Source organism: Vulpes lagopus, chromosome 15 (genome assembly GCF_018345385.1).
Source record: "Vulpes lagopus strain Blue_001 chromosome 15, ASM1834538v1, whole genome shotgun sequence".
Taxonomy (NCBI): Eukaryota; Metazoa; Chordata; class Mammalia; order Carnivora; family Canidae; genus Vulpes; species Vulpes lagopus.
In genome coordinates this window covers 39,543,977-39,616,065 of record NC_054838.1, presented here as the reverse complement: position 1 = coordinate 39,616,065, position 72,089 = coordinate 39,543,977, and the positions used below count along the sequence as shown (strand labels likewise).

General features: G+C 35.5%; 2 protein-coding genes across 3 annotated transcripts in view; one reads left to right on the top strand and one right to left on the bottom strand.

The window, feature by feature from the left end:
• LOC121476259 (cysteine and histidine-rich domain-containing protein 1) overlaps window positions 1–9,264 on the top strand; it is a 22,165-nt gene extending 12,901 nt beyond the window's left edge. Inside the window, exons 7-11 of the mRNA XM_041730014.1 lie at window positions 1,674–1,744; window positions 2,522–2,627; window positions 4,651–4,770; window positions 5,349–5,411; window positions 5,657–9,264. Coding sequence (XP_041585948.1) covers window positions 1,674–1,744; window positions 2,522–2,627; window positions 4,651–4,770; window positions 5,349–5,411; window positions 5,657–5,800 — 504 coding nt within the window. The 3' untranslated portion in view covers window positions 5,801–9,264. The remainder of the gene's footprint in view (window positions 1–1,673; window positions 1,745–2,521; window positions 2,628–4,650; window positions 4,771–5,348; window positions 5,412–5,656) is intronic.
• A 10,131-nt stretch (window positions 9,265–19,395) lies between these two features.
• Window positions 19,396–67,086, bottom strand: LOC121476403 (N-acetylated-alpha-linked acidic dipeptidase 2). 2 transcript variants are annotated; one of them, XM_041730413.1, is made up of 19 exons: window positions 66,808–67,086; window positions 65,858–65,969; window positions 58,038–58,224; window positions 56,414–56,515; window positions 53,828–53,953; window positions 51,987–52,173; window positions 48,979–49,072; window positions 47,443–47,541; window positions 43,254–43,339; window positions 42,849–42,968; window positions 42,670–42,752; window positions 38,021–38,084; window positions 37,153–37,220; window positions 34,663–34,754; window positions 32,811–32,901; window positions 31,070–31,334; window positions 28,352–28,433; window positions 27,711–27,803; window positions 19,396–19,663 (listed from the first exon to the last, which is right to left on the bottom strand). In XM_041730413.1, exons 1-19 carry the CDS (start codon window positions 66,887–66,889, stop codon window positions 19,474–19,476), a joined length of 2,223 nt encoding a protein of 740 aa, XP_041586347.1. In that variant the 5' UTR covers window positions 66,890–67,086; the 3' UTR covers window positions 19,396–19,473. The 2 variants fall into 2 exon arrangements, with proteins under 2 accessions (XP_041586347.1, XP_041586348.1); XM_041730414.1 differs by lacking the exons at window positions 48,979–49,072; window positions 53,828–53,953; window positions 56,414–56,515; ... (1 more) ...; window positions 65,858–65,969; window positions 66,808–67,086 and having other exon boundaries at window positions 51,987–52,124.
• Window positions 67,087–72,089: the final 5,003 nt, after the last annotated feature.

Here is a 72,089-nt window from a genome sequence, read left to right as displayed (position 1 = left end):
TTTTCTGGTTTGATGCTACTGTGAACATTTTGTGCCCAACTTTTGGGACACATGGATACATTTCTTTGTAGGTAAATGACTAGAAAAGGAATTATCAGACCATAGTTTGTGTACAAGTTTAACAGATACTTCCTCATAGATTTCTTGGATGGTTGTATTTATACATCTGCCAGCAGTATATGAGGTTGATTTTGTTTGTTCTACACCTTGGTGTAACACTTTGTAACATCAGTCTTTTATATTTTAGCCATGAGTGTATAGTGTTCCCATTGTGATTTTAACTTGCGCTTTCCCAGTGATGAGGTGGAGTACCTTTCTTTATGTTTATTGGTCACTTGGATATCCTCTTTTGTGAAATGTCTAAAAACTTTTACCTGTTTTCTATCAGTTGGCTTTTTCTTACTGATTTTAGGACTTCTTTTTTTTAGCCAGAGATAGATTCTATGCATTTTCATTGTCTTAGTAATGACTTGATAAACAGAGGCTGTTTAATGAAATCCAATTTGTCTGTTTGGTTTGACTAGTGCTTTTCGTTTTCCATTTAAGAAATCTGCCTAATTTAAGGCCATCAATATTTTTTTCTTATGTAGAGAGGCACATTTAAATGTACAAACCACCTAGAACTGATAACTATGTAAGGTGTGAGGTAGAGAAACTAATTAAAATCTGTTAGCATAGTCTCATTTTCTAAAATCTGCTAGTGATCATGAGGAAGGTTAGCAAATTAAACTGATAGATATTTTCAAGGTAAATTGACAGGATTTCATGCTAGAAAATATGAATGGAGGGAGAGGAAAAACTGCGGAGGACTTCTTTTTTCTTCTTCCTCTTTTTTTTTTTTCCTTTGGAAGACTAAATGGTTATTGTGCCATCAAATAAGGTAGGAAGAAGAGTAGGAGTGGAGGGGGCAATAGTGGTAAGTTCAGAATCTAACATTGAGTTTTGTGTGCTTATGGAATCTCCTTAGGAGATGCATACAGGCAGTACATTGGATTTACCAAAAGTAAATATACAGAATTTTATTTTCTGTACTTGTAGGTGGTTGCTATAAATACCAAAGTAAAAATAAACTACTGGCTGCATCTGTGTTTTATTAACATAACTTTTTGTGAATTCATCTATAGAGCCTTCACCTACAGCAGCAATGGGGCCCGGATCTTCCAGACAAACCCTGGATATATTTATAGGTCTGCAGCTCATTTTACCCTTCCTAGGGATAAGAAATCAACAACACCGTAGAATTTCCAGAACTGCTTCTTAATTTGTAATGCCCCACACAGAGTTTCCTCTACACATAAATCATGCTATATATAACTCTGTTTCTATTGAGAATACTAATCCTTTGGTTTCAGTATTACTCTATAAATTTAGATACATGGATATGCTTGAGTTGTGACCTCATACCTGAAAGTGAAAGCATCTTAATATATCCCATTGTCTACTTTACTATTTGCCTTTTTCACAGGAAAGTAAAACTTAAGCATATCCAAAAAGGAATCATTTTTCAAATTCCTTATTGGAATGGCCTGGGGTGAATTTATAAAAAATGTTGTAGGTAATTGTTACTTCTTGAGCATTTTCATAGTTCTTAGAGGTCACCAGTCCTACAAATATTTATGAAATATAGCATTGAGATGTGAAGCTTATTTTTTCCTCTTTTTTTTCTCTTTTAGACATATCAAGGTCTACAGAGTCTTGAAGAAGTCTGTGTATATCATTCTGGAGTACCTATTTTTCATGAAGGGTAACTTATACATGACTAATAAAAACTTCATGGTAGAGGTTAGAAAAGTTAATATGCCTATAAATATTATTTGCCATGCAGCATTATTGGGTATTTTATTTACATTGTTACATAGTCTTCAAAATACCCTAGACTGTGGATTTTTGTCTTTTTACATGTCAGAAAACTGAAACAATGATTACAGTAAAGTGGCCATTGTGATTCAAACTTGATGTTTTTCCTTATTCCCTAAATTTTCAATGGGATACTCTATTTGGGTTGGATCGTTTTTAGTTTGAAAGACTTTTCTGTGCATTGACAGACTTTGAGAATTTTTAGCCCTAGAGCACTAAAACACCAGTATTGTGTCATCCAAAAAAAGCCACACTTTCCACAGTCCTCATTGGAGATCTGGCTCCTCTTTTGTTCTATGCTATAGTTGATAGAAATACAGTACCATGTTAAAATCTTCCACTCTGTTGAAACCTTTGGTCATACCACTTTTGGGGAATTTTATGAGGAATCTGGATGTGAGTTATTAGTGAAAAGCGGATTTGGAATTTCGTGGTTTTAAGCATCTTTACTCAGGAGCTCCAAAACTGCTACAATAAATGGCATTCTGGTTTTAAAATGATTAGTCTTCTGATAGTTTTAACTCTTTAGAGACATAGACACTTTGTAGAATACTACAGTTCACACACTTACTTAGCTTTTAAAATTACATTGTCACTGTACTGCTTCTGGACTTAAGTGGTTGTAAGATTTTTATTTCTGAAGTTTTTCCATGATAATTTAAAGGATGAAATACTGGAGCTGTTGTAGAAGAAAAACTTCTGATTTCAATACATTCTTAGCCCAAGAGGGCTGTACAACAGGGAAACACATGTGGACTAAGAAGGATGCTGTAAGTAGCTTTTAAAAATAACATATCGGGATATATTTATCTGAGTCGTTTTTTAAACATTTAAGATGATTTTGTCTTCAGATTAAAAACAAACAAACAACTTTCTCTCTCATAGTAAAAGTTTGATATGCCTAAAAGTTAAAGTTGAGTCAAGCTCCCAGAGCACTACCCTTTGCTCAAAGCAGCCATTGTGTATGACAATGCAAATATGCAGGTTTTTGTGAAATAGTAAAGCCTCTGCCAAAATTGAAGCATGTGTTTCTGTAATTCTTTAGTTTCTTCCCACTTTTTGTTTATTAAAAATCACTTTTCTACTCCTTCAGTGTTTAATCACTTAGACTTCTGATTCTCTTTTGGTCCTTTAAACTTGACAACCATTTGCAGTACAAAAACACTCCATCTGTTGGCTAAAGAGAAGGATCGCAAACTTGTTCCAATTGTCTTGAATGCCTCTGCTTGCTACGGGGTAGTTTATCAAAATAACAAAAACTTTAGTTCCTACTTCCTGGATAACTTTAAAAAGATGCAGGCTATCCACATAAGTAAGTGTCCAAAAATCCCATTAAATTGTAAGAAGGCAAGCAATTTATTGCTCAATAAGTATGTGTTAGCTATTGTAATGTATTTTATAATATACTAAATTAGTTTTATGTCCTATATTGGTACTAAACCCCTACTAGCAATGAAGCTTTTCACTATATATGACTTTTAACTTAAAAAATAATTGTAAATTTTCAAATTGCTTTAGAGATTCATTCATTCTACATTTGAATATTCTGTGGTTTCTGATTTTTAATAACATGCTTTGGTGTTCCTTCAAGTTATTTTAATTCATCTGCTACAGAACTTGCAGGAATGTTTTATTAACCAAAAGATTCGGTAAAATCTCGCTGTATTTTCTCCAAGGACCATAATTTTGAAAATGTTGTTTTCTGTTATATGCAGAAGTTTTCAGGGTATAACCCTTGATTAATGTTTTTGTTATTTTTTTAATGCTTACAGTTACCAAGTACTAAGTATCTGAGCTAGTAGTTAAGGGCAAAAAATATAAGCGATATAAGTAATTTAAATACGGTTCGCATAATTTTACCAAAATGTAGATACTGCTTTTTGAACAGTAGTGTCTCCCAGTTTTTGCTCCATTGAACTAAATTGCTTTCATTTACAAAACATCACGATTTGTCTCTTTTTTTAAATAGTCCTTGATAAAATAATGTTCCTCTGGTAGGTAATAGTTATTTCTGTAACAATAACCAAATTATCACTTTTTTCTGCATGTTATTATAAGAGGAACATTATTTTATAACAAAGAACAGATAGTATAAGTACTCAATTGGTTCCAATTTATAGAAATTAGAAATTTCAATTTGTAGTCAGATTCCAACTTACAGAAAATAAGTGGAGGGTTTCTGTGCGTGAAGTTAAAGTGTTTGGATTTATTTCACCAAGTAAATGTCTTATTTTAGTCTTCATAGAATGTTTTTATGATTGTGCTTAGCAGATTGCAGAGATGTTAAGATACGATAAAATTCAGTAGTTCTTAAGTTGTCTTTTTCAATGTGTATTAAAGATATGGACATGAAAGAAAAAAATCAAATGGAAGAATAAACATGTTCTTCAGCCATAGGACTATAAAGATTCATATTGTAATATATATGTTTTTTTAAACCTTTGGGAACTTTAGAAGATGTCTTCCCTTAAAAACTTTAAGGAGGGGATCCCTGGGTGGCTCAGCAGTTTAGCGCCTGCCTTCAGCCCGGGGCGTGATACTGGAGTCCCATGATCGAGTCCCACGTCGGGCTCCCTGCATGGAGCCTGCTTCTCCCTCTGCCTGTGTCTTTGTCTCTCTCTCTCTCTCTCTCTGTGTCTCTCATTAATAAATATATGAAATCTTATTAAAAAAAAAAAAAAACTTTAAGGACCTCAGTTGCACATGGTAATTTTTTCTCAGTTATTTGGCTTAGATTCCTCTTGTTTTAGAGGTTATATGGCATTTTGTAAACTAATTTTTCTTCTCTTACAGGGGAAAAAAGTTGTTCCATGTAGACATGACTGGCATCAAACAGGGGGTGAAGTAACCATTTCAATCTATGCTAAAAATTCACTTCCAGAACTTAGCCGAGTAGTAGCAAATAGTACATTGGTAAGTACACTAAATATCTTTGAGAAAAAATTGTCTTTGTACATTATTCTCTGTGTTAATGTATTATAAAATACTGTGTTTGGGGTGATTTTAAGATTTTTTTTATTGTTTTCCATTTGAAAAAAATGTTTGAAATTGCTGTCAGAAACTATTGAAATGAAAATTTCTGCATAGTAGAATTCTTTCAGAAGCATTCTGGAGATACTGTATTAGCTTAGAAGATTTATCATATTATATAGTACCTAGTTCTCAGTGTGAAACTTCAGTTAATTTTTCTTTTCTGCTAATGGTTCCCTTAAAAAAAAATAATCATTGTTGGGGCGGTCTGGGTGGCTCAGCGGTTTACTGCCGCCTTTGGCCTAGGACCTGATCCTGGAGACCTGGGATCGAGTCCCATGTCGGGCTCCCTGCATAGAGCCTGCTTCTCTCTCTGCCTGTGTCTCTCCTCGTGCGTGCTCTCTCTCTCTCTCTCTGTCTCTCATGAATAAATAAAATCTTTAAAAAAATAATAATAATGATTGTTTTAAATCCTGTTATATCGATTTGTATTTGATCAGATAACCCTGTATATTTTTCAGTTAAATGTGCACATTGTATTTGAAGGAGAGAAGGAATTTCATCAAAATGTGAAATTATGGGGTGTAAGTATCTGTGAATCCAGAATTTTTTCTTATACCTTAAAATGCCCATTTGTACGGTAAAAATAAACTATTTTACAAAACAGTGATACAAAGTAGGTATGTAACTTACAATTAATTCTTACTAAAATGTTTAAATCTGGGTATAAAAATGGCCTTAGCAGCTTGGAGTTTTGATTATTAGCATAGACAAGACCAGTATTTTCCTTTAAGATCAAGGCTTACAGTCATTTTCTGATTTGTTGCAGGTGATTGATGTAACACGAAGTTATGTAACTATGACTGCAACAAAGATTGAGATCACCATGAGAAAAGCTGAACCTATGCAGTGGGCAAGCCTTGAACTGCCTGCTACCAAAAAGCAGGAGAAACAAGAAGATACAACAGAATGAGTTGACAGGGGAAAAAAATGTATTGCCTATTTTCAGAATTCTTACTGTATGGTAAAATGGTGGCTTGCTGCTGTCCTCTTTTGTTGTTGCTGTCGTTATTGTTGCTGTTGCTGTTGTTGAATCTGGCAGTTCAGGGTCAACGGTAGGTTCTTAAAAGCCAAAGTCAGTTTATCTTTTCGTGCCTCCCGTCTTTTTTTAGTTACCTAAGGTTGACTATTCATTTCTCCTCAGTTGACAGAACTATAGTTGTGTCCTATACTTGAAAAGCTAGAAGGTAGCTCATAAACAGTTACAGTATTTCTTGGTATACCTTTACGTTTAACAGAGAAGTGTAAAAGAATGTTTGTTTTGTTCACATCTCTTTCTTCATCCCATAATTAGTAAAGCAAGATGGGATGTTGGATTTTTAAGTAGTTTTTTCATGAGTTTGTGTTCCTATAATACTTGAAAAACTTAAAGGAGGAGAAGAAGCTCTGCATTGTTTTATCCTTGGGAAGGTTACTTTTTCTAGAAGGAATAATTCTGAGGTAGCATAGTAGCTAAAGGGGAATATATGCATTGAATAATAAATTGGAATTTGTTTACAACTCATTAAATTAAAACATTATATCAGTACCTGTATTACTTTAAGCACTATGATTTAAATGTATATAAAACATGAGAGTGGAGAGGTATCAGTTTGGTTAAAATTTGCCTTTTTATTAAGACTAAGCAATAATGTTAAACATCTCTTTCTTGATTATTATGTAAGGTCTTTGTATGGTGTTATGACTAAATTGCACCTAATTTATAGCCTCCACCCTCTTAAAATCTTTAATTAGTTACATGTAAAAGAAATTATATATATACACACACATATGTGTGTATATAAGTGTGTGTGTATATGTATATCTGGCCTCCCTGATGGAAAACTGTATAAAACCATAGACTTAAAGGCTTATGAAATACATTTTAGGGTATCAAAAAATTAAATATTTAAGCTTCGCTTTATGAGAAATATCTATTACCTGTTAAATAAAATAGCTTAATTCTTTTGGAGTTATTTTTTAGGCTTTCATGAAAAGCTTAACAATTCTAGGTGATACAGTGTTGTTTATATATTGTACTTCATTAGATACAGGTATCACAGATTTAGATTGTTTATGCTAATTGAACCCATTAAAGGATAGTTTACTTTTAAAGGCAATGCAGAGCTAGCTCACCAAGAAAACTAAAATTAAGAAATGTTTTGAAGGCCAAAACTCTGGCAGAACTTAAGAAATTTGGGTATGAATTATGCTAATGTAGATTAAAATTATTTCCCAAGCCCCTTGAGTGTTTTTCTTTTGTTCTTATAAAGAAAATTTGCATAAGTACAATTTTAGAAGTAAAGGTTAATTAATAAGTAGTATGTCTCACTCAACTACTGTTAGATTACTAAAGGTAGTTTCAGTATAATTAGACTACAGCATAAAAGTTTCTAGTACTCAGGGTTGTGTTTAAATTTTTAAAAATTATCTTTCATAATTTAAGGACCTGGGTTCGTTTGGAGACATAAAATCTTGTTTATTGTCTAGAGGAGAGATAACTTGATTTGAAGTAATGACTAATATTCCTTTTTTAATGTTTTCTCCTTGGGACTTTTTTTCCACCTAAACAATATCTCAATGTGTTAATTGCAGTTGAACTAGTATTTAAACCAAGGGGATTATTCACCTGAGTTACAAAGCACTGACTGTGTGTGTGTGTATGTGTGTATGCCTGAGTGTGAGTGTGTGAGTGAGAGAGAGAACGAGAGATGCAGCTTATATATTTAGTCTGGTTACATTAGTGATCATTCTATTTCTTTCTTATTCCTATGAACCTCTTGATTTTGTTGCTCAAATAAAAATCTAAATATTTTTATCTTAGATTCATACATAAAGGGACAGAGTTATAATTTATGTAGAATATTGTTACTTTATCTGTCAAAAAATTAAGAATGTTAAGTTTTACTGTTTCTTTAGAAATACGGTTTGTCTTTCTCAGCATTCAAAGTAATTACTGTAGCAAAGCAGTCAAAACTAACTTTATTATACACTAATCTGAGAGTTCAATTCAACATGGGAAAATAGAAAATACGGTTTTTTATCGTTCCGTACATTTGGTAGTAAAAAGGTAATAAGGTCCGGATAGTTGAGCTTTTATTTTTTTAACATCTTATCTTGAGATAATTTTAGATTTATAGAAGAGTTACCAAGAAAAGTACTAAGAGACGTCTTTATTTCCTATGTTAGTCCTCGCCTTGTATTAAAATCTTATGTGACCAAAGAACATGAACAAAACTAGGAATTAGCCTTGGTACAATACTGTTACCTAAAATAGAACATTGATTTTGACCATTCTTCTTTCAGTGGAACACTTGAAGGGAAGTTCTTAAAACTTACCCTAAGTTTCTTATAATTATTTTAGCTAATAATTTCTAAACCATTGAAAATACAAATTGAAATCAACCTACCAGAGAAAGATCTGTTTATATGGTCAGTGATGTAAATTCTTGTAACCATATAATAGCAAAGGACTAGTGATCAATTTTCTTATAATTTTATGCTAGAGATCTAATTCTTATTAAGTATAACTTGTTTGGTTTTCTTCAGACAATCTTTAACCATTTAAAAGTGAAGAAAATCTTCAGAGTTCTTACAGATATTTTAAGGTGACTTTGGGTTATTGCTCTGCCACTCCTTGCTTTAAAAAAAAAAAAAAAAAAAAAAGTCAGCCATTCCTCAGCCTGAGACTGCATGACACCCACAATAAATAACATTTTAAAAGCTCATTTTTGAGTTCTGGTATCAGTTTTTAGGGCAGTTGATTATGTACTCTTTCTTTTTAACAACCAGCTATTTTTAAGTTGTCAGAACATTATTAGGGGTTTCCTTCCTTGCAAATTAATTTTGATTTGGCATTCATATTTGCTATTATTTTTATCTTTTGCCTATAATATGATTTTGTGGCCTCAGTTCTGAAATACAAGCTAAGTGTAGCTTGTTTTTTGGTTTTGTTAATAGGTATTTCATTTATTTTAATTGTTGAATTGATAGGAAGTTGGTTTTTTTTTTGTTTGTTTGTTTTTGTTTTTTACCTAATTGCTTCTTTACTGCCTAAGTATCTTACAACTTAAACTCTTCTGGAGTTGTTGCATGACTTGCCTTTTTTATTTAGGTGTAGATGCCTGGGGCTTTATACATGTAGCATTATCTGAAGTACTGAGCTTGCAGTGTTTTTCTTCTGCATAGTTACTGTTTGATTTTAAGTTTTTATATAGTTCTTAGTTTTGAAGAAATCCTTCAAGAACAGTTTCTCTAAAGAGCATGTTTTAATTAAATGCCAATTAATTACCTTTCTTAGTTTTCCAATTTAGTAGGCCACTTTCAATGTCTATTAAAGTGAAATAAAACTTCTGACCTTAAACATTTTTATGTTGATTAAAAATTGTGTCAAAATAATTTGGTTTCCATTTCTTTTTGACCAAGCAGGTATACTGTCCAAATGATTGGATTGTTAAATTATCTTTAAGACTTTGCTAATTGAAGTTATGGGCTAGTCAGTGTTTTAAGGATTTTAATGAATATGAATGTATCCTAATGGTAACTCTATGAGATAGGCTATCACTATATTACAGGTGAGGAAAGTGATTTATTTCATAGGTTAAATAACTCATCTAAGTCAAAGCTAGTGAGTTTATAGATAGTAGAGATTCCTAGCTCCAGCAGCGTGGCTTTGTGTTTTGTGCTCTTAACTGCTACTCTGTGCTGCTTGTGTCTGTCAATTAAATTAATAGGTTCCATAAAACATTGGCACATAGCATAGAAAAAATTGGTAACACTATGTTTGGTCACCAGGAACAAATTTTGAGTTTCGTATGTTTTCTTAGGGAATAAGTTCATAAAATAAAATATGCAGTCCTTTTGTCTTGGTTATTTTAGTTATAAGAATAGCTGGATTATAAACTCATCATTTGTGATTTGACAACTCTTAGGTGTCTAGTTTCTCTCAACAGCCTCCAAGGAAGTTTCAGGATCCTCAGTTTCAAAAACAAGTTTCCATTGTCATTTTTGGTATGTATCTTATATGTAGCTTATAGATAGGAATTCCTCTCTGCAGTTAGAAAAATGTGTAATGAAACAGCATTAGATTGGTCTTTGTTTCCCCATTAGTATGAGACCTGCTTTCAGCAGTTACATCAAGTGTCTACAACAAAAGATACCTGCATAGGAAAGACAGATGAGATTGTAGACATAGGTAGCAAGGGATCGTGTGTTTTGATTTCCATCTTCTAGGCGAGGCCAGTGACTATCAAAATACCATTTTTAGACCAGCAGGATCAATCTCAGAATTTATTTGAAATGCAGACTCGGTCCCCAGCCTCAGACCTACTAAATCAGAAACTCTGGGAATGGGACCCAAGAATTTGCAGAAAATTTATGACATACCATGAAGTTTGTACTAGCAGCGTGGAAGTGTGAGTAGGCTGGCATTTTTTTTCCCCTCTTACCAACTTAATTTCTTTTAAATTAACTTTTTGTTTTAGAACAGTTTTGGATTTAAAGAAAAATTGAAGATAGTACAGAGTTCTCATATATTACATTCAGTTTCCCCTATAATTAACATCTTACATTAGTATGATACATTTGTTAGAATTAATGAACCAATATTGATACATTATTATTAACTAAAGTCCATACTCAATTTTTACCTAATGTCTTTTTCTGTTCCAGGATCCCATCTAGGATACTACATTACATTTAGTCATCATGTCTTCTTGGGCTTCTCTTGGTTTTTACAGTTTCTCAGATTTCCTTCAAAACCCTGGCAGTTTTGAGGAGTACTGACTGGTCAGGTATTTTGTAGGATGACCCTCACTTGGGATTTGTCTGCTGATTTTCTTAGGGTTGAACCTCTGTGTATTGAGAAAGAAAACCACAGACGTAAAATGTCATTCTCATTGGTGGTATCATGGGTATATACTGTCAACATGTCTTAACATTTGGATTTTCTGACTAGTATTTTTCAGTTTTTTTTTTTTAACTGTAAAGTTACTACTATTCTTTTTGTTTAGAAGGAAGTCACTAAAAAAAAAAATAAAGGAAGTCACTATGTGCAGTCTATGCTTAAATAGGAGTGGGGAATTATATTTCAAGGGTGGAAAATTTATATTATTTAGAATTTCTGTGTATAGGAGATTTGTCTCTTCATATTTTATTTCATTATGGACTCTATTTCCTATTTCAAGTTATAATCTAGTATTACATTGTTTTCTCAGGTTGTTCCAGCTTTGGTTTTTAAAGCCATTCCATTGCTCCTGTGTTTTTCTGTTGGACTGCTAACCTCTCTTTATGGGTTTTTTAGTTTTTTGTTTAGTACTTTTTTTCTGCTACTTCAAGATGCTCCCTCCAGTTAGCCACTTCTCCAAAGATCCTGGTTTATTGAAGAATGGTATTAGAAACTAATATCTGGATATTAGGTGTACACTCATAGCCACAGACTTGTCTTTGCTTCTAGGCTCACTTAGCTGATAGCAAGGAAATGTATATATCAACCTGTGTTTATATACATACTTCTATAAGTAACAATTTGTATCTACATTAAGCTAAACATGAATTCATACTTATATCTCCAACACTAATCTGTTACCATGTACATCACTCTGGCCTCCTCATTTCTCTATAACTTACTCCTGCAGTGAAAATGTGGATTCTTCCGTCTGCCATCCATTTACTTAATTGTTCAGCTCCAGTACACATGTATAGTAGTATCAGAATTACTAACTTCCCACAGGGAACAAATTTTATCAACTCGAGTACAGTGGGCATTTTGTTTGTTGGAGTTTTTTGCCTTTAGTCTTATTCAAGACTTGTACAGACTCAGTCATCTTTTGCCTTCACTTAGGTTGTTCCCTATGTTTGCAATAAAGCTTGCATTTTAATTTAGAAAAATCAGTTTGATAGGAAGGTGTCATTGGAAGTAGTTAAAAGGCCAGATAGGATGAAGGCATGAAATGCAACAAAAGCAGTAGGAAGAGAAGGGGATAAATGAAGGGACTTAGGATCTTGAACTGAAACGTTTTAAGGACTAGAGAATGAAGGTTTTGGATAACTCCTAGGTTTGTGAACAAGACAGGGAATGTAGAAAAAGGTTTTGGATATGGAAAAGTGGTTGTCATAAAGGACTGTTGACTCCCAGGAATGTTTATAACATCCAGGTGAAGTAGTCCAGTCTATTGGTAAGTTCTGAAGCTCATGGTGAGGCCTTGTGTGGTTCTCAGGATTTGGAAATCGTAGGTTAATAATAATGTAAATATTCCATTTAGCTAACTTTGAGGATGCAGAATTGATAGCATTCTGAACATTTGAGGGCACCTCAATGAAAATTCAAAAAACAATGACAGACCCTGCCCTGAAGTATGATGAAGTAGAAGTACACAGGTGCTGAGATAAGTCAAATAAAGGATTGCTCAGGCTTACACCCTGAATGTGCACTGTATGTCCCCGAAACCACCTGTAATGAGTCCCTTTTACGAAAGAAAAGTTATTTGCCAGGACAGAGAAGGAAGGCTGCTGCGTTGACAAAACAACGTAAATTCATAAATTCACCACAGAGTGTCTCTTGCTTGATCCTGTCAGCATCAGTGATCACACAGTTTAGTTAGGCATGATATATTCTTAAGGTGGAGGAAAATGTAAAGATTGTGTCAACAAATAAAATCTACAAGTTATAAATGTTCAATACATGGGCTTATTAGAATTAATGGGTTTCTTATAATTACAATTGTGTGTAAAGTTTTAAAAGGCTCCCTACTAATGAAAGCAAGATTTTAATAACATATTGATCTGACTGGTGACCTAATAGTAGAGGCCAACTTGGACTGGTTTTGATAACTCAAGGATTCCTTCAAGTACCTTCCCTGACCTCCATAAAACACCCTAAGTTATCAGCAGGAAGAACCGGGGTTGGAGGCAAAAGGAAGGAACAAATTTAAGGGAGCAGAAAGCCAGTATCAAGATAATGAAAATTAGAACTGAAAGGTACTCAATTAGATGGGATTCTAGTTTAATTTTCCAGGCACGTAATTTAAAGCTATCAGGAAAAGTAATAACACTATTCACTTGATTAGGTTAGAAGACTTTACAAATTTTGCAGTTGAGGCTTGGGAATTTAGTTATCAGTTACAAGTAATTCAAAAAACGGTAGACCCAACTACAGCTAATTTTTTGTTCAAGAGCTTAGCAACTAGAGTGTAAGTGCTCTTACTAACTTAGTTTTTGGTCACCTCCATATGATTATATACTATTATCCATGTTTTACTGATAGAGGAGCAGAAGCAAAGGAAAACTACATACATTGCCTCAGGTCACATAGGTAGCAAATGGTGAGATTAGAGTTTTTTGAGATTAGATTTTAAATTGAGGGACTTTGATTCCTAAATCCTTAAACTCTTTACCATGACACTAAAAGCATCTAAGTCACCTAAACCTAAATTAGTAACTGCCATTTTTTAGTTAGTCTTTTTTTTTTGTTAGTATCAAATGACCAAATTATCATGAAAGGATAGTGGGTATTCAGTTTTTGTGCCAATCAGTGGAGCCATTGACATACTTCATGAGGACCTCTAAAGGCTGGTGGGCAATTGACAAAAATTAAGGATTGAGTTACAAGACTGAATGAAAGTGACAGGCTCATAGCAATGAATTTGTCATGTAAAAGCTTGTGCATGTAAGTTGGCCTTATTATCATCTGGACTTTGGGACAATTTTCCTGCATCTCTGTATACTTGACTGTGTACATAGGCAAATAGTGTCACTGTAATGGGGTGAAAGAAAAGCAACACATTAAAATTATTGGTGTGTTAAGCAAGCAAACTCTTCAATTATGTGAAAACTGGATGAGTTCTCATTGTGAAAAGCTAGGGAAGATGTTCCATGAAATTATGAGGGAAAGACTTTTTTTTAACCACCTTAAAAGAGTGTTTAATGAATCAAGAACCAAATGTAAAATTATAGTTATAAATTATAGGGCCCTTCTTCCAAACGGAGATCTCTAGCTTATATGATTTACTTTGCATATGTTGTGCTTTGCCAGATAATCTTGAGACCAGCTGAATTTTAGCTTTAATAGTTTTTCTCCAAAAAGTTCTGAGTTTGGTAGGTATGCAGTTTATAAGTTTTATTAACATTTTAGTAAGATGTAAGTTTGTGAGCATTTTTAGCATTGTAGCCATCCCTTTGCTTAATTCATTTAACAAAAACACTTTATAGTGACTTCCTTTGTGCTCTTGATAATTGACCAACCACAGAGGCCTCTGCTTCCAAGGAAAGTTAAGGTGTACAACATGTTAATTTGATACATTCATATATTGTAATATGATTGCCATTGAAGCAATAATTGGCATCTCTATTGCATTATGTAATTATTACATAATCATTATTTTTGGTGGTTGGAGTAATTAAGTTCTAATCTCTTAGCAAGTTTGATGATTATAATACAAGTTTATGTTTTTATTCATTGTACTGGGCATTATATTCTAAGGTGTATTAACTACATCTTATAAATGTGTACCTTCAAACTACATCTGCTCTGGACCCCACAACCTTTGTCCTGTGGTAATCACCATTTTATTTTCTGATTCTACAATTTTGGTCATTCAAAATTCCACATACATATATAGCATATATGCACTTGTCAGCATATAGCACTTGTCTTTATCTGACTTCTGTCACTTAGCACAACGTGCCCCTAAGTCCATCCATGTTGTCACAAACAGTAGGATATCCTGTATATCCTACTAGGATGTATTCATGAGTGAATACACACTACTCAGTGAATATACACTGCATTTCTTTAATCCATTTATCTGTCGGGATGCCTGGGTGTCTCAGCAGTTGAGTGTCTGCCTTTGGCTCAGGGCGTGATTCCGGGGTCCCAGGATTGAGTCCCAAATTGGGCTTTCTGCATGGAGCCTGCTTCTACCTCTGTCTCTCTGTGTCTCTCTCATGAATAAATAAAATCTTTAAAAGAAAAAAATCCTTTATCTGCTAGTGGACACAGGTTCTTTCATATCTTGGCTGTTCTAAATAGTGCTGCAGTGAAGATGGGGTGCATATATCATTTTGAATTAGTGTTTTCGTTTTCTTTGGATAAATGTCACAAGTAGAATTACTACATCATGTGATAGTTCTTTTTTTAGGGAACCTCCATACTGTTACCCATAGTGGCTGTAGCAGTTTATATTCCTACCAACAGCACAGAAGAGCTCCCTTTATATTCCTACCAACATTGCACAAGGGCTTCCTTGTCTCCACAGCCTTGCCGCACCTTGGTTTTTCTATTGATAGCCATTTGACTAGGCATAAGGTGATGTCTCACTGTGGTTTTAATTTGCATTTTCCTGATTAATTTTCATGCACCTGTTGACAACATGGATGGATATCTTTAGAGAACGTTAAGTTATTCTGCCCATTTTTTGGATTCTTTGATTTTTTTTTTTTTTTTGTATCCAGTTTAGGAGTTCTTTGTGTATCTTGGATATTAACACTTTATCAGATATATGATTAGCAGAAGTTTTCTTCTATACCTTGCTTTTTCATTTTGTTCTTTTGCTGTGTGAAAACTTTTAACTTTGATGTAGTCCCATTTTGTTGACTTTTTTGCTTTCGTTTGCACTTTTGGAGTCATATTTCAAACATTACTGTGACCATTGTTGAAGAGCTTTCCCTATGTTTTCTTCTAGTTTTATAGTATCAGGTCTTATGTTTAATGTCTTTGATCCATTTCAGGTTAATTTTTGTGAGCTATAGAAGAGTATAATTTCATTGCTCTGTGTTTATCCAGTTTTCCCAACACCTGTCTGTTGAAGAAACTGTCCTTTCCCCATTGGGTGTTCTTTGCTACCTTGTCAAATATTAGTTGGCCTATATATGCAGGGGTTTGGTTTTGGAATTTGTTCTCTTAGTGTATATGCCTGTTTTAGCGTTGGTACTGTGCTGTTTTGGTAGTATAGTTTGAAATCAAATGGGATACTTCCAGCTTAGTTCTTTTCCCTCAAGATTACTTTGGCTATTTGGGGTTCCATACAAATTTTAGGATCGTTTTTCTATTCCTGTAAAGAATGCCATTGGTATTTTGATGGGGATTGCATTAAATCTGCAGATGGCTTCGTGTAATATGGACATTTTAATACTGTTTTTATTTTTGTTTTTTTTTGTTTTGTTTTTTTAATTTTTTTTATTTTTTTATTTTTTTTTAATACTGTTTTTGATCCATGAACATAAGATGTCTTTTCCATTTGTGTCTTGATTTTCTTTCAGCAAAGTCTTAGAGTTTTCATTGTACAGATCTTTCACTTCCTTGATTAAATTTATTACTAAGTAGATTGTTTCTGATGCTGTGAATGGGAGAATTTTATTTCGTTTTCAGATATTTTATCCTTAGTATATAGGAATGTGATTTATTTATATTTCTGTACTTTGTCCTGCAACTTTACTGAAATCACTGATTAGTTCCAGCAGTTTTTTTTTGGTTGTGTGTCTTTGGGATTCTACATACGTAAAATATATTAACTGCAAATGGAATAGTTTGACCTCTTCCTTCCTGATTTGGATGCAAGGGAAAACTTTGAGTTCTTCTCAACTGAGTAAGTTAGTTGTGGGTTTGTCATAGATGGCCTTTGTTATGCTGAAGTGTGTTATGCTTCTATACTCAGTCTGCCAAAGTTTTCATCATGAGAGGATGTTGCATTTTGTCAGATGCGTAGATGATCATGATTTTTATCTTCCATTTCATTAATCTGAAGTAGGACATGTATTGATTTGTATATGCTGAATCATCCTTGCTTGTATCCCAGGGGAAAAATCGTATTTAGTCTCGGTTTTTAATCTCTGTGTTCTTGAATTCGGTTTGCTAATATTTTGTTCAGATGTTTTACATCTATGTTTATCAGAGATACTGGTCTATGGTTCTTTTTTGTTGTTTTTTGGTTTTGAGACAGCATGCACGTGTGAGAAGGGGCTGGGGGTTGCAGAGGGAGAGGGAGAGGATCTTAAGCAGGCTCAACATCCAATGCAGAGCTTGATGCAGAGCTGAATCTCTCAGCCCTGGGATCATGACTGGATCGAAAATCAGGAGTTGGGTTCTCAACTGACTGAGCCACCAAGACACCCCTTTTTTATTGTGGTCTTATTTGACTTTGGTACCAAAATAATGCTGGCCTTTTAAGATGAGTTTGGAAGTGATTCCTACACCTCAACTATTTTAAGAGTTTGAAAAAGATTAGTATTCTTTAAGAGTTTGTTAGAATTTGCCAATGAAGCCATCTTGTCCTGGGTTATATTTTCTACGAGAGGTTTATGGATTCAATCTCTTGCTCGTTATTGGTATATTCACATTTTCTCTTTGTGTTTCATTCAATCTTGGGTAGGTTGTTTGTAGAAATTTGTCCATTTCTTCAAGGTTATCTAATTTTTGGCACAGAGTTCCTAATGGTCTCTTACAATCTTACGTATTTTTGTAGTATCAGTTGTAAGATCTTTCATTTCTAATTTTGTTTCTCTGAATCTAGTTAGTAAAATTTGTCAATTTTATCTTTTCGATGAACTAGCTTTTAGTTTTACTGATAGTTTTTTCCTAAAATAGAGAGTTCTGCTTTGATTTTATTTTCTGCTACCTTTAGGTTTGTTCTTTTTTTCTTACTAGAAGTATACAATTAAGTTGCTTGAGATTTTTGTGATTTCTTTACTCCCATTTACTTTCCTGTATCCCATAAGATCTGATGTGTTATACTCCCATTTTCATTTGTTATGAGATAGTTCATTCCCATTTTTTTGACTCCTTGTTTAGAAGTGTTTAGTTCCTACATATTGGTAGATTCCTCTAGCTTCCTCTTGCTGATTTCTAATTGATACCATTGTGGTCAGAAAAGATGGTACGATTTCAATCTTAAATTTGCTGAGATTCATTTTGTGCCCTCTCATAGGATCTGCCATAGAAAATGTTCATACGCACTTGAGAAGAATGTGTATTCTGCTCTTGGATGGAATGTTCTATAAAAAACTGCTAAATCATTTTGCTTTCTAAGTTGTTTTGGTTCAATTTCAGTGTTTCCTTTTTTTCTGTCTACATGTTTATTCTAATAGTATTAAAGTCCCCTGTTAAGGAAGTATCTCTCCATTTAAATGTGAGAATTTTTTTAATCATGGTGCTTTGATGTTGGAAGTGTATGTATTCTCTCTTCTTGATGTATTTTATCATTATATGATTTCTCTGTTGTTAATGTTTTTTGGCTTGAAGTGTATTTTCTCTGGCTACGTATTGCTAAATATTGCTGCACACCCACTTTCGTGTTATTTGTTTTTTGGTATCCACCTCCATGGAATATCCTCTTCTGTTCCTATACTTTGAGCCTGTGTATGTCTTTTTTTTTTTTTTTTTTTTAATTTTTTTTATTATTATTATTTATTTATGATAGTCACAGAGAGAGAGAGAGAGAGGCAGAGACACAGGCAGAGGGAGAAGCAGGCTCCATGCACCGGGAGCCCGACGTGGGATTCGATCCCGGGTCTCCAGGATCGCGCCCTGGGCCAAAGGCAGGCGCCAAACCGCTGCGCCACCCAGGGATCCCGAGCCTGTGTATGTCTTAAGAGCCAAAATGAATTTCCTTTACACAGTGGAGTTTTTTTTTTTTTTTCTTCCAGCCACTCTGTGCTTGGTGAATTCAGTCCATTCATAATTACTGCCATCTTGCTGTGTGCATTCTGTTTGTTTTATTTGTAAAGTGAATTTCCATGATGATTTGTTCAGTCTTCCCTTTATATATATATATATATATATATATATATATACACACACACACACACACACACACACACACACATACATAAAACATACATAAAACATAAAACATAAAACATCTCATAGGTAAAGTACTCCTAAGGGAAAACGTTTTTAGGAAATAGTTCAAGGACATTTTGTATGTAATAACATCTGATTAGTTACATCACACTGCCACGTTCATTCATTCATTTGTTCATAACGATCACCTATTGATTAAAGAGGATGAAAATAACTTAGGAAGCAATAACTTGCAAGTTACTGTAGTTGACCCTTGCACAATGTGAGAGTTAGAGGTGCCAATCCATCATACAACTTCACTCCCTAAAACTTTAACAGCTGATAGTCTACTGTTGAGCAGAAGCCTACCAATAGCAAAGTTTTGATTAACTCACACTTTGTACATGTATGCTGTATTCTTACAATAAAACTAGAGAAAAAATGTTAAAATCATCAAAAGTAAATGCATATATAGTGTACTGTAGGAGAAAAAAATCCATGTATTAAGTGGACATGAGCAGTTCAGACCCATGTTGTTCAAGGGTCAACTGTATTTTTAACTTTGTAAGAAACATCTCTTTTCCAAGTTCCTTGCCGTATTTTATTTTAGGGCATTTTCAGGTTCTTTCTGTCTTTCTGCCCTGTGACAAGTTGTTTTCACTGAGGAAGTTATGAATTTTTTTAAAGAGCCAAAAAAAACTTCACAGTTGGACAGGATGGAAGTCTAAAATCAAAACCTGACATGAAAAGCAAGATTTATCAAAAAAACAATTTTATCCTAAGACTTTTCAGTAACAATTTCAGTGGCTAGCCACTTGGCTGAGGCCTTACTACTATAATGCTTCTGTCAGAGTTCCTGCTGCTGCTTGAATTGTAAAGGCTGCAATCGAAATGTGTTTCTTTACTTCTGTCCAGGCTGAACGAGGGTCATCTTTATTTTCAATATCAAACATAGCATCATAGATACCAGGAAATGATTCTCCAGCATATTTGTTGTGACTGCTTGGAGCAAAGATGATGTGCCTAATAGAGAAAAAAAAAAACAAAAACAAAAAACAAAGGTTGAGCTAAAGACTATATATATCATAAGTTACATTTTATATGCTTCTCTGTTTATTCCCTTTTGTTAGACTACATCTTAAGAATTCTATGTCTCCTTCTGGCATTCACTCTTTTACTCCAAAATGACCTATAATTGATTTAAGATACTTATGTATCTATTACTTATGTAATAGTGTAATTTTAAGCAATGAAAGCTGACTATGCATTAAGATTAGTCTCAAATTGTGTTGCCAACCCATACAAATAGAAGAAAATGAGTTCATATAAGTTGTGTACATCAGTTGTCTGACTGCCAGCATCTACCCACATCGTGATAACAAGTATGTTTTATGGGTGTATAAATAATGGGAGAGGAAACTAAAATATATCTGTGTTGCCTTTGTAAGAAATTCAACAAAAATAATTCTTGTTTGCAGTATTTTAGAACATTAAAAATCAGTGCACTTGTAATATAAAATATAAATGGTAAGGATAATGAAGTCCATTCCACAAAGTTAAAGGAATTGAAGTCCATTCCACAAAGTTAAAGGAATTATATATGAATTGCCTGCAGACACATTTAATTTCTGATCTAAAAGGACAGTTTTGCCATTGATTTCCCATTTCATCTCATAAGTACCTGAAGAAATCAAGCTACTTCTCAATAACTCTGGAATTCTGCCTTCCAGAAAGGGACATATTTTATTGAACACTTATCAGGAATTAGGTCCAACAGTCAAATCCTACAGCTTCAAGATGTAAATCTGAGAATACTGAAACTATCTAAGTCAATATTAATCTTATAATGCAAATCATTTCAGTTATCCAAAGTACATCAAGATTTATTGCTCTTGGCTTTTAAATCATAATATAACCTCAAAGGAATTTTCTTTACTAAAGCCAGTATATGTGCTGAACTGTTCATAAACATTGATATTTTGACTTACATATGAGTTACTACAAATAAAGGTTATAGCTGTTCATTAATATTACATTCCTTCTACCACAGAATTGTAAAAGCAAGAGTAAAAAAAATATAAAGATAAAATATAAAGACTGTACAAACCTGGTTTGAATCCTTGAATTGGCATCTAATACCCCTGTGACCTTTCACCTTGGTTAAATTCTTAGATATTCTTTGTGATGCAACTTTAAACAGAATTATTTTCATAATTCCTATTTCTGATAGGCCATTATTAGCGAATAGAAATAGATTTCTATCTATTAATTTTGTATCTTTACATTGAATTTGTTCATTTTAACAGGTTTTTGGTGGATTCCTTAGGTTTATCTACATATAAAGTCATCTGCAAATAATGGTTTTACTTCAGTATGAATGCCTTTTTTTGCCTAATTGCTCTGGCTAGGACTACCAATACTGTGTTGAAAAGAAGTGGCAAGAAAAAGCTTCCTTGTCTTGTTCCTGATTTTAGAGGAAAAGCTTTTAGCTTTTTACCATTAAATTGGATATTAGCTATAGATCTGTCAGATGTGCCCTTTATTGAGTTACATTTCTTCTCCTTGACTGTTTAATAAAAATGGATGTTGAATTTTGTCAAATGCTTTTTTTGCATCTATTAAAGACTTCATTTTGCTAATGTAATATATATAACATTGATTTGTGGATATTGAACCATCTACGTATCCCTGGAATAAATCCCATTTGTGGTTCATGATATTAATATATTGTTGAATTCGGTTGGCTAAATTTTGTGGAGGATTTTTGCTTCTATGTTCATCATATTGGCTGGTAATTTTCTTTTGACATCCTTATTTGATTTTCCTATCAGGGTAATGCTGGCCTTTTAAAAGGAGTTTGGAAGTGTTCCCTCTTTGACTTTTTGGAAGAATCTGGAAAGGATTGATACTTATTATTTTTTCAGTGTTTGATTTCATCAGTAAAGCCATCTGGTCCTGGACTTTTGTTCATTGGGAGGTTTATGATTACTAAATCTATCTCACTAATAATTGGTCTATTCACATTTTCTATTTCCATATTCGTTTGTGATTCAGTTCTGAAAGTTTGTCTATATCTTAGGCTGTCCAATTTGTAGGCATATGATTGTTGGTAATAGTCGCTTATTTCCATGGTTGTTGGTAATAGTCTTTTATTTATTTCCATGGTATTAGTTGTAATGTCGTCTTCATTTATTTGACCCTTTCTCTTCTTTTCTTGGTGAATCCAGTGAATGGTTTATAAATTTCATCTTTTCAGTCAGTTCTTCACCTCTTTGAACTTTTCTACTTTCTTGATTTCCTTAGTTATTTCCTTCCAACTTTTGTGTTCAATTAGCAATAATCGTGCCTCGGATAAAACTCATTGACTACAATACTGCCACTGTGCAAAGCTAACTTTTGCATTTGTCATTCTACTTCCTTGAGGTGTGATGTTAGGTTGCATGAGAGTTTTACTTTTTTCCTGAGGTGTAGGGTATTCATTGCTGGTGAACTTCAATCTTAGAACTGCTTTTGCTGTATCCCATAAATTTTGCCATGTTGTATTTCCATTTTCATTTTTCTCAAGGCATTTTTTTTGTTTTTTGATTTCATTGGTTGTTTAGTAGAATAATTTCCACCTATTTGTGAGTATTCCACTTTTATTCTTGTAATTGATTTCTAGTTTCATACCACTGTGGTCAGAAAAGATGCTGGGTATTTCATTATTTCATTCTTAAATTCATTAAGACTTGTTTTCTGGCATAACATAGGACCTATCCTGGAGAATATTTCACGTGCACTTCAAGAATGTGTATTCTGTTTTTTGGATGGAATGTTCTGTATATATCTTTTCATTTTGTATGGTCTAATGTGTCATTTAAGGCTAATGTCTCCATTTTTTTTTTTTTTTTTGTCTAGAAGCTAGCCATTTAAGTCTCCTATTGTATTGCTATTTCTCTTTCAGTCTAATAATTGATATGTTTAGGTGCTTTTATGTTGGGTGCATAAATGCTTACAAATGTCAAATCCTTTCGTTTGACCCTTTTATTGCATAATTTCTTGGCCATGTGTATGTTGTCTTTGGAAAAAATAGAGGTTCTCTGCCCATTTTTTAATCGATTATTAAGGTGTTTTGAGTGGCATCAATTAGTATTTTAGATATGAACCCCTTATTTGAATATATCATTTGCAAATATCTTCTCCCATTCTGTAGGTTGTCTTGTTATTTGGTTAATGGTTCCCACTACTGCACAAAAGCTTTTTTTAGTGTGATACTCAGTTTATTTTTGCCCGAGGCCTATCCAGAAAATTGATTTGATACTGAGACACTTGTACCCCTGAAATAAATCTAACCTGATCACAGTGAATGATCCTTATATTATTGGATTCAGTTTACTATTTTGTGGAAGATTTTTGCATCTCTGCTCATGATTACTGGCTTTAATTTTCATAATATTTTAATTGCTATAGTCAAGATAACTGTACAGAAGAGTTGCTGCTCTTGGGTGAGCAAAAGAAAATCATTACTTTTGATGAATCTAAAAGGTGAAGATGCTGTAAAGAATGAACAGTGGCAACAAAAGGTTTAGATTATTACATAAACTTAGGTAAAAAAGCAACAGCATACTTTGAGAGAATTGACTCCAGTATTGAAATAACTTGTACTGTGGATAAAATTTTATCAAATGGCATTGCATACTACAAAGAAATCTTGTAAATAGAAGAGTCATGCAATATGACAAAATTCATGCTTGTATTCCTTTAAGAAACTGCCACAGCCACTCCAGCCTTTGGCACCACCACTCTGATCAGTCAGCAGTCAATGTCAAAGCAAGACCTTCCACCAGCAAAATGATTGCAACTACCTGTAAGCTTAAAAGATGGTTACCATTTTTAGCAATGAAGTAATTAAAATATGTACTTTGTTTTTAGAAATGCTTTGCACACTCAATAGACTACCATATATAGTATAAACATAATATGTACTAGGAAACCAAAAAGTTCATTTGACTTGCTTTATTGCAGATATCTGACCTAATCTGCAGTATACCAGAAGTATGCCTATGCAGCTTTTTGGCATGTGGTTACTGGAGCCTTGCCTTATGACAATGTATCAATTTAAAGTAGACTTTCATGAATGTTACAGTTTAACTTTGAAGGTATTCTAAAGCTCTCCCTTTTTAAAACTCTTATCTACCCCACCACCGTGTCATTTTGAGGTTACATTTTACTTCCTCTTCATTTTGTGCATCCCTTATTATTGTAGTTCTACTTTTACAACTTTTGTCTTAACCTTCATATTATTTAATCCATTACCGTTACTATAATGTTTACTAGTAAAATTTTCACTCTGTTTTCTTGCTACTAATTAGCACCTTTTCTTTCCAGCTTAAAGAACTTCCTTTACCATTTCTTATAAGGCCAGTTTAGTGGTAATGAATTCTTTTAGCTTTAGTTTGTCTGGAATGCTCTTTCTCCTTCAGTTCTGAGTGTTGTTTCAGTATATTCTTGGTTTGGATGTCTTACATAATCAAAGTGATAAAATCTTGCCAGTCCTTTCTGACCTGCAAAGTTCCTGCTGAAAAATCTGATTAGGTTATGGAGGCTCTTTTGTATATAATAAGCAGTTCTTCACTTGCTTTTAAGATTCCTTGTTTTTGGCATTTTAATTATGTGTGTGGCTCTCTTTTGGTTCATTTTATTTGGAATTATCTATGGGCTTCCTGGATCTAGATGATTGTTTCCTTCTCTAGGTTAGGGAAGTTTTCAGCCCCTTTCTCTTCCTGTACTGGAAATGATGTTTTCCTATAAGTCCCTTAAGCTTTTGGGGTGGTTTTTTTTCCCCCCTCTGCTCTGTTGGGTGAATTCTAGCCCCTGTCTTCAAGTTCAGTGATCCTTTCTTCTTCATCTAGTCTGCTGTAAACACCTCTAGTATACTTTTCAGTTCAGTTGTGTCCTTCAGCTCTGTAACTTCTATTTGTTATTTTTCAGGCTTCTATGTTCATCCATTCTTCCAAGTTTGGTTAACATCTTTATGGCCATACTTTGAACTCTTATCAGATAGATTACTTACCTGTTTCATTAAGATTATTTTTCTGTGGATTTACCTTTCATTGGAACATAGTCCTATGTTTATTTTTTGTACTATGTGTTGGTTTCTGTGCATTAAATGAAACAGTACTTCTCCTGGTATTGAAGGAGTGGCCTGGTGTAGATGAACCTTTTCATCCAACCTTGCTTTATCTCATTTGTATCTCAAACTTTTGTGACTGTCCAAGCAGGCTATTTTTAACAGGTCCTGGTAGTTGAGGGTTTTCCAAGACCTGTCACTGTACCAAAGGGGAATATCTCAGTCAGGAATTAAATTCAGGGTGATTAAAGTCTGCTGCTTGAGGGTCTGGCTTCCAAAGGATGCAAATGTTTCATCTTGTGGGACTGCAAGCATAAGTAAGCTGTGGTGGTCACCAGAGCCAAGTGATAAGGAGGTGTCCTTTAGACACAGTAGTAAAAACTGGGCTCCAGATGAGTTATATAAGCTGCATTATGGAATATACCAGCAGGCTGTTGTAAGAAGAGCCCCAACCTGCATTTCCATAGGTCTCCAGATATAAGCGCCAGATCTGAAGCTTGCCCTTCAGGTTGAAGCTCCAAGGATAAGTAAAATAGCCTTCTTTTACAAAAAGAAGAGGGATACATGTTTTAGTCTGCTCCGTGCAGTGGCATGGGGGTTACAGCCTGCCAAGCACTGTCTCTCTGGTCGTTTTAGCCTTATGAGGCCCAGCAACATAAGCCCCTCTGGCCCCTGGAGCCAGATGACCACAGGGTATTCTTTGGGTGGCAGCCATAGAAACCAGGGAGGAAGAGCTCCCCTCCAAAAGATGTTGGTGCTCTGGAACAGACAGAGTAGAGCACAAAAGATAGTACCTGCCCTCCAGGTCTCTGGTAAGGTTTACAGTTAATCCTTAGAAGTGTATTTAATTAGACACCTGCCCCTAAGGCTGTCCATGTTAGTAAACTTAAAGACATCTTTTCACTGGAAGACTGGGCTGCTTGGGTCTTGTTGCCTTTTGCTGTGCCTTAGGGGTTGTTGTTTATGACCTTTTTCTTCATTGGTTTCAGGCCTGTAGAACCTGTAAGCATTGCCCTACTGGCCACCAGAGTCAGACAATGTGCCGGTATCCTCTGGCAGAAGCTGTAAAAATCAGGGTATCTGACAAAAGTATAAAATCCTTTTTGGGATATATGCTCAAACTGGGGCATCCCCTATTTGAGGTATGAACCCTTCACTCCTCAAGGGAGAACCTCGGGTTTATGGCACAGTTCTCAGACTCTCTCCTACTCTTTGGTATGGCCTTTTTCTTACTTGACAGAAAGGGGTTCAGCTAGTTTTCAGGTCTTTTCGAAGGAAATGGTTCCATATGTAGTTGTAGCTTAAGTGTGTCTATGGGAGTTGGTGAGTTTAGGATCTTCCCATACTGCTATCTTGCACCACCTTGACTTTAGAAAATAGTCTTAATATTCAGGTAATAATTCCAAATATATTTTTAAAATACAGTGTTTTGGAGGGATAATGTAATACTTATATTTAAAAATGTGTTTACTCTTTGATCCTGAAATCCATATACAGATTATATAGATACTAAGACAAATGTTCAAATAGGACACAGGGACATACTAAGGCATGGCAGTACTTTTTCGTAATAGTAAATAATTGGGGGAAAAAATTAAAAACTCAACAAGGACTTTATAAATTTATATATATATATAATATGCCATACAGAGGAACATTATGTCAGATAAGAGCTAAAACTATATTGACAGGGGAAGATCTCTAAGATAAATTGTTATGAAAAAGGAAGATGCAAAATATATGGTCCTATTGAAATAGAAATGAATAAATATATAGATATATATATACACATGTATTTTCTTTAACAAGAATAGCAAATTGCTGGGAGTGCATTACAGAAGGAGCACAGTCCTTTTTTATCTTATAAGCTTCTATAGAGTGCATTCATTTTGAGAAAAAGATGTTTTGCTTTTGAATAATAGACTAATACAAGGAAGAGTGGGTTAATCTGTAAATTTGCTTTCAGCTTTTTGCCATGTAAATACTTAATTGATGGTTATTTGTATTAATAAGTAATGCAAAGTAGTATTATTTATCACTTTAAAAAATAGCCATTTACTGAGTAAATGCCTCTGAGTTAAATCTTCCACATGCCTGCAATGTATATACCTTTGCGGTGAAAACAATTAGAGTCTCCTTTTATAGCTAAGAAGCCTGAGGTTTAGGTAAGTATTTTGCTCAGGTTACTTAGCATGAGCCAGAGCCTGGCTCTAAAACCCTGTGCTTACAATTAAAGGTTAAGGGGCACCTGGGTGGTTTACAGTTGAGCATCTGCCTTTAACTCAGGGCATGATCCCACAGTCTGGGATCAAGTCCCACATCGGGCTCCCTGTATGGAGCCTGCTTCTCCCTCTGTCTATGTCTCTGCCTCTTTCTGTATCTCTCATGAAGAAATAAATATTAAAAAAAAAAAAAAAAAAAACGTTTCTTCAGTGTGGCAGCCACCTTCATAAACCTAAATTATTCTATGGAAATAGATCTGGATTTATCGTATTTGATTTTGAGGGCTGAACAGGGACCAAGAACATTACAAGGAAAACAATCTCTATGAAGAAAACTTTGTTAACACAGACCTCACTAAAGATGGGGTGGACTTCCTCGTGAGGTAGTAAACTTCCTATTACTGGAAGATTCAGAGGCTGGATAGCTACTTATCTCAGATGATACAGAAAAGATTAACAGAAGTTTGACCTACCTAAGTCATAAGATTCCCTTTAAGATTCTATAGCTTTTAGATTTTCTTACACAGAATTATTTTTCAACTACCATTTTTCATTTACATTTGCAGCAAAACAAACATGAATTTTTCTGATACAACTTTTAGTATTATAAATAATCTAGCCCATATTCCTCTCAGCATACATCTTCACCTTCGATTTATCTAATGACAAAGAGTTTAAACCACACAGATTTTGGTCAAGTATTTAATGTCCTTTAGAGAAATAGGTGTTGCTTCCTTACCTATAGAACCGCCTCCCTGGTAAACCAAGGGGATCGATGAATGCTCTCTCCAGGAGCATCAATTGGTCATTCATGATTCTCACTGCAATAGGACTTTGAAAATAAGAAACAGATAAGTATAACCCTTCCCAGGGAACTATATTTTAAGATAATACAGGATAAAGCATGGAAAAATAAACTTCTAAAATCAATAGATTGAGAAAATGCATATTAACAGTAATGTTTTTATGCATATAATACATATAATGGCATCTTTCTATTATAATAAGACAGACCTATTGGAAATGATTTGTTTTTCAAGACCACAGAAAGATATTATTTCTTCCTAAGAAGAGAGCCTGGCCTGCAAAAAGGCAGATTGGGTGTACCATCAAGTTCTTGATAAGCCATTTCATTACACTGAATAAAGGCTGAACAACAACAAATGAAGGAAAGTTGCAGTGGTTTGCAAGAAGAGTAGGAGATAGTTTTACATCAGGGGCAGGGAATCCCCTTTCACACTTGAAATTTGCCAACTCTTTTTGGGCATAAGTTCTCTGGGCTTTCCTACAACCCAAGGGGGGAGAGAAGCCTCTCAAAATGAGGGATACATCTTTCTGCCAATATGGGTGGTGGAAAGTTTATACTAATTTAAAACTTACTTATTAAGATCAACTTGTCTAAGTCTTCTATGAAAATCTGAAGCAGCATCTGAGAAGTTCTTCACAGCAGAAAATAAAGAATCTTTTTTAAAAATAGAAAAGTGGAAGGTAAATTACTAATTGCTTATTTCCTGCCCTCCCCATTCCAGGTTTATATGATTAAGTAGATACTGAAACAATTTTGAGCCTTCCTGTAGATCATGGAAATTCCCAGAAAATACTGTAACGAAACATACAAAATAGAAAATGTCTACATTGGTGTTTCAGGAAAGAACTTTTAAGAGTCTAGGACATAAATCTTTTAACTCATGATTTACCAGAAATGCATCGTTCATGTACTCATTTAATATATATTTATTGGTACAACTTACATATATGCTAGATACTAGGTACAGCTATCTATGAGCTATATTCCTGCAGTTAATACAGGCTAAAGTTAATCCCTCTTTGTAAAGAGTGCATGTAAGGTCATGTTTAAAGGCAACCTGTGACAAGCCAGCATATGTGGACTCAGAAATAGGATCTGGTTTCGTCTGGAAAGCTTTTTCCTTAGTATACAAAAATTCTAAGGAAAGTGAGAAGGTTCTCAGTGTATTTTTTTATTAAAACCACCTATTTATCATTTTCCATCTTTTCTAAATGGAGCATTAACAAATTACTAATTTCCTTCTTTTCATTAATCCTGGGATGCAAGGGATACAATATTCATTTTACAGATAAAGCACTGTACTTCTAGATATAGGACTTCTGATAGATCACACAGCTAGTAAATAGTATATTCAGTATAAAAGAGAAGTCCTGTTTTTGTCCTAGACAACCGTTAAGCTCTCATTTTTATTGCTGTTTTTAAAACCATGTACCAAATAATATAGTAATAGATATTATGGAGGCTAAAGTGTTGAGGAAGGAATTTTAAATTTCCAGTGAACCACAATGAGTCCAGATGGATAAATGAAATGTATTCCTGGTATTCACACAGATGAACAATAACTTCAGCATAAGCATTTTCAGTAGAGTAGTAGGAAGACCATACACTGGAATGGTAGAAGGAAGAAAAGAACTAGAGACAGGAAGTGTCTGGATGGATTATATATCCATCACCCCTTTATTAAAACATTTTCTCCGGTACTGTTTTTGCCTGGCACTAAATGAAGAATTTTGACTGGGAATGAAGTAGGACACATTAGGTAGAAGAAATGTTTATAAGATAGAAAATTATAAGAGTGGTTAATGCAGATGGAGTATCACCAATGAGATGGAGAGTTTGACAATATGGGGGAGGAGGAGTTAGGTATCAAGAGAGACTAGGCTAATTACCCTGTGTAAACAGAGTCCCTCCACTTTGTGTGCTTTCTCTTAGTTGGATGCTGACTCCAATTGATAAAAAGTAATTAACCAAAAGAAAATCAGGGCATCTAGGAAAGGAATTCGATGCTGGATAGCCATAGAACTATGAATGTCCCTTATTTCTCCCATTTAATTTCTCTTCACTTGCCCTAGCATTACAAAGATTCTCCAATTGAAATAAACACAATTTCCTAAATTTTCTTTGCATCATTTTATCTAGACCTTAGTACCTGTTGCTCATCATAACTTTGAAGATGACTAGTATGGATGTGGTAATATTCAAAAGCCATTACTGACTACTCTGTACTTCCTCTTTGTGTTCCTATAGTATTCTCTGTATACGACTAGAACAACTTGTCCTGGCATTTGGTCATCTCCCTCACATGAGATTCTGTACTCTTTGAGGACAATAACTTATTTTACACATCCTTATATCCTCCCAAGAAATAACACATCATAACTCGTAGATGGTAGACACTGAATACATATTTGATAATTTTGGTATATACTAAGAATGTGTATTTCCAGATTTTAAAAAAATGGTTATAATAAAGCCCTACTAGTAGGTAACATTCATGAGCATAAGTGCCTGGCACCATTGTTTCTATATATTAACCAACTGCATCACCCACAGCAGTCTTGGAAACAGGTTATATTTTCACTGGTAAGAAAACTGATAAGAAAAAAAAGGGATCAGGTACCTTTCCCAACATCACACGGTGATTAAATACTAGTTAGAGCCAAGATTTGAACTGGGTAACTATTTCCAGACTCAGTACTACAGCACTACATTTCATCCCTGCTTTGTAGGAGGCACATTGTATAGAACAGTAACTGCAAAATGCCTATATAAATTATAAAATGAAAGAATGCTTGAGACCATGTAAAAGATAATCATGTAGGAAAATATATACAATAATAATGATAATTACAGGGATCCCTGGGTGGCGCAGCGGTTTGGCGCCTGCCTTTGGCCCAGGGCGCGATCCTGGAGACCCGGGATCGAATCCCACATCAGGCTCCCGGTGCATGGAGCCTGCTTCTCCCTCCGCCTGTGTCTCTGCCTCTCTCTCTCTCTCTGTGACTATCATAAATAAATAAAAAAATTAAAAAAAAAATAATGATAATTACATAGTGCAATTGGTTTTCTGTTTTCTCATCTTTGTGTAGTATTGTATTTTTAGCATATGAACAGTAAAAATATTTTTAAAGGCAGCAATAAAGGGAAAATCTTTACCAACCCAATGTTTGTAGCACTAACTTAGCAAAACACTGGGATATATTCTAGGATGAGTGTATACAGTGATGACAAGAGGAGACTGTATCTTAAAGCTCTAACTTGAAGATTATAAAATACCCAGCCATTCTTACCAAATGATACTCCATGGTCTCTTAATTGCTGGTCATGTTTCTTAGATAAATTGTAGATACTTGTTGCATAGTTTTTCAAAGCTTTTGCATAATCTTCAATATTGAAAGGAATGATTTCAGAGTCTGCGAGCTCATAAACCAGTGCTGCTCGTAACTGAGCCACAGAGAGCTGTTTTTTAAATGTAGGGTCATAAAAATTCTCTACTAATTCAAACGTCTCATAAATCGTATGGTATACCGGGTAGCTGCTGTACTTTTCTGTTTTCTGAGAGGGGAGGAAAAGGGCAGGTATTAGATATAGACAAACATCAAATACTCAAAGGACTGATGTAATCATAAGTTCAGAAAAAAATAATACTAAGTGGCACCCTGAGTTTTATCACGATGAAGCAAAAAGAAAAAGGAAAAAAAAAGTTGAAATCTAACTATAACACTATCACCAGCTTAAAATTTAACTGCTTTATAATTCATGTAATCATTCAAAATACTTCCTGAAAGTTGTCTTTATTTCTGATAACTGAAATTAAGGAGTACATCCTCAAATTGCATATTAACACATAAAATTATCAATTGGATATGAAAGGTTCTGGGTGGCTAAGATCTGTACAGTTGAGGAATTCAGTATCTAAGCACCTTCTCTGCCTTTCCGAACAGTATAACCAAATGCCATTTACCCTTTATTACATAATTATGGGCTACCATTATAAATCATTACAAAGGGGTATTTTATATAAATATTTTTTGACTTCTTAGGGCTGCCTTTCCTAAATTTAGTTTTTGTCTGTTACTTTGCTCTAAGATTAACATTTTTTTTTTGCTTTTAGTATCACTAAAAGGAATCCCGTTTCAGTCTCTTAATACTCTTAATCCACAAGGTCTTAGAAACTAGATAACTTTGTTCAGATTGATGACAGAATGTAAAAGAGTTTAATGAGTATTATACAGATTTATGTACTTGTTTTGGGTTACTTTGGAGCTGTTTTGGCTTTCATCTCTGTCCTTCGTCATATTCTGGATAGTCAAATTTGCAAGGGGTATGTATTATAGTCAAGCAAGGTATTGGGGATTTGCGATTATGATTTGAAAATTACTAAAATCTGACAAATCTGAGTTTACCGATGTAATCTTCAGTTTGGTTTATCACATAATTTATAACATAGCAGCCATGGAATATGTTGGCATATCCTACGACCTGTATATCATCAATGTGTCTGAATAACAATGGTACAAAGTAGTCAGTGCAGAACAGAAACGAGAATCAACTTAAAAATTAGGAGGAACTTGTTTTATTCCCTGCTCCTCAAGAGCCCTGGACTCAGATGACAGGCAGGATGGGGATGTGAAGGGCCACGGACAGTAAAGACTCTTGGCCTGGCATCCCCTGTAATGAAAACAGGTTCTTCACCTGAACGTTTTCCTCAGGAAAAGGTGAGAAGAATGAGATTTTCCAACAAAAGCCTGTACAGAAAAAGGCTACAAACTACTCACTTGGTTCTGATAACCAGCCAAGTCCCTGGCATTACTCTGTCAGCTACCACCACTTCACTGAATAATCCTACAGGGAAAATTCATAGAATAACCCAAATTAATTCCTAGTCCATCTACAAAGGGACATGAAGTCAGCCTTTATCCCTGGAATTCTTCTGGGCCATGTGACCTGGTGCCCAAAACTAAACTGTTTAAAATTCCTAACAAAAAGTTGGATAAAGTGCTTTGTATCCAAAATAATAAAACGGCTCACCCTATTCTTCGTGTAACGAGCTCTGCCTGATGCAATTCCAAGTCTCTGAAAATAAGCTTCAAAATCACTTCCAGATCCAAGTTTGTTGATTCTAGATGTAGGATATAAATATATACACAGATGGGAGAAATAAATACATAAAAAAATTAGGAACTTAAATAAATGCAACAATGAATCCAAGCAAAGAACTGCATAGCACATTTACAAGAATTAGGAGAAGGTACAGCACTCCAGGATACTTTACTATCATGTCCTAGAAACTGGTGTGATAAACCTGTAATTCTGCATTGAGTGCAGCCAGAGTTCAACACTGCCAAAGACAGCAGCCTAGTGACTATAGTCGGATATTTCCAGCATTTTATGGCATTTATTTAGAGGGGAAAATAAGATTTGGTCACTACCCTCCAAGAACAATATTAAGAAAACTGCCATGATAAAATATATTTAAAAGAAAATAAATATATTTAACATCATGAGGAATCTAAATGTGCCCTATTTAGAAATTCAATTACAATATAGGGAGTAGAAGGGAAGGGAGAAGAAATGGGTAGGAAATATCAGAAAGGGAGACAGAACATGAAGACTCCTAACTCTGGGAAACGAACTAGGGGAGGTGGAAGGGGAGGAGGGTGGGGGGTGGGGGTGAGTGGGTGACAGGCACTGAGGGGGGCACTTGACGGGATGAGCACTGGGTGTTATTCTGTATTTTGGCAAATTGAACACCAATAAAAAGTAAATTTATTATTAAAAAAAAGCAGTATAGTTCTTTGCATTTACTAAAGAAATGACTACACATTTTTGTATACATATGTAATGAAAATTCTTAATAGTAAAACAGAATATAAAACTACATATGCATTAGGAACAGAACTATATACTTCTAAACTATTATGTGTTTGAGATTTAGACCTTGGATTTTTTTTTTAAGGCTTTATTTACTTATTTGAAAGACAGAGGGAACACAATCGTCAGGGAGGGGCAGAGGGAGAGGGAGAAGCAGACCCCCTGTTGAGCAGAGAGCTAAAGTGGCTTGATCCCAGGACCATGACCTGAGCCAAAGGCACATGCTTAACCAGCTGAGCAGCTCAGGTGCCCCTGACCTTGGATGTTTTTTAAAAGCTTTTCTTCTACTCCAGTATTTTCTTTTTAATAAATATGTGAAATTTTTATAGTGGAAACACAAACCTTCACAAGACTTATTTGGAATATGGAATAAAGTTATAAAGTCCTACCATCATCTGCTAGTTTTCAGAGATAGTATTGCAGGAGAAAAAAAATTCAAGAAAGCTGCTGTTGTATGAATAAGTAGTAAAAAACTAATAGTATTCTAAATTGATTACAGGTAGGAGTGCCTGGGTGGCTCAGTCGGTTAAGGATCTGCCTTCGGCTCAGGTCATGATCTCAGGTCAGATCTCCCCTCAGCAAGAAGTCTGCTTCTCCTTCTCTCTCTCTCTCTCTCTCTCCAACCCCCCCTTAAATATTTTTTAAAATAAATTGATTACAGGTAAAGGCACAATTTGGTTTTTATAATGCCCCTTTGGTTTAGAAGAAGATAATCCACTTTTTGACATCATTATCATTTGGAGTTAATACATCTAATATCTGAAATTTAATGCAAAAATGCAAAATAATACCTGTTAATGTGACATAATTTTGACAAAATCTGCAAAACTGGAATCTATCATAGATTCTAAGACTTGGCTATTCTGTCTGATTAGCAAATCAAAGGCTACAAAGAGGGATTCGGTGGGATTATCTTTACTCTGTTGACACATCTGAGAATTGCATGTCTGGAGAAACAAGGGGCAAAGAGGAGTTCATAACTTGTCCTATGGTAGAAAGCATAATTTACCTAGGAAAATTTATATTTTCAGATGAAGGATCCTTTTCCAACCAGCTTTCATAAAGAGATTTACTCTCAAAACCATCATCTGGGCTAGAGATCTGCAAAGAAAAACATTGTGAATTAGAGGCAGAAGCAACTAAACTTATGCCAAAAATGAAGCCATATGCGATCAATTTCTAATTATATGGATGTGTGTCATGTTCTTAATAGAAAAACAAAAGCAAATGGCAAGGAAAAAATCCAACCAAATTCTCGTTCAATTTTGTTGCCTGCCTAATGTAATTTTGCCATGTACTTGGGGTAAAATTTCCTGCTTCTTTTGGTAAACTTTACGAGAGTTTCAGATTTTTAACAAATGTCATCACTTTGATTTGTGGCAGCTTAGATTTCTTTTAGTAGCAAGTCAAACTTTGGGTAGATGATTTACTTTAGTAAATTGCTTTTGTTCAAGAAGACCTGTAAGAAGAGGCCTCAGGGCAACATATATGGGTGAAGAAGCTGAGCTTGAAATTGGCAACGTAAGTCCTGGTTTGGTAAGGCAGGTGGGTGAAGGAAGAACTGCTATTTTAGAAAGTCAAATTATATTTAAACAGAGTTGGAATTTGATGCATTTTAAAAGCTTGCATAACGTCATATTCCTATTTAGAAATTTTAAGAGCTTCTATGAATACATGAACCTCTGTACCCTCATTAAAAGTATGCCCATAAACATACTTTTCTTTTTCCACTCTAAGAAAAGCAGGGCCACGTGGTGGAAAAACTGTAGACTACGAAAGCTAACATCTATTTTAGATTCGTATTATCACACATACAGCCTGAAATTTGGTTATAGATCTGCTTTGTTCAAAAAAAAAAAAAAAAAAAAAGGAGGAAAAAAAAAAAACAACAAAAAAAGGCATACTGTACTTATGCAGCTCTGAAAGCATTATAACCTTTGGTGTACTGCTTCCCTTCTTTAAACCCTAGTTTTCTGAGGCACTGGGTAGCTCAGTGGTTGAGCGTCTGCCTTAGCTCAGCTCGTGATCCCAGGGTCCTGCAGGGAGCCTGCTTCTCCCGTGCCCTACATCTCTGCCTCTCTCTCTCTCATGAATAAATAAAGTCTTTTAAAAAGCAACACAAAACAGAAAACCCTAGTTTTGTCACACTGCAGAAGTGGGGATAGTAGTCCCCATCTGAACATAAACATCAATTCCTCTGATATTTTCTTTGGCCTTCTACAAAGTTGGTTGTTGCCTCATCACTGCATAGGAGGCCCTCAGCTTGGAAACAGTCCTGACACTCTAGTCATCCCCTTGCCCACCAGCATGTTGCAGCTTTGGAGATGTTTTGTTCGTTTCCAGCCAAATCACTGGGTTCTATCCTACTCTGTTCCTGACAACTTGCAATAGCTGAGAACCTGCTCCAACTCACACATCCTGCTTATTAGATTGAATCCTTGAAAAATCCTTTCATTTTCTGGAATCACCATCTCAGTCTAGCACTAACCAGAATGGTGTCCCTTCAGCCTACTTCACATTGTAATGTGATACCTACTTCAAAGAAATATTTTTGTAATTAAAATCTATAATGAACAATTTAAATGAAGTTCACAGATGTTGAAGGATTATGTAATTTTTAGAGTACAGAGTTCAGAGTATTTTTTATCAGTAATATTTACAAAATTCCTGAATGATTAAGTAGAATTATCTCCATTTTGCTGTTAGAGTCACTACAGCTTAATCTATTCAGTACACTGGTACAGAGTGATCTTTCTAATGAACAAATATGAACTGTATAATCTTGTTAAAGATTTTTTAAGTTCTCCATCACCAGATTTCTGAATTTGTCCTACTTGTCAGGCTCCATTTCTTACCATCTTTCCACCAAAACCTTATGCTTACAGTCTCTTTCATATCTCCACATCTGTTTTAGGTACTGTGTTCCATGCTGAGAATGCCTTCTCTCTTACTTTCACATACTTCCATTTTACAGCCCAAGCACTAATTATTCTGTAAACCTCTTCTGATGCTTCCCCAGCTACCCCAGGATTTCAGATTCTCTATCCCATAACTATTTTCCATTGTTTGTAGTATCTAATATTCTACTGAAGTGTAATTCCTCACTTATAAGTGTATATCCTCTCTAGATTACTAAGTATTTGGATTCCGTGACTTTGTCTTTTTATCATTGTTACTGCTAGAATTCACATTAGAGGGCACTGAACCCAAGGCTTTTTCCACTTCAGCTCACTGAAAATACCTCTACCATATGAAACTGTATACCCTATGCATGACAAAAGTGCACTCAATTATTAACAACTGCTATTAGAAGACACTAGTAATACTATTTTTATAGTTAGGACATTTAAATAGTGTATTAAAGATTTTGTTCTGACTTGGTATTTATACAGATCAGCTTTGAATTTTTAAGGTACAGTTTACACATCATACCACTAATTAAGAAAACAGGTGCTATTCACTTATCCATTCATCAGAAAACATTAAGACATCTATTTACCTCTTTTGTCAGTTTATATACCAATTGGTAAAGAAGGGGTGTACAGTCAACTCTGAGAGTATAATTGCCTGAAAAAATAAGATACAGTGATTTTAATACTTCCAAATGAAATTCCAATGTCTAATTCTATTGTTAATTGTAAACAAGATATAATAGATTTGAAATTGGAGGCATCATTTCCAAGGAATTAGAATAGAGTAGAAATAGTTCTTTAGGAGCAAGAGATGCTGTAGGGTATATTTCAGACACAGGTATAGGAAGACTTTGCTAAGGCAGCAGGTCCCATAGTAATCATAACATCATTCTTAAGGTAGTATCTCTTACGGGGACTGGCAAAGGACGTAGTAAACTATATCATTCATTCCTTACTTAATTCAACAGTATCAAGACATGAGAGTAGAGCATTTCAGTAACTTTATAAGTATGATCTGAAATTTACCTAGACCTCATCATACAATGAAAGCCTAGAGACACAAATGTCCCATACCAGGTTCCTAGGGAAGTCTATAGTTGTGCTTATCTCAAATTGTTCCAATACATAAAGGAAATATTTCTACATGGAATATTTTGTAAAATATTCTGAAATATTTTAGCCTAATTCCTGTAATATCACCACAGGAAGAATATGGTTAATACTAGTAGAGTTTTAAGTAGTAATTCAAGATAGGCAAATGGCAAATATACTAAATAAATTAAGATCAATAGTTTAGTTATGAATCATATATTGATTCATTTGAATCATAATTTTCTCTGGCAAAATGGAACATGAAGGTATCACTGAGGAATTTCATAGAAAAATAAGTTTACAAGTTACAATTTGCAGACTTAAAAGATGATATGCTTTTTAATAATCTGAAAGAAAATTTACCTTCTATAGATGAATCTGAGTTGATATAAGCAATGCTTCTCTCCTGGAGTGTTTTTACATTCTCCTACAGTTGAAGCAAAGTTGTTACTGAATTCACAATATTTACAATTGTGGAAATGTTAAAAAAAAAAAAAAAAAGAAAATTAATGCCTAGGTCTTTGACTACAATTTCTAAGGAAATGCAGATATCTGGCTGATTGACAGCATTAATGCAATTAAAATAAGGAAAATACCAGGTAGCTACTGTTTGCAGGAATTGTCAGAAGTATTTTCAAAGTGTGGTTCCTTGATTACTTGGCATTAGGATATAAAGTGCTGAGGCTCCCCAATTCTGGGCCCTCCTGCAGACCTACTGAGGAAGAATTTCTGAAAGGTCAGGGAATCTATTTTCTACAAAGTATCTCTGGAAATCCTTACACACACTGAAGTTTAAGAGATCTATTGAGACTGGATAACGAAGTAAAATTTTAAAAGTGAGAATCCCACTTGCCTATTTTTAAAAGAAGAGATATGAAGAAAAAATTTTAAAAAGGGTAGGAAAACCACAGAGAAGAAAAGACATTTCAATAATCTCTCTCCCTCCTCTCCTCCCCTCCCTCTCACTTTAACACACACATACACAGACACGCAAAATAATACCACCACATTGATGAAAATATGCTGAAGGAGCCTTTTTACTTCTAACTTGCTACCTCATAAGAACATGCTATCATAGGAGGCAGTCCAAGATAGAAGCATAGAAATAGCCTGAACTCAGTTCCCGGACACACCAAATCTATACCTACATATGGAGCACTTCCTATATGAAGAGGAACTAAGGGCTGACCGAAAAGCTTCTGTACAACAAAGAATAGAAGGACCACATAAAGGAACAGGAGAGACACAGTAACCTTGGTAACAACCACCCCTCAGGGAGGATATCACTGAGGGGCCCATGTGCAGACTTATCCACCCTGGGGTACTGAAAAACAAAACAAAAATTGTAGTTTAAAGGGAAACTAGACTATTAAGTGAAGGAAATTCATTTATTAATAACTCTAGAATGTCTGCCAAGTGGTAGAACTGCTGAACTCTCCAGGATCAGAGGTATTCAGGCCCCTAACCTAATGCCAGCTCCAACTGCCCATCAAGGTGACCCAGGCACAAAGCACCCTCATCTTACCTAAGCCTGGTCTCATGCCATCTCCAGCCATCCCACCAAAGCAGCCCAAAAACCCCTGGCCTGAGCCTATTCCATTTCAGCTGTCCCTCCAGAGTGACCATGGTGCCAAGCACTCCAGGAACGCCTGGATTACACTTGCTTCAGTCGTAACTGACCTGACAGAGTGCTTCTATGCAGAGTGCCCCAGCTAACACCTATCCAGCACCAGCCAGCTAGCCAAAACCAAGTACACAGCTTATACAGGGGACATTTTTACATATCACCACTTCAAGACTAGGAGAGGTGGCCATTCCACCTAATTCATAGAAACAAAGAGAAAAATCAGGAGAGAGGAAGTTCCAAACAAAAGAACAAGACCCAGAAAAAGAACTAAATGAAACAGATAATCCATCTGTTTATAATCCATCTTTGAACTCCTTATAAAGAGTTCAAAGTAATGGTCATTATGATGCTCACCAGACTTGGGAGAATAGTGGATTAATTTAGTAAGAACTTCAACAAAGAGAAAATCTAAAAAGGAACCCACCAGAACTCAAAAATACAACTAAATGACAGCACTAGAGGGAATCCACAGCACAGTAGAGGCGGCAGAACAGATGAGTGAGCTGCAAGACAGGGAAACCAAGCAACCAAGGTGAACAACAAAAGGAAAAAAAATTAACATTAAATTTATTACTATTTTTAAAGATTTTATTCATGAGAGAGAGAGAGGGGCAGAAACATAGGCAGAGGGGAGCCCTCTTGCACTGTTGGTGAGAATGTAAATTGGTGCAGCCACTATGGAAAAGTGTTGAGGTTCCTCAAAAAATTAAAAATAGAATAATTCTATTTAATTTAATTCTATGTTAAACATATGATCCAGTAATTCTACCACTATTTACCCAAAGAAACTGAAACACTAATTCAAAAAGATCTATGCACCCCTGTATATATTACAACATTATTTTCAATAGCCAAGATACAGAAGTAATTCAAGTATCCATCAATGGATGAATAAAGATGAGGTATGTGTGTGAGTGTACACTGGATTACTACTCAGGCATAGAAAGGAATGAAATTTGCTGTTTGTGACAACATACATGGACCTAGAGGATATTATGCTAATTGAAGTCAGAGAAAAATACTGTAGAATTTTACTTACGTAGAATCTAAGAAATAAATGAACAAACAAAGGCTCATAAATATAGAGAAGTGGTGGTTGTCAGAAGGGAGGGGAGTAGGAGGATGGCAAAACAGGTGACAGGATTAATAAGTACAAACTTCCAGTTGTAAATAATTCATGAGGATGTAAAGTACAGCATAGTCAATAATATTATAATCTTGTATGGTGATAGATGGTAACTACATTTACTGTGGTGAGCATTGCATAATGTATAAAATTGTCAATCCACAACTTGTACATCTGAAATTAATATAATATTGTCTGTCAACAATACCTAAATTTTAAGATTATAATAAAAAAAATTAAAGCTGTGAGTGGTTATGGCACAAGTGAGGACCGTTGGCTATATTCACTTGACCACAATGGCCAGATGGCAGTTGCCCCTGCTATAAATGCATATAGAATCAGAGTGTCCACTATAACACATTTTTAGTAGAAAGAAAGATTCCTTAACTATATTTAAAGAAAGTATGCTACTGAATATGATCAAGAATTGAAAACTGTTACAATTGTCCCTAGCCCAGATTTATTTAGATTAATGCAAAGTATATTTATTTCTTTATAGCTTAGATTTTTTTTATCCTTGAGCTGCTTAAAATTAGAGACACATATTTATATTTACATGTATTCACAAGAATTTACATTTCCATAGGAAATTTATCAAAATTAATAGTCTGCTTCCAAAATGCATATTCATAATTACTGATGTGATGACAAAACTTTGCAACATCCACTGAATATAAGGGTAAGTGATAGGAGACAAGTAACTATGATTTTATCCCCATATTTGTTTCATTCACATTACTATTTTAAAGTGCAGTGAGAAAGGGACATCTGAGTGGCTCAGAGGTTGAGCGTCTGCCTTTGGCTCAGGGCGTGATCCCGTGGTCCCAGGATTGAGTTCTGCCTCGGGCTTTCCACATGGAGCCTGCTTCTCCCTCTGCCTACGTCTCTGCCTCTCTCTCTCTCTGTCTCTCGTGAATAAATAAGTAAAATCTTTTAAAAAATAAAGTGAAGAGGAAATGAGTCAGGAGGAAAGTATTTGAAAATTAAACAAGAAATGTATGACATGCTTTAAAATAATTCTATAGGGATCCCTGGGTGGCGCAGCGGTTTAGCGCCTGCCTTTGGCCCAGGGTGCGATCCTGAAGACCGGGGATCGAATCCCACGTCGGGCTCCCGGTGCATGGAGCCTGCTTCTCCCTCTCCCTGTGTCTCTGCCTCTCTCTCTCTCTCTCTCTGACTATCATAAATAAATAAAAATTAAAAAATCTTTAAAATAATTCTATAAAATCTCAACTCATAAAAAAAATCTCAACTCATAAAAGATAAATACATGGTTCAGGGAGAGTAAGTGCTTTTATATATTGCACCTGTCTTTACAAAAATGTGTGTCCTTAACATTGTACATTAAAGAACTTTGTCACTCAGTGGGAGGCCTAGGGAAGATGATGAAAGAAGGGGGCCTAGGAGAAACACCTACAGATCAAGCATTAGGAGCCAGTGTGAAATGAAAAAAAATCAATCCTATCTGAAATTCAATCATACCATAAATATCTGAAATTATAAAGGCAATTTACTAAAGTAATTCCATTTCCAAGATTATCTTCTACTCAATAATCAACCACTTACCTTTTTTAAAATGGTAATATATACCTATGGTTGCAATGTATATGGAGTCTACAAATATGAAATTATAATCCAGTCACCTTACTAGATCACAGGTTTTCTTAGATAGAACTCCAAAGCAACTTCAAAACTTGAAAATCAACTCCAAGGATCTGTATCCATTTTTACATAGGCCCATCTACTTTCAGAAAAGCTTGCTAGGTCTGATTATTCTTTTTTATTTTTTTTTTAATTTTTTTTATTATTTATGATAGTCACAGAGAGAGAGAGAGAGGCAGAGACACAGGCAGAGGGAGAAGCAGGCTCCATGCACCAGGAGCCCGATGTGGGATTCGATCCCGGGTCTCCAGGATCGCGCCCTGGGCCAAAGGCAGGCGCCAAACCGCTGCACCACCCAGGGATCCCCTGATTATTCTTTGAGCTTACAAATTTCACTTATTAGCAAAACAAATACAATCAGGAGCCAAAATGTTTTGACAAGAATAAATTTGGATTTAGTCCAGTAATTAAGAGATTACTCTGCTTTGCCAAACTGATGTGAAAATAAAAACAAACTTTCTTAAATTCTTGAGTCTTTCTCCCAATTAAACCTATTTTAGGTCATGGAATCTATCTCTGTATCTCTGCTCATCCTGAGATACAGGTACTTGTTTCCCTGTTATTAAAAAACTAACAAGAGCCTCTGGTCATACTTACCTCAGCCCATTCTGTGGAGCCCAGCAGCCCAAACTCTTCTGCGTCCCAGCTGGCAAAAATGATGGTTCTCCTAGGTCTCCAGCCTGCAATCATTGTTAACATACATTAACGTGCCTAAAAATAGAGGACAATTAAGTGAGTCCCTTTTTGTCATCAGCTACCGAGGAAGCATTATTCACCTCTGCTCATCAGTTTTCCAAAACTTTGGACGATTTCTTGCAAAACAGCAGCCCCACTGGTCGGGTCAATTGCTCCAAACACCCAGGAGTCTCGATGACCTCCTAGAATAACGTACCTATCTGGAAAATAATGCGTTCAAAAGAACCACAACTTTGAATACATTACAAAGAGTTGCATTTTAGGTTTTTAAATTAAACTTCCTTTTGGTTGAGATTCTTCCATACGGGGAAAAAATAAAAATCAACACTATAGAGATTCCTTTTAGAGTCGTACTATTTTTTTTTTTTTCCAAATGTAGCTGTTTCACATCCGTCAAGGAAAAAGAATCAATTCCTGACTGAAGTTTGTTTTCTCTTACTCTTAAACTTAGTAAAAATGAAGTGTTTAAAAAAATTCAGACTTACCAGGTTCCACAGATCCTCTGATCGTTCCAATGACATTGTAAATCCTTGTAATTTTATTAGTGTTATGAACGTGCATTCTTACCTTCCTAGAATTTCAAAGGGAATAAATTACTTTACATGCATTACATCAAAGAGTTTTGTTCCACAATCGTATTATGAAAAAATCTCAAAATTACAGAAAACTGTATAACAGGACAATGAATTCCCATATATCCAGCCTAAATTCAATAATTAATATTGTTGATGTGTGCAATTTGTAAACGGTTAATGCATTTTACTCCTAAGTACTTTAGCAAGCTTAAAGGCAGATTTTTAAAAACTGAATCTCAATATTTTTATTATTCCTCCCTCATAGCTACATTGTTGATATTTAAAGTCCAATATCTTCGCAAAATGAATTTAAATAAATTAAGTAAAAAAAAGTCTAAAATATTCTTATTCAAAATGTCTTAGGTATTCATTCTAAAAGTTTTAAATACACTATTAATTACAAAAATAAGGAAGGCAGCCAATTATGTGTTAGAGGACAAACAAGCTTTTTAAAAATGTGTCTTTGTGGGCAGCCCCGGTGGCACAGCGGTTTGGCGCTGCCTGCAGCCTGGGGTGTGATCCTGGAGACCTGGGATGGAGTCCCACGTCGGGCTCCCTGTGTGGAGCCTGCTTCTCCCTCTGCCTGTGTCTCTGCCTTTCTCTATGTCTATGAATAAATAAATAAATCTTAAATATTAATTTATAAGATTAATTAATTAATTAATTTAAAAAAATGTGTCTCTGTATTTACATTAATTCCTGCTGGTCAGTGAGTCAGTGACTCTCTTCAAGACTCTTGAAGCAGAATATCAGTACATTGTTAAATAGCTGGCTGAGTGCTGCCAAAGAGAAACATGGGAAATTTGGGAAGGAAATGGGAATTTGGGAAGCATCGACTAAAATGTACAACTGTAACAAAACTTTTCTAGCCCAGAAAATTACTGTTGATTCTGATTTGAAACCAGCCTTTTAAATATCCATTCATGAAATGTAATTAACCAAATTATAATTCAAGGGAAAATAAAATCAGTCGCAAATAGTCAGGGGGAAAAAAACCCATTCACATTCTATGAATCCAAAATGACATGGGAAAATGCGGAGTCTCATTTTCACAAGGAAACAAAATGAATAAAAATGAATATCTATGGAGCAGGGTGGGAGAGTAGATAGAGAGGAATCCCAGCAGTTTCTAGTTTGTGGTTATTCATATAGATGGAAGAACCAAGAAGTTGTCAAAACTTGGATACTGCTAAGTGCAGATTTTCGTTTTTCCCCTCTATAAAGATACTGTGCTTCTGATTTCATATACAAATCATGTGCAATATTCAAAGTGCCTTTGGGAAGAATCTAATGGGTATTTTTTTCCATTTTAAGACATTTATTTTGCTACTGAGAGATAAAAATAGCAAGAAAGCAGAAACATTTTTAGCATGTGTTTCTAAAAATATGAGCCTAAGATCTATTAGTAAGAAACCCCAAATCATTGATATTATGGCATTAAATGAAGAAGAATAATGTTACAAATGAGGAAAAAAACCTATTTTAATCAAAACCTGAAAGCAAACAGACTATCTGTTCAGACTCTCAGACGAGCTAATCCACATATTTATTTCGTATGTCTTTCTAGTTTTTAAGAATCATTGACTCCAGGAGTTTCTAAAAGAATATCTATGTCTTTGTCCTATTATCACTTCAAATTCATCATGTTTCAAATAAAATGAACTCTACAATGTAAGCTCCAGGGATTTTGCCTGTTTTGTTCACTGCTGAATCCCCAGTGCCCAGAATGGTAACTGGGTTATAGTAAATGCTCAATAAATATTTGTGAAATGAATGAATATACCCCTGTAAGGGAAAAGTGAGAAAGGCCTTAGCTTATCCATCACCTCTGCCTACCATTGTCTTTGATGAGACTATTTCAACTCTGTAGAGACCAAATTTAACTTGTAGAAATACCACATCCACTGAAATATACAATGTCTAGTGAATGTTCAATTGATTCCTTCAACATAGAAGAAACAGGTTTTTTTGCTATTAAATACTTTCAGTATTCCTGATGAGCTGATTTTTTGGTATCATCACTGAATTCTCCTTTGAACCAATTTCAATTCCTTCACGGTTCTCTTATTAACTAATGAATTAAATGAAAATTTTGACACATGTTCATTTTATATTTATAGGAGAAACATGGTTTTACTTCTAAAAAAATCCTCCATCATTTTTTGGAAGTCTCATTGAAATGTGCAGTAGATTCACCTCATTGAACCAGTTGCAGGTAACCTAAAACCTAGGTATGTCTTCTTTTGGCTCGGAGGTAAACCACCAGCAGTGACATTTTTACTCTGCTAACTCTATCTCTAACTTTTTTTAAACTATTAAGTTTATAATTTTAACTCCAGTATAGTTAACATACAATGTTATATTAGTTTTGGATGTACAATGTAGTGATTCAACAATTCTATACATTACTCAGTGTTCATTGTGGTAAGTAGACTCTTAAACCCCTTCACCCATTTCACCCATCCCCCCACCCACCTCCTTTGGGCAACCATCATTTGTCCTCTGTAGTTCAGAGTGTTTCTTCATTTGTCTTTTTGTGGACTTCTAACTTTAAAATATCTTTCCTACTGATTTTGTGTCTTATATTTCTACTAGTTTCCTTATGGCAGGTAAATTATTCCCTATTGGTGGGAGCAATGATTAAGAATTTGATTTTAGGTCTTGTCATTTGGTAATCTCTATAAATAATTATCAAGAGGTCTTCTCAGAGAAAAATGACAGAATCCCTGTAGATGGATTAATCAATTATCAAAAGTTCTTCCTGGTGAGAAAGAACAGTTTTGTGTGTGTGTGTGTGTGTGTGTGTGTGTGTGTGTGTGTGTGTGTGAGCCCATTTTGAGCTCAAATCAATTAAGAATTTTGTGCCCATAGTGAAGAACTTTTTAATATCTAGACCAGAGAATTTGTATATTTTTGAGTTTACTCTTGAACTGAGATTGTAGAACTAAAGCTATATGTTTTCTCTGTTCTCTGTGTCATTATGTTTCTAAATCAGAAAGGCCTTTATCTTTAATTGTGTATGTTAGATTTTCCTGCTGCTATTGATAATAAACTCTCATATACTAAAGTAACTCTGAGTTACAGAGACAAGTAATTACATGAAGTATTTCTAAAATTCCTTTAAAATATTGAACTTCTAATACTTTAAAAGGTCTGAAGTGAGAAATATTTTTACAAAAACTAAGAAAACACTGAGAATCCAAGTTTGCATTGTTAAAGTGTTAGCAAACAAGACTGATTTACTAATTTTGGTTTAATCAAAAGAGCTATATATTCTGATTTATCAGCATTAAATTTCTCTTTCTCTCTCAAGCAAATCAGACTACTTAAGATTCTAAATCATGCCATGGCTGTTTCACAACTCTACACAAGCTGATCTCTCGAACTGCCATTTCCTGCCTGCCTTGATCCAGTGGAAACTTAATCTTTCTAGAATACTAAACTCAATGAATATTCTGTGATCACTCCTCTACAACCGTGCTAATTCAGTGAGCCTTACAATAGTTATTTGCTTTTCCATTTTAACTCATTTAACCCACCTACACAGTAAGTAATAAATGTGAGCTCCTTTCTCTCTTCTCTTGTACTCCCTCCCTTAAAGTAAGTTTCAGAATGCTTACATTTGAAATATTGGGTTATCTGAAACACTGTTTTATTTATGATAGTCAGAGAGAGAGAAGCAGAGACATAGGCAGAGGGAGAAGCAGGCTCCATGCACTGGGAGCCCGACGTGGGATTCGATCCCCGGTCTTCAGGATCGCGCCCTGGGCCAAAGGCAGGTGCTAAACTGCTGCGCCACCCAGGGATCCCTGAAACACTGTTTTAAAAGTTTAGGTTTAATATTTTAACTACCTACTTCACCTAAACTCAAATGTAGTCACGGTTAAGACTTTGTAAAACAAAGGTTGTGATCTCACTATTGGAAGAATTCAGCATATCATTCCCTCAGTAATTCTTAAGTGATATAAAATGATCAAGTGTTTACTATGAAAAAATGAGAAAAAGATAAGCAAAATATAACTTGGCAGAGCAGTTATCTTCACATTTTTCCATTAAGCATATAAAACTTTTCCAGTCTATTAAAGTAATATAAAATTACCTGAAGGACTCATGCCCTGCAAAGCCAGGCCCAATGTTATAATCCACATTAAGACTTCCCTTCCAGCTGTCATCTGGTGGACCAGTTCCTCCCATGTGACTGTCAAGAGAGAAGGAAAATGACGTAAAAAGGCTGAGCATCACAATTTCTTAGAAGAAATCATGAAGTTTGATGAGATATTTCATTCATACATTTAACAAATATTTATTGAGCCAAGTACTGTCAATATTCCCTTTGTGGAACTTACATTTTAGCAAGAGAGCCAAAATTGATGAAGTACTTAATATGTCTGTGATAAGAGGGCTTGGGGAAAAAAATAGGGAGAGGAAATGAGAAACAACAACCTCCTTCCTTCTGACTTTATGTAGGGAAGCATTAGATATACGAAATATTGAAAATAGGCAATCCAGGACTGTGTTAATGTGGGGAACCAGCTGCAGAGCCTATCTGAGAACTGAATCTCCTAGCCCTCAGCACACTGGGGATATGGGAGGTCCAGAGTCAGCACACTGATTCTTGACCACATTGTTCTCCAGATAAAGCTCCTCTGCGCCCCCCTGCTTGAGTCAATAGCCTATTCTTTTACCTTTTGAAGTAAACATGTTTTTCTCTGCTTCCCAAAGTTAATCATTCCTATAGCCAACCTGCTGACTCTCTTAATAAAAACTGGAGGAGACAAAGCTTTGGGGTCTGAGGTCCCAGTGGTTTGAGTCGGTCCCCCTGGCCCCTAGATTAAAATTCATTGAGACTCCAGGTCTTTCTTCACATGGTCACCTCCAACTATCCTGCATCTGTGGCATGTTAAGGAGAAGAAATTAATTTCTAGAGAAGCTGCTGATTACCTAGTAGGCACTCATAAAGCAATTATTAAATTGTATTGGTACAGACATCTAAAAAAAATAAAAGTTTGGAGATCTGTGAAAGAACATCAGTAATATAAATGCAAAAATAGCAAACATTAATTAAATGCTTACTATATTCTAGATACTTTACACGCTTGCATTGAAGGTCATCTCCTCCTCCTAATAAACCTACCAAGGAGAAACAATTACTATCCCTCATTTCACAGATAAGAAAACTGAATCAGAGAAAGATTAAGTAGCTAGTCCAAGTTCACACATCTAATATGTGGCAGACACTGTAATATTTTTAAAATACAGGTCAAGTACAAACATCAAATAAATATCAAGAAAATCCAAATATTTGAAAAATCTCCAATCAGTATTTATCTTTGGACACAGTTTTGTACTTAAGACTTTCATTTGTACCAGACTAATGGTTTCTTGCTATTTCCTATTGTGCTCTGTTATTCTTACTTCAGGAGCTATTTTGATACAAGACTCTTTTAAAAATTCATCTTCCTATTTTGTTCCCTTAAGTTAAAAAAATTTTATTGAGGTATAAGTGACATATAACATTGGTTTCAAGTATACAACTAGACTACTTTTAACATTATTAGATTACGTTGGTTGTAGATGAGAAAATGGACATATTAGTGTAAAATCTTAAATCTCATATCCAATTAGAAAATCATACCGTAGTAATATTTCTGCATCATTATACCCAATAGGATGTACAGGGATCTTGGGGATTCCCACTCCTTCTTTGACATCAAGTCTAAAGGTGTACTCTGCAGAAATTAATTGCACAAAATGAAATCAACTGAAGAATCTGAGCATGGATATAAAGAAATTTCTTTTATTCCTGTCTTAGATTTACTACATGTTTGAAATTATATCAAAATTTAAAGTTCCCTCAAAGCCAATGATTGTTTTACCTAATATGACCTATTTAATTCAACAGTAAGAAATGAAATCATTTAAATTTTAGTGTGAAATCAACTGTAGGTATTATAAATTTCTAATTTTTTTTGACATTTCAACAAATTCTCTTGAATTTTACAAGAGTATTTTATTTCCTCATCGATATCTTGAATCCTTTCTAGAGAAGCTTCATTTAACCAGCTGCCTGGAAAATGTGTCCCAAATTCTGAAACTAGGTATAACTGAAAAAAAATTAAAGGGAATTTATGAGATCTTGGAAATAATAAAAATATTTTTCAAATAGTAATACAATATTCTCTTTAAAGGAAGACTGAAAAGTATTGTCAGACTTACAACCTCATTGAGACTTTGGCTTTCAGCCAAAATAGTTCTATAACCTATCTTAGAAACAAAGTAAGATTTCAGTCAAATCACATCATATTCCACCTTAAAACTAGACAAGAGCAAATGGGAAAAGAAGCAGAGAAAAGAACGTAAAAAAGATCAGGAGAAATAGGTAACAGAAACATGGTTCTTTGAAAATTGATAAAACTGATTAATCTCTAGCAAATCAGTTCAGGAAAAAAAAAAAATCCCATGATCAAGAATAAAGAGCAGAATATCACTGTAGAACCTGCACATGCATAAGCACACATGTGCATGCACACACATACACACAGAATGAAAATATTATGAACTCTATTAAATTTAACTTAGATGAATGGAAAAAATCCGTGGAAAACATAAGTTACCAAAGCTCACCTAACAATACATGAACAACCTAAAGAGCCACATATCTATTTTAAAAGTTGAATTTGTACTCATTTTTACTATCAAATGTGGTATGTAATCATAGATAAAATCTGCATAATCAAAAGCTCTTTGGGAACTTCAGTATCTTTGGGTAAAGGGTAAACCTGACAAAAAGAACCTAAAATAAAACCTGCAGCTATATCATACTTAACAGAGAAAGACTGGATTTCTTCTGCTTGAGGAAGGAACAAGGCAAGGACATCTGCTCTAACACTTTTTTTTTCCAGCAATGTCTGAGACATACTAGTCAGTATACAATGACAGAGACATTTAAAAAAGTAAAAGACATCTAGACTAGAAAAAGAGAAATAAAACTGAATTCACAGGAAACATGATCATCTATGTAAAAACTCTGATGGTATCCACAGAAACCTCCTAGAATTACTTAGTAAGTTAAACAAGTTTGCAGGATACAAGATCAATTTATTTCTTCCACAAATACAAAGAATTTACTAGCAATGAACGTATGGAAATTAAAATTTAAAATGTGTTTTTGAAAAGCATAAAACCAGGAAATGCATATGGATAAATGTGAAAGATGTGCACGATCTGTACAGTGAAACTACAAACATGCTGATATAAATTAAGGAATACCTAAGTAAATGGAGAATTGTGCCATGCAGATCAAAATCTTCAATATTTTATAAGATATCAATTCTCCCCAAACTGACATATAGATTTAATTCAATCTCGAACAAATTCCCAGCATGCTTTTCAGTGCAAATTAATAGGCTGGTTTTAAAATTCACATGTAAAGGACCTAGAATAGCCCCCCAAAACTTTGAAAAAAATGTAACTTGAAGGAATTACATACCTATTACAATGCAAAATTAAAAAGACTGACCAAACTAAATGTAGTAAGGATATATAGCAAGTGGAACACTCACACACTGCTGCGAGGATGTAAAATGCATAACCACTTTGGAAAACAATTTGAAAATCTCTTCAAAGGGGCACCTGGGTGGCTCAGTGGTTGAGCATCTGCCTTTGGCTCAGGTCTTGATCCTGAGGTCCTGGGATCAAGTCTGACATCAGGCTCCTTGTGGGGAGCCTGTTTCTTCCTCTGCCTATGTCTCTGCCTCTCTCTGTCTCTCTCATGAATAAATAAAATCTTTAAAAAAAAAAAAAGAAAGAAAATCTCTTCAAAAGTTAAATATGCATCTATCATATTATCCAGTCATTCCATTTCTATATATTTACCTATGAGAAATAAAAACATATATACAAAGACTTGTATACAAGAGTTCATAGCAGCTTTATGTACAAGAGTCTCCAAATTGAAAAGAATCCAAATGTCCTACAATAAATGAATAAACAAATAGTGTATCCATGCAATGAAATACTGCTCAGCATAAAAAGGAATGAACTACTGACACAGACATCAACACAGATGGATTTCAAAACAATTCTGCTGACAGAAAGCAGATTAGTGGTTGCCTAGGGATTGGCAGGGAGTGGGTAGGAAGGGTTGGGAGGAAAGCATTACAAAGAGATGAGTGAAAACTTTTTGGGTAATGGATATATTCATTATCTTAATTGTGGAGACAGTTAAACAGATGTCAAAACTTTTCACATTTTATATTTTAAACACCAAAAAACTCAGTGGTATTAAAAAAATACAAATGTACGATCTAGAGAAGCATAAAATTACTAAGCAATTCAGAAAACCAAAGCTCTAGTTTGGTAAAAGCAATATACTTTGGGTATGGGGATCTGCATTTCGGCACCTTTACTCAAAGAAGAGGGAAATTCAACTGACCCTTCCCTCTCCATGTCCACACCTCGTGAAAATTTGAAACAAAAGTATTATGTGGAAAATGTTTTTTTAATTCCTGGTAATAGTTATCCACAATACCGTAGTGGCATACAGTTTTGAGATTATTCTGTAGATGTTTGCTTTCATGACTTCTATAAAGGCAAGTACTATTTTTGCAAAAATGGGTGAACAGTGACAGGCCCATCCATTACCTTTAGCTGGATAGCCTGGAGTGAGCGGGTCACCAGCACCATTCAAATTTAACACATTCCCTCTCTGCGCTGCAGTTCCAGGAAGGTTCCATCCTTTAGGATATGGCTGTACGGCAGGGGCAAAGTAATCAGCTGGATCTGAGTACAAGATGATTCCTATGGCTCCTGCTAACATGGCATTTTTAACCTGCAGAGGCAATGTGCAATCCATAATGTAGAATTGACAAATGATTAATTCATTTAAGAGAAAAATCAACTTAATAATGTAAGGAACTTAAGACACTACTTTTTATCATGCTGTTACACATTTAGTTCTTTATGCCTCGAGTACAATTTATCTCCTGGGGGACTAACAACTCTCATTTATTCTATACAACTCCAAACAACTTATTGTCTCTTCTGTGAAACATTCCTATTGTCACTAAAACTGCAAAATTAATGTCTCCCTTTTTTCTATCTCTTCTATTTTGTACATATTTGTTATATTAAAATACTATGACCCATTGTATGTCTTTAAAACATCTTTCTCCCTTGCCAGACTGAGTGTTTTTAGAAAACGGACCATGTCTCATTCCCGTTTAACTACCCACCCTCCAAAGTCTAGCACATCATATAAATATTTATAAAACTAAACTAATTTAAGATCTATACAGAGTGTGTGAAAAATTGTCCACTGTGTTTTGTAAACATTTTCTAACAATCCAAATTGACCACAAATAGGAAAAATCTTTCCTGCAAGATTCTGAATTCTTTACTACCAGAAATACTGTAGCAAAAGACAGATTACCACCAGTCTTGATTAATGAAAACATATTCAATATTTAGAAAGCTTTCTTACAACATGAATGGGAGTACAATCTGCCACAACTTTTTTGAAGGGCAATTTGATAATGCCTTCCAAAATTTTCAAAGAACATACATGTTGATTCAGCCATTCAATTTCTAGGAATCCATACTACAAAAACCTTTGCATAAATGTTCAAGTGCATACAGACAATGTATGTTCACAATGGATTATTTTTAATAGTAATAAATTCCAGCCAAGCATCTATCAACACAGGAATGGCTAAACTGCTTATCAATTCTAGAAAGTATTATGTACCCATCCAAAATAACAAGGTATTTACCTACTAAGTAGCTATAGAGAATCAATTAAGTACCAATCACTATCATAAGGGCTTTCAAACAAAGTCATTTAGTCTTAAGGACTCTAGGAGATTAGTGGTATTATTAGCATTCCCACTTTATGTATGAGGAAACATGGGCAGAGAAAGATTAAATAACTTGCTCACAGTAAAAGATCTAGAGAACAAGGAACCTAGATGAGACCAGAATCAATGTTGTATGGATCTAGAGTCCTATACTCTGAACCACACATTATACAACTCTCAATGTTTTGGCGTGGAGTGATACCCATATATTATTGCTGAGTAGAAAAAAAGTTATATATAGTATTTGATGCCATCTTTGTTAAAGTATAACATGTAAAACTAGTATATGGAAAAAATTTATATTTATATGTCACAGAATTAGGTCTAAGAAAAACTGTTAAGATTGATCATGTCTGGGCTAATAAAATGGGTAATGTAGGGTAGCTTTCATTTTTCAGTTTACATAAAATTTCGAAAAACAAATTTTGTTTCTGTAGTAAAAGTAACTTCCTTTTCTAGGTATGTGAAGTAACATAAAAACAGATTTCCTGTGCAACCATGACAAATAGGAAGATTTGTTAAATACATATATTGAGGTAATCCTGGAAAACATGATGCAAGCTGATCATTCACATTTAGAGGATATACACTATCCTCTTCCCTCTAGAAAAAGAGGAGATGATACAATACTTTATTTCCTCTGAAGATTTTTCCATATCTTGCAATAACAATCTTGCCACTGCAGTTGATGTTCATCTCTCTTTCCAGTTTGAAAAAGTCTTCAGTACGAGCATAGTTCACATATATGAGATCTCCCTGTAAGAAAAGAAAAAAAATTAAAAATATACAGAATACTGCTAATTAAAGAGAAAACAATAGAATAAGTTTGCTCCACAATACCATATCATCAAAAGTTATCTATCCTGGATTGGGCTTGAAAAACAGATCCATGCTAATTCTGTAGAAGTTTTTAGAAGATGTTTTAATACTTTGAAAAGTTAAAAAAAAAAAGCCAATATATAACACTTTAAGCAGTGTTCTATTTTGAAGAGATTATCAGACTATATGGAGCTGAAGGAAATAAAGATAATTTTAAAAATTCCAACTATATATTTTTTTAATTTTTAAAAAAGATTTTATCTATTTATTCATGAGAGACAGAGAGAGAGAGGCAGAGACACAGGCAGAGGGAGAAGCAGGCTCCCTGCAGGGAGCCCAGTATGGGACTCCCAGGACTCTGGGATCACACCCTGAGCTGAAGGCAGATGCTCAACCACTGAGCCACCCAGGTGCCCCCAACTATGTTTTAAACAATTCCACTTATAACTGCACCACATAATAAAATACCTAGGAATAAACTTAACCAAGGATTTGAAAGACCTATACTCTGAAAATTATAAAATACTGCTAAAAGAAATTGAAGACCCAAATAAATGGAAAGATAATCCATGCCCACAGACTGGAATATCATTTAGCATCATTAAAATTTCCATACTTTCCAAAGCAATCTACAGATTCTACACAATCCCTATCAAAATACCAACAGCCTTTGTCACAGGACTACAAAAAGTAATACTAAAATTTGTGTAAGAACTATAGAAGACCTCCAATAGCCAATGTGAGCAAGAGAAAGAACAAAGCTGAAGGTATCACAATCCCAGATTTCACGATAGACTACAAAGCCAGAGTAATCAAAACAGCATCGTAGTGGCATGACAACAGACACATAAAGTCCAGAAGTAAACCCACACTTATCCAATCAATCTATGACAAAGGAGGCAAGAATATACAGTGAAGAAAAACAGTCTCTCCAAAATGGTGCTATGAAAATCGGACAGCTATATGCCAAAGAATGAAACCAAGAAACTTTTCTCAAACCATCCACAAAAATAAACTAAACATGAGACCTGACACCATAAAACCCCTAGAAGAAAACGTAGGGGAGTAATTTCTTCGACATGAGCCTTAACAACCTTTTTCTAGATATGTCTCCTTGGGGAAGGGAAACAAAAGCAAAAATAAACTATTGGGACTACATCAAAATAAAAAGCTTTTGCATCACTAGGAGAACCATAAACAAAACTAAAAAGGAGAAAGATAGCTGCAAATGATATATCTGGTAAGGGATTAATATCCAAACTATGTAAAGACTTTATATAACCCAATACCAAAAACTAAATAACATACATACATAATCTAATTCAAATGGACCATTTTCTAAAGAACATAAACAGATTGGCAACAGACACATGAAAACATTCTCAACATTACTAACCATCAGGGAAATGCAAATCAAAACCACAATGAGATTACCTCACATGGGTCAGAATGGCTAGTATCAAAAAGGTAGTAACAGGTGTTGGCAAAGATGTAGAGAAAAAAGAAATCCTTGCATACTGTTGGTAGGAATGTAAGTTGGTGCGACCACTGTGGAAAACAGTACGGAAGCTCCTCAAAAAGTTAAAGATAGAAATACCATATGATCCAATAATTCTACTACTGGGTACTTCCCCCAAAAAAGCAAAAACACTAATTTAAAAAAATGCACCCTATATTTACTGCATCATTATTTACCCAAGTGTTCATTGATAGATGAATGGATAAGGAAGAAGTGGTGTATGTGTGTTACTCAGCCATAAAAAAGAGTGAGATCTTGCCATTTGCAACAACATAGATAGACTTAGAGGGTATTATGCTAAGAGAAATAAGTCTGAGAAAGACAAATGCCATATGATTTCAATTACATGCAGAATCTAAGCAAAAACAGACTCTAAAATACAAAACAAGCTGAGGGTTGCCAGAGAAGAGACAGATTGAAGGGGGAGAGGCGAGTGAAACAAAGGGGATTTTTTTTTTTTTTTTACAAAGAGGATTTTTAAAAGGAAAAAGAAATCCCAAACATGTTTAATTTTCAAACATAGTATTAATTTAAGAACTTCTATGGTATGATCTATAAAACCAGATCTATAAATCTATGAAAAAAAAAATCAAACAAAGGAAAAGAGCTAATAAAAACATCTACTGACATAACTAAATTAAAGATGAGTTCAGCAGCTTCTTTGTTATTTCAGAGTGGCATCTGCTTCATCAGGCTATGATTTTTATGTATTTCTTTTTTTTTCCCCTCAGATTATTTTTAGAAAGGTTATTCATAGGATTGAACCTCAAAATGTGGATCAGCATGAATGATTCACCTAATCTTGGTTTTAGTCCTCTACATAGGCTTTAAATAACAAAGGAAGGCTTAAAGAATTGAGTAAACAAGTCTTATTTTACCTCTGGTATGCCTTGGGCTGAGAAAGCGTTATATGGTGGAACAATATTTGTAACATTCTCATATCCATCTGGTGGTGGCTCAAGATAGGAGGTATTGAAAATCTAGCAAGAATTGTAACACATGCAGTTAGAGAGAAACATTCCAGATTGTTATTAAAGAATAATGCCCCCAAGTATACACTTACGATAGAATATTCTAAAACTAGGCTCAATAATTAATCAGGTAAATTCCACTGGCAACAGTGAAGAAGAGCTTTATTATTATTACTACCTTCAAAATAGTAGCAACTTCTAAAAATACATGCAGTCTCAGGTGACTAGAAGTTCCCACATAAAAACAGGGCTGTGAAGGTGACACCCCCACGATTCTCCTCCTCCTGTTCCAATGATTCCTTTCCAACTTTTTTGAACCTCTTTTAATTCAAATGTATTTAAATAATGTTTCCTGTGTTTTATCCCCAGTCCACTGTCTGCCTCATTTTATACTCCCTTCCTATAAGATTTCATGGACTTCCAAAATTTTGTCCATAGCCCAAATACTTAGAAAGCTTTCCTTTTCAGACACGTGTATTTAAGGGCCTGATGGTTATTTCAGCGTGGATGTCCAAACTCAACATGTCAAATTTTGAATTTATCATCCCTCACCCCAGGCCTACTTCTTGCTTGGCATTCCTTGCTATTATGAATTGCATCATTACTCAGATACCCATTCCAGACACATAGGAGTCATCCTGAACTCTGTCTTCATATCCTTCCTCCAATTAATCACTAATCAATTCCCACTAATGTTGCTTCCTAATTACTTCTTAGATCATCCTTCTTCCTCGTTCCTACTGACATCGTCATTTAGGGCTTCATCTTTCACCTATTCTCCTAAGACTTGAACTTTTTACCTAGTCAAGGTCTAACCTGCAGATGATCCAAACTATCTAAAAAAATGCCTCTCTAGCCATATTCTTCCATTGCTTAGGACTTGTCAATGGTTTCCATTGACTGAAGTTGGATTCTAAGCCCCTTAGGACAATGTATAAGCCCTCCTATGATCTGTCCCCAAAACATAAATACTGGTTTATCTCTTATTGTGGCTTACTTTATACTTCACATTTTTGAAATACAGAAAATGTTTAAATTCCTCAATAACACTAAGGTAGTTATAGGTCTCCAAACGTTAGCCGGCATTTTTTTCTGCCTAGAATTCTTCTCCTTTGTTTTTTTCATGTTGTTAAATCCTTAGGATCTTTCATGACTCACATATCAGGAAAGTTTTCTTTCAAGAAGCCTAATCTAAGTCCATGCTAGTTGAAGTGAAGTTTTTCTGTGTAAAGAACCCAAACCATACTCTTCATAATACTTAACCATATCGATTTAAAATTATGTGTTCCAACATCTGCCCTGCCTTACTTAAAGCAAAGGAATCATGTTTCTAGGCTTCCTTCTGGCTTCAAGATTTAGCACTGTGCCTAACACACTAAACACTGAATAATTAGTTTACAACTTATCAACTCTTCTAAAAAGTAGGAGTTCCACTGCACTATTACCAAATTTCTATTTTTATTGACCCTATATCCCAATTCACATAAACTGGGGTTACAAAATACAAAGAGTACCAATAATTCCACATCACCTCAATCCCATGTTCATCCATGACTGATATATAGTTCGCATTTGTCTCATTGGGGTAGGATAGGAGGACATCATAATGAACCAACTTGGCGGAATCCAGTCCAAATTTCTTCCACTGGGTTTGGATTTTCTTGGCAAGAAGTAAATTTTGTTCTGTTCCTGCCAGATGAGGAAGCTTTGTAAAAGAACTACATGAAAATAAAATACAAGTGGGAGTTAAAGACCATATTCAGACAATATGCCTAAGGATTATTCTAGATGCATCCCTCATCTTTTAGGTATTATCATTTCTACATCAAAGATTAAAAAAATAGCTAGCAATAGCAAATTATAGGTATGCCAATTTAAAAATTATTTGTAACTACAATTTTCACATTATGCTTCCCCAGAAAAGAACATATTCCATGGTAAACACATGTAATCAGCAGGTATGAGAAGACACCTTGGAAGAAAGTCAGGCCTCTATACCACTGGTGCTTCTCCTTGCTCATCATCAGTTAGGACATTCTGGGCAGCAGGGGGCCGTTCATCATGTTTGCCATAGACCAGCTGGGCAATCTAATGTATACCTCAACTGTTGTCTTGTTATGTCTATTCAATTGTGTATTAATTTCATTGAGGTTAAAAGTCCATGCATTTTCATTTTATATTACCTTCCTCCCTGTTACCTGGAAATTATACAACATATTTATTGAACTGAATTTAGGCAATGTTCTCTTGTTTCTGAGTATAAATGTGTTGTAGTATTTAAGTGGCCTCACAAAAGTAGTTTTTATATAGATTCATTTTACATGAGAGTAAATAATATTTTTAAAATATTTTCTCACCCCTCCCACTCTCCACCCCACCCTCCCTTTCAGTAAAATAATAATACTTCTCTAAATTGGGTTTTTAATCAACCATGGGACAACCAACAAAAGACAGGCAGTAAAGGATAATTGACATTCACTGAAAACTACATGCCAGACATGTGACCAGGCACTTTCACCTGGGTCAACTCAATGAATCTTCCCAACCCTTCTCCCATTGTCCTCATTTTGCAAATAACGAAATTGAGAGAATAGTTAAATAACTTGTTCATAACTTCATAGTCATTAAATTCTGGGACTAAAATACAAAAGTCATAGTTGTCTGACCTTGAGGAACAGCGATAATTTGAAATCATTCAACTGATAATATTTAATTGCCTGAACTCCTTGTATTGCTCCCTACACTGTGCATTTTTATAAAGTTCACACTCAAACATGGTGTATTGGGTTCTTTTTCATCTGACCCACACTTCTACCTTTCCATTTTCATTTCCCACCACTCTCCGTATAAAATTCTCCACCCTAAAGCATTTGGTAGACTCCTTTTTCTCCTGCAGTGACTACCTACTGCCTTTGCACAAGGTCTTCTCTGAGACAAATACTGTCCCACCTACCTGAGTCTCTATCACCACTTCTTTCATTCCCTTTTCCCACTGCAAGCTATTCATTATCCATTAGGACTCCTCCAGTATCTTCTCTGTGCAGTTTTCCCTTTCTATATCATTAAATGAAATCTACAGGTTTATGGATATTGAATACCTTACAAAAGTTGTTTTAAAAATAATTTATAGACAGAAGTTATTTCACATGCATTCTAAAAAGTAGGGCTTGAGATATTTCTACTTTATATAATTTATTATTGTTTTATTTTCTACAGTAAGCAGATAACATTCTTATAATTAATAATGAAGGATTAACCATGAACTTTTGCCATCCATCTTTTAAAGAACCCACTAATGGGAGCCTGGGTGGATCAGTCAGTGAAGCATCAGACTCTTGATTTCAGCTTAGGTCATGATCTCAGGGTTGTGAGATTGAACCTCCTGTCAGGCTCTGTGCTGGTTATGGAGCCTGCTTAAGATTCTTTCTCTTTCTCTTCCCTCAGCCCCTTGGCCTCTCCTCCCCATCCCACATATTTACTTGCATGCATGTGCAGTCTTTCTCTCACTCTTAAAAAAGAAAGAGAAGAACCCACTGAAATGGAATAAAGAAGTGGAAAAAAAAAAAAAAAGAGCCACAGGGTGTAACATCCTTTAGTTCATTTCTAAATTTCTTGTTATGGTCCCAAGGTGGGTACAGTTCCAGATATCATATACTCACACTGTAATGCTCAGGAGAAACATGTACAAACAAGAACATCTATTTCCTCTTCTGTGTTCCTTTTAACAGAGGAAAACTTATGGTAGAAGATCACAGCTAAACTTCCCTCTCATTTCATTGATCATAGAATATATACCTCTTCTCAAATGAAAGAAACATCACCAGAAGGAAGAGTTATAATGACTGGATTATGGACCAGTCAAGATACTCCTGGGCTGGAAGGGAGGTAATCCTTACTGAATACATGAAGGAGGATGAATACTCAACAGTTGAGGCTGGGAGATATCGAATTCTTCCTACTACATTAGAATCAAGAACCCAATCTTGAACACCTCTCCTTCCTGGGCTCTTTCACCGATCATAAACCTTCTACAACTATGATCAACAATTCTTTTACCCTCAGCCACCATTCTGAATGTTTGCTTGACTTCCTTGCCTTAACTGGTTTCCTCGGAGGACCCTGCTCACTTGCAAGCTGTTTTATTTCCCATGCCCCCACATATCTCAGGGCTAGAAGATGTGCTAGGAGTTCTTTCAAAAATAATGATTCTTTCAGGGGGCACCTGGGTGGCTCAGTGGTGAGTATCTGCCTTTGGCTCAGGTTGTGATCCCAGGATCCTGGCCCTACTTCTCCCTTATGTGTCTGTCTCTCTCTCTCATAAATAAAATCTTTAAAAGAAAAAAAAAAAAGAAAAGAAAATCATTTTAAAAAATAAGGACTCTTAAATCTCACACCAAAAGTTACCACCTATACCTTCTGGAAGCTGTTAAAACTGTGGGTCAGAGGGATCCCTGGGTGGCTCAGTGGTTTAGCGCCTGCCTTTGGCCCAGGATGTGATCCTGGAGTCCCGGGATCGAGTCCCAGGTCGGGCTCCCGGTATGGAGCCCGCTTCTCCCTCTGCCTATGTCTCTGCCTCTCTCTCTCTCTCTGTGACTATCATAAAAAAATAAAAATAAAAATAAAAATAAAATAAATGACATGCATCCTAACTTCCTAGTGATTATTTTATCTCTAAATGAGCACTTCAAAACAGACATTCTAAATTTGCTTCCTAATATCTAATGCACCTCCATCATAAATCAGCTCAATTTCATAAAATAGTATAGTCGTTTTCATACCTTATTACTATAGTTTGCTCTAGTTCATCCATGGAATTTAAGATGGAACTTCATGACCTCATTAAATCAGGAGGAAACACACCATACTGTATTCACTCTATTTGATTCTAGGGTTTAAATGGAGTCTTGGAAGGGGAAAAGAGAATAGTGCAGAAAATTTTAAGAAATAATGAGTAAAACCTTCCTACCTTAGTGAAAGATATAAGTTTACAAATTCAAGAATCTCAGAGGGCCATAAACAGAATAAATTTGACTAAAACTATACCTAGGCACATAGTAAAACTACTCAAAATTAAAGACAAAATGATGTATGTTATATAACTTGAATAACTATAAACTTCTCATAAGATGCCAATATTAGACAGAAGACAATGAAAAAGCATTGAAATTTCTGAAAGGAGAAGAAAACAAAATCATCTTAAAAGTCCATATCCAGGAAAATTATGTTTCAAAAACTATGATTTAGTAAGGATTTTATAGACAGAAAAACTAAGTATTTGTCACCACTGGACCCCACATTATAGAAAATGCTTAAGAAAGTTATTTAGACTAAATAGAAATACTGTGGGATAACCCAAATTTTCAAAAACAAATGAAGATCACTGGAAATAAGATATAAAATGCTAATTTTTAATTGGCTTTCAATACATATGTGGTCAATGAAAAATTACTTTTCAAGGTTTATATTGCATTGTAGATAAGATACTTTTGACAGCTCTAATATAAAGGATAATAGAGGGGAGGATAAATGGCAATATAGAAATGTGAGTTCTCTATTGTATGTTAAGTTGTGCAAAAATAAGAATTGAGTGGAGTTATAAGTTATAGATGTATGACGTAAGGACCAGAGCATCTACTAAAAGAAAAACAAAAAACAAAAAACAAAAAAAAACAATGTAAGAAGAATGTATAAGGAAAAGATTATCTGAAATAAAATTTTACTAGAAAGGTGGCAGAAGATGAGAATGAACAAAAATAGAGTAAACAGAAAACAATAAATTAGTAGAGCTAAGTTTAACCATATCAGTGGTTATATTATTTGTTAAGGGACTAAATACTCAAATTAAAAGGCACAGATTACCAGAAGGAATATAATAGCAAATTATCTATCTGCTGTCTACAGAGGATGATACACTTTAAGATGACCAAAATATATTAAATACCACGTGGCAATTAAATGCTCTCTATTGAAGGTACATTTTAATTCTAAACAAACTGGTAGATTAAAAGTAGATGGAAGAAGATCACCATGTAAATGTAAATGTAAGGAGGCTGAAGTGGCAATATTTATACCAAATAACATAGACTTAAAGACAGCAATTACCAAAGAAAAGGACATTTCATAAAGATAAAAGGGTAATTCTGTCCTATAAATAATCTTCATAATATAAAAAGCAAAAGTTTACATGATAAATGGGAAAAATATACACTTTTGCACTCCCGGAGACTGTGACTCCCTTCTTGATATAATTTGATCCCTAGGCCTCCAAAAATCAGTAAAGGAATCGCTAGATTCCTAACCAGGTAAAGAAAAAAAAACATGATCAGAGAAATTGATGCAGAAAAATGACCTTTTGACAGTATCAATATCCATTCATGATAAAAATCTTTTAGCAATTTTGAATACAGGGGAATTTCCTTCACTAAATAAAGAGCATTTACAACAAATCTATAGACAGTATCACAATTATGAAACTCTAAATGCTTTCCCTCTAAGATTAGAAACCAACAAAAAAGAAATACTATTGGATTTCAGTCAGCGCAATAAGAACAAAACAAACCCAAGTTTAAAACGCATACAATTTGGAAGGGTAGTAATAAAATTGTCCCTATTTGAAAATGGCATGATTGTCTACAGAGAAAATCCCAATGAATTAACAAAAACTCCTAAAGACATGAGTTCAGAGAGACTACAGGATGCAAAAAACTACAGTTTTTTTAACACAAAAAAAATCAACAGTACTTCTATATATTAACAAACATGTGGAAACTGAAATTAAACACAATATAACTTACAATTCCTCCAAAGAAAATTAAATACTTGGATATAAATCGAACAGTACACATCCAGGGTCTGCATCCTGAAAATTTCGTTATAAAAGCAAACAAAGAAGACCTAAATAACTGGAGAGATTTACTATGTTTATGGATTAGAAGACTGGGCATAGGAAAAATGTCAAGTACCCCCAAATTGTTCTATAAGATTAGTGTAATCATGGTAAAAAAAAAATTTTCAGCAATGTTTTTTTGTAGACGTATGTTTGTTCTATGTTTTATATGTAAAGGAAAAGGATATAGAATAGCTAAAACAATTGTTTAGAAAAATAAGATGGGAGGAATCATTCTACACATTGCTGAGGCTTACTATATAGCTTCAGTAATCAAGACCATGTGGTGCTGGCAGATAACAGACATACAGATTAATAGAGCAGAATAGAGAATCTAGAAATAAACTCCCACAAATATGCCCAACTGATTTTTAACAAAGGTGCAAAGCAATTAAGTGGAAGAATAGTCTTTCAACAAACAGTGCCAGAGCGATTGGACATCCATAGGCAAAAGAATGCACCTCAACCAAACATTATATTTTATGACAAAATTAACTCAAATCACAAAATTAATGTAAAATGTAAAGTATAAAATGTGTGGGCAGAGGGAAGAGAGGGGAAAAGAGATCTAGTTCAAGAGATCTTAGATCTGAACCCAAGTATCTGATCCATAAAAGGAAAAAGCAATAAATTGGACCTCATTAAAATTTAAAACATCTAATCTACAAATAACCCTGTTAAGACATGAAGAGATGGGATCCCTGGGTGGCACAGCGGTTTAGCGCTTGCCTTTGGCCCAGGGAGCGATCCTGGAGACCCGGGATCGAATCCCGCGTCAGGCTCCCTATATGGAGCCTGCTTCTCCCTCTGCCTCTCTCTCTCTCTGTGTGTGTGACTATCATGAATAAATAAATAAAATTTTAAAAAAAGACATGAAGAGACAAATAGAAAACTATTTCAATGTCACAAAGACAAAAGACTTATCCAGAAAATATAAAGGACTCTCAAAGTTCAATAGCAAAAATACAAAAAACAGAATTACCCAAATAGAAAATAGGTCAAAGACATGAACATTTCACTGAAGATGGTATATAAATGATGAGTAAGCACCCATTAGGGGCCTGCAAGTTAAAACCACAATGAGGTATCACTATGCACTTATTAGAATGGGTAAAATTAAGAATGATAATGTGAATGGAAAACATAAGTGATACAGCCATACTAGAAAGCAGTTAAACAAATTCTTGAAATGCTAAGAATGCATTTGCCATACAACTTAGCCATTTTTACCCTTGGGCATTTATGCTGGAGAAATGAAAAACCATGATCACGTAAAACCTGTACACCAATGTTAATAGACAGCATTAATCATACTATTCAAAAACTGAACATAAATGTCCCTCCATTGGTGAAAAGTTAAACTATAGTACCTCCCTCTGACAAATGAATAACGAGACTGAAAGGCTCCATATTTTAAAGATGTCCCTTCTCTTCCGAATTCATCTATAGATTGATGCAACTTTAATAAAAGTTCCAGCAGGATTTTTTTGTAGGAATTCAGAAGGTGATTCTAAAATTAACTTGCAAGTGCAAATGGCTTAAAGTAAAAGCAATTTTTAAAAAGAAAAACGTATAAGATTAACTACTATAGTTTAACTTTTCACCGATGGAGGGACATTTATGTTCAGTTTTTGGATATTATGATTAATGCTATTAACATTGGTGTACAGGTTTTACGTGATCATAGTTTTTCATTTCTTTTTTTTTTTTTTTTTTTTTTTTTATGATAGTCATACAGAGAGAGAGAGAGAGAGAGAGAGAGAGGCAGAGACGCAGGCAGAGGGAGAAGCAGGCTCCATGCACCGGGAGCCTGACGTGGGATTCGATCCCGGGTCTCCAGGATCGCGCCCTGGGCCAAAGGCAGGCGCCAAACCGCTGCGCCACCCAGGGATCCCGAGTTTTTCATTTCTCCAGCATAAATGCCCAAGGGTAAAAATGGCTAGGTTGTATGGCAAATGCATTCTTAGCATTTCAGGAATTTTGCACTGATCCTTTTGCTCTTATTTTGTCCAATTTGTGTTACTTGTATTTGCAATGTGGGACAAAGGTTTAATTTGTGACAGACCTTCTGAAACTTTAATCTCCCCTCCTTTAAATCTAATTTTACAACCATCTAAGTCTTCCTGACAGAATGGGACCTTTAAATAAAATTGCTGATTGAACCCAGGCATAAGGAAGAAATAACATTCACTTCCAGTCTAAAGTTACATGTAGTTGAAACATCTCTTAAAAAAGCAACCCCGTACTTTTTCTGTAGATGAAGTTAGAGAAGAAAGACTCACTCCTGCAACATTCAAATACATTTTACCCTGAATAGTTTAGAGGGACATTTTAAACTACCATAAATCAATGTGAGATCATATAATTTCACAGAAAGATTACCCACATGAATAAAATTAGTTGTAATACACTTTTCCTTTGCAATATTTTAAACATTTTAAGACCAAACATCAAAACAAACTTACCGAAGAAATGATTTAATATTTTCAGCTTTCATCTCAGATACCAGTTTCCACCGTATACTTTGATGATAGGGGAGTGAAGTGGTGGTTTCTCTCAAAGGCTTAATAAACCAGCCTAGGGGAGAGAACGCATACACATATACTTACCATATGTACTTAGATAATTGCTTTTGACTTTTATAAAAATTAGAAGCCAAAAAAAAAAAAGTCCTTAAATAGCTGAAGGGTAGCTTTACAAAAATGTTCATATTAGACGCAGAAATCCTTCAAATTCTACCATGCAGTGTAATTCTGAGTTGGTTAAAACCAGTGTTATGGGGCAGCCAGGTGGCTCAGCGGTTTAGCGTCGCCTTCAGCCCAGGGCATGACCCTGGAGACCCAGGATCGAGTCCCGTGTCAGGCTCCCTGCATGGGGCCTGCTTCTCCCTCTGCCTGCCTCTCAGTGTCTGTCTGTCTGTCTGTCTCTCTCTCTCTCTCATAAATAACATCTTAAAAAAAACAAAACAGTGTTATCAGAGATATTCTTTTCACTTTCCTACATGAAATGCATCAAGGCACGGGCCTCTAATTTTCTTGTTCTCCTTGGCGCGCTCTAGTCCACAGCACAATGCCTGACACACAAACATCACACAAAGGACTAGGAAGGGGCAGTTTTTGCAGCGCTGCCCATGCACTAGCAGTGCCTGTAAATGAAACCGCGTTTTCATCCCTGCGGATAGGGACAGCCCTGACCCAAGGGCTCTTGACAAGTGTGCGGAACTCACTTGAATGTCAGTCGCACCTCATTAAGAAGGTCAGATGCATGCCATTCGGTTTCCAGGTGGGCTGAACCCCGCGGAGTTGGAGGGCCCGGGGCTCGGGGAAGCCCACGCAGCCCTCCAGGCTTTCTCTCCTTGCTCCCCAGCGTGGCAGGGCGCAGCGCCAGCCCGCGCCGGGAAGGGGAGCGCACTTACCCGCCATAAATCCCGCCAGGAAAGACGCCAGCGCTGCAGCCACGCACATCCCAAGGTAGAGACAGGCCCTGGACGTCGCCATGGCTCCCTGGGGACAGAGCTTGGGGTTCCGGAAAGAGCCGGCCTCTAGCCTGCAGGTACAGAGAGCGCGCCCGGGGAGGCGGTGGTGCCGGTGCCCGCGGGCTTGGGCTTTCTGCGAGCCCCGAGCCCCGAGCCCCGCTGCAGCGCCCCCGCCCTCCAGGCCAGGGGTCCCCAGGGGGCCTAAGGGGGGGAGGAGGAAGTCCGGCTACGGGAGGAGACAGCCTTCCTGCTGGCCTGCAACTTCCCTAATGTTGATTCTGCAGTAATCAGGACAGTCCGCTGTGGGGAAAGGGAGGAGGTGGCTAATGAACAAAAAATATCCCTAGTGTTTTCCTAAAGAGCTCAACTGTTAATCTTAAAAATGAAACTATGTTATTGTACCAACAAAAATGGGTCGAGAATAGCACAAAATTACAATTCCAAACATGCACACTACTGCAAAACCACAGGCAAGAGGGGAAAACAAAGCAGCTGGGCAGCCTTCTATCGAGGAAAGGCATTTCGGAGGGCTGTTGTGAACAAGATGTCCATTGGAGTAACATAGGAGTTTAAAGTACAGTGGCTTTTCATTGGCTGAGTTGTGAAAGTGTCCCATTGGCTAAGCTGTTGCTGGGGGAGGAGAAAAACCTTTCTTCCTCCTGCGGGAAAGTAAAGTGGTATCCCCTTGCAAAGTCCATCTCTACTCATTGGCATCTAAAATTGTGGATGAGGGGTGGAGTGTGAGAGCGTCCACCTCTGGCCTCCCCACTCCATTTTAGTGAAGTTTACGTTTGGAAAGTAGTCATCCAAAGTGTTCATTGGCACTTAGTCCTACCTAGAAGAGAACGGTTCTCCTTTAAAAAACAAACCTGGAGTCATGTATGTTTTCTGGAAGTCTCCACTTAAAGCAACGTTGAGAGCAGATAAGTGGATACAGCAAGAGCCACTGAAAGAATTAACAAAATGCATTTGGGAAGATACAGTGAAGGTATAAACATGAAGCAGTAGCAGATTAACTTGTTGCGAAACTTCAAAGATTTTTAAAATGGTATTGTTTTCTCAAAAGGACTCTTCGGAAGCAAATGGGTTATCAATAATATAGATGTAAAGCTGTAAATTCAAAAGCCATGGATTTGGGTAAGAACCAGGAGTTTGGTTGCAGTTCAGAATAAAGACTTTTGTGAATACTAACCTTGTCATCCTTCAGAGAAAGCTCACTGGATCACAAGGTTGTTTTCAAAAGACCATAGTCAAAAGATGACATTTCCCTTTTCACAAGAGTTGGGAGAAGAAAGCATTTTCTTTCCATAAGAGAAAGCCGCAGCAAACAGTGAGAAAAAGGGATACAGTTATGGTCTGGACATCTTGGGAAAGCTGTCTTTTCAGATGTCATCTGCTTCAATTCCAGGAAATCTTCACTTTCAGGTCACCAGTTTGTGTGCAGCTCCAGTCAGGGTTTGGAGCATTCTTTAGATAGGTCACCTTGAACCCAAGAATCTAGTCCCCTATCCAAGGGTTGGTTAGCAGTTCCTGATAAGGTCCCTTCCAGTGAAGTTGAAGAGAGTCTCTCTGGAAAAGTCTATTCCAATAGATGAAATCTCCAGGTGGCAGAGCACTTGAGGTCTGTCTTACATGTACTTGACTACATGATGTAAAGACTGCTCTACCAAAGCATGGTTATTTTCAAAAGAAGCAACGAGGCCTTTACAATATTAAAGTGGATCCCCTTTTATCAACTGAGTCAGAGGAGGCAGGGGCCAAGTGCATAGGACATCCTTTGATCATTTCAAAGGTTGAGAGTCTAGGAATCCCAAAGGGGGTGCATCTGCAATTTAGAAGACCAACAGGAATGCTTTCAGCCAAGATATTTGGAGGCCCTGTACAAATTCTGTCAATGCTGTTAGTGCAACCAATTAACCCTGAGGATTGAAGATGGTACACGCAATCAAAGTTGTTACACTGGCCAGACAGCACAGACATGCTGAAGCACCTGACTGGTAAAATGAGCTCCTCGATCACTATGAAGTTCAAGAGGGATTCCCCAGGGAGGGATAATCTTCTAACAGAATTTAAGCCATAGAATAAGCATTTGGCCTGTCTACAAGGAAAAGGCTTTGTTCCTATGAGAAAACCATAATTAAAACCTTTATATTCATGGGACAGGGAAACTGTATGAAGTCCATCTGTGTGAACTGGTTTTTTTGGATCATACTTTGGACAGGTGAGATCATCAAGGTAGGTGCTTTTTGTAGCCTTATTAATATTTCCCCACTAACATTCCCAAACACTATTATTTTTCCAGTAGACCAATGGTTTAATGCATGTTCAACAGTAAGTAGTAGGAATTCTAGGACTTCTCGCAAGGCAGGATTGTTGGGTCTAAACCAGAGTAATCTGTTTTTTTTTTTTTTTAATCAAACCAACAATTATTAGATTTCCAATATTTTTCCCTCTAAGGCCAATTGTTGGATAGCTCATTTCATTTTCTCCAATTTATCATTTGAGAGAACATCCCTTTGAACCATAACAGAGGTTTGGGTCTTGGTTTCGCTGAGAACAGCATTTTGGTGGAAATATCAGTGAAATGGTTTCCTTTGGATTCTAGGAGTAAACTCTGAAAGGCCCAGGAAGTGTATAATAGCTAGAGCTGCTGGCAAAAGTATGACATCTAATAAATTTGGGACCTAAGAGCTATTTTTTCTTTTATTGCCATTGGAGGTAAGGAAACTTCATTGTTTCCATAGCATTCTAAATTCATGAGCTACTCGAAAGGCATACTGACTATTGGTTATAAATGTTTGTGGTTCTACCCTTGGTTAAGGTACATGCCCAAGTAAGGCTTATACCTAAACCTGCTGGCCAAAATAGCCACAGGTAAAGGTATGGACTCAATGACTTCCAACGGAGTTGCAATAGCATACCCAACACAATATTTACCATATGCATCCTTTAAATAAGAAACCATTATTAAACCATGAAAAATCTGCATCAGTTAGGAGTTTCCTGTAAATTTTCACAAGGAGGCAAATGCGATCTGTCAGCATTAAGCAGTCATGAGGGATTTCATCCATGAAGCAGAGGAGAATAGCAAGGCTAAGGCTACTACAGCGTTAAGAATTACATGAGGAGCGGTTAGCAGGAGGATGACCTACAAAGTAAAGCAACTGATTTGAGTGTTGAGTGTAAGGAGAATCAGGGAGTGGTGGGGGGCTTCTGCTACATGGGATGCAGGATGGCTAAAGGGGGATCTTGTGATTATTTCTCCAGAGTGGCCTTAACCAAAAGGGCTGTGGGAGGAAGGACTCTAATTAATCTTTATTAATTCTGAGGAGATATTTCTAATGGATCTGTCTGAATCTTGATGGGAAATGCACTATGGATGCTGCCAATATAATTTGAAGAGTTTTCCCATAAAGAGGAGGATAGCTGATCCAATAAGAACAAATGATCACGGTTTCCAGACTCAGCTATAATGGTATCAGAAACAGAACAAATAAGAGCTAGCGAAGCGTTATTTAATTTCCCTGACTGGCTATTTAGATTACTACAGTCAAATTCTAGAATTATTTCCTTTTGAGAGAAAAATTCCAGTAGGATTATTTTCTAAGAAATTGTGGCCCACTAAATGAATAAGGTTAGAGGAACTAAGCAGAAGAGTGTGTATCTCACAAAGGACCTAGACAAAAGGAGAGGCAGACAGACAGGAACCTGCTGAGGTTTATTAAAGACCCTCACTATTTGAACTATTTTTTTAAAAAGATTTTATTTATTTATTCATCAGAAACAGAGAGATAAACCGGTTTAGCGCCACCTTCAGCCCAGGGCGTGATCCTGGAGACCCCGAATCAATGGCACTGGAATGCTTCAATTTAGAACAGTCTTTTTTTTTTTTTTCCAACGTCCTGGCCCTTTGCAGTAATAGCAGAAACTAGGAGTTTTTTGGATCTGTGGAGGAGTCTTCATTTTCCAGAACTGAAAATTGAGAATTGTAGCCATCTGTCTTTTAGGTGATTTATCTGGGATATGAGTAGGCTAGTTTGCCAACTAAGTTTGGAGGGGACACAGTTTCCCACTCCATCATGGTCCTTTTTTTTTTCTTTTTTAAGATTTTATTTATTTATTCATGAGACACACACAAAGAGAGGCAGAGACATAAGCAGAGGGAGAAACAGACTTCTTCTGGGGAGCCTGATGCCCAGGACCCCAGGATCATGACCTGAGCCAAGGTCAGATGCTCAACCACTGAGCCACCGAGGTGGCCCCTATCACAATCCTTTTATACTAAAAGAGAAAGAGCCTCTTTCAGCCCATTAACAAGGAGAATTAAATGCTACCCAGGTGGATTTAACACCTAAACAAAGACCAAAATTCCCTTTAAAGACAATTTGCAGATGTCTGTAATAGATACTAACGGTTTCACCAGGCTTTTGTGTACAAACACGAATCCTGTACTAATTAACAGGCTTAGGAAAGGCTACTCTAACTGCTTGGTGTAGATTTCCTGGGAGTGTTCAAGCATTTTGCCACAAGTTGTGGTTTATTTCTCCAAATCCCTTTCAGGATATTCTCCCATTGAGCTAATTTTACCTAGTTACTTGACCTGGCCCTCACCAATAGGCATGTGGATGGATATAAATCTGAGAAATCAGGTGGTAAATTTGAATACCTATGCTATATTCTTAAGCAAACCTAGAGGGGGCTCCTGGGTCACTTTAGGAAACTGGCTCGAAATTCAGCCTTATTCCAGGGAACTTAAGACCCTTGGGGTTTATTTAGCACCTCAGAAGACTGAACTTTATAGGGTAAATTTTAATACCTTCAGGAGAGGAAGGACTGGGAAGAGATTCAGAAGAAAAAGGAAGTTCAACAGAAGGATTAGAATGGGGAGGAGGCATATACAGGAGGATAGGCCGGCACAAAGGAACAGAGGACAAAGGACATGCACACAAGGTGGAGGCAATGCATCTGGAGACAGAAGAGGAGGAAAGGAAAAATAATCCTCAGAAGCCATTTCGATTTATTTCAATCATTTGCCTCAGTTAATTTAGAAATAGTATTTCACAAAGAAGCAAACTTAGAATCCTAAAAACATTTGTTTCAAGTTTCAAGTTACCAATTAAAGAGGCATCTCATTCAGTCTTTTAGTTGTGGCTTTCTGAGGAAATCATAAGCTCTCTATAACAGCCATTAAAGTTCTAAATGGCTTTTGATGAAGTTGCTCC

Bases quoted from the DNA above. Each gene is read 5' to 3' on its own strand.
- LOC121476403 (XM_041730413.1), bottom strand. From the start codon at position 66,889: ATGGCGACGTCCAGGGCCTGTCTCTACCTTGGGATGTGCGTGGCTGCA. The intron at 43,340-47,442 runs GTAATTTTATAT...TTGAAATTCTAG, and splicing joins GCAGGGCATGAGTCCTTCAG to GAAGGTAAGAATGCACGTTC. The intron at 34,755-37,152 runs GTAAATAGATGT...TTTTCTTTGCAG, and splicing joins TATATAAACTGACAAAAGAG to ATCTCTAGCCCAGATGATGG.